Source organism: Schistocerca americana, chromosome 2, assembly GCF_021461395.2.
Source record: "Schistocerca americana isolate TAMUIC-IGC-003095 chromosome 2, iqSchAmer2.1, whole genome shotgun sequence".
NCBI classification, from domain to species: Eukaryota; Metazoa; Arthropoda; class Insecta; order Orthoptera; family Acrididae; genus Schistocerca; species Schistocerca americana.
In genome coordinates this window covers 644,525,847-644,597,935 of record NC_060120.1, presented here as the reverse complement: position 1 = coordinate 644,597,935, position 72,089 = coordinate 644,525,847, and the positions used below count along the sequence as shown (strand labels likewise).

Below are 72,089 nucleotides of genomic sequence, written 5' to 3'. Positions count from 1 at the left end.
ATTGTACCCAGGCGTGCACTACTTCGTCCCACATGGGTAGACATACGGAATGTAATGAGGATGTGTAACGGCTTACCAGCGGAACTTCTGCAACGTCAGCGTAGTCGAAACAGAGGCACGCCAGCTCCGGGAAGACCTTTTTCTTTGACTGCAAGGGACCGCTTCTGATTGACTTTCTGGAACATGTCACCACAATTAACGCGCAGCGATAAGTAGACTCTTTGCAAAAATTGAAGCTTGCCTTGAAGTCCAGACGCCCAGGAATATTGATGGACGGCATGGTTCGGTTGCAGGTAACGCCCGCCCACGTGTTGCCAAGGTTGTATCATCTATGCTGCAGAAGTTTCGCTGGGAATCCCTTGAACATCCTCTGTACAATCCCGATCTCTCCCCATCCGATTTTCATATTTTTGGAGCCCTGAAGACAGACATTCGTGGCCGTCGATTTGCATCGGGAGAATAGGTGCACTCCTGGGTGCAACCATGGTTCCGTAGACAACCGCAAGCATTTTTCCGTGAAGGTTCAAAAATGGTTCAAATGGCTCTGAGCACTATAGGCCTTAACCGCTGAGGTCATCAGTCCCCTAGAACTTAGAACCACTTAAACCTAACTAACCTAAGGACATCACACACATCCATGACCGAGGCAGGATTCGAACCTGCGACCGTAGCAGTCGCGCGGTTCCGGACTGAAGCGCCTAGAACCGCTCGGCCACCGCGGCCGGCTTTTTCCGTGAAGGCATTGACCGTCTTCTCCTGTAGTGGGATAGTTATAACGATTACTTTTGAAAATATAAACACTCTACATACTTTTTCCCGTCTATCTTGTTTTCATTTGACTGCCCTTGTAGCTTGCAGAGTTTAGATGCAGAAACGTGAATCCTTGGAAGAAAGACGTCGTAGTTCTCGCGAAACCCTGTTGAATGGACCCAGAACTCCTGTGTGCGAGAATTTCTGAGCGATTATTCTGCTGACACAGTTTTATGTCTTTCATGTCGGGCCTGGTAGTCTACTGGTAAAGCACGTGCTTGGAAAGCTAAAGGTCGCGGGGTCGAATCTCAGTAGCGCCGCGGAATATTTCTGTATGCCGTTAGCTTAGCCTTCTCCTGTCACTTATGCGAAGATTCTTCAGGAACGACACATGGTTCGGATTCCACCTTAAACTGTAGGTCGCTTTTTCCCAGTGGAATTATTGGTGTAGGTTAGGAACACTCAAGTCGAGGTGCCGTCCAATTGAAAGATTTTCGCCAAATCTTACTGGTAAGTTGTGCCGTCCGCCACGCACTGTACAGTGGCTGGTGAAGCAGTTTTGTAGATTTAGATCAGTGCACGGATCGCCTCCTCGCGTCTCACCCTTTACTCGTGATACCCATCCGCAAACGTTTCTTCAAATGGGGACAGTGGCTAATGACTCGCTAAAAAATGAACACCAGCAAACGCCCTTACTTACTACTTCTAGTTGTAACTGTTCTCATTCAAACCGATCACTAATGAACAACCTCCTAAATCAGTCAGTCGTAGGCCCATCGATTCCCACAGACGTGCAACTTGTAACGAAATCTCTACGCCATCCTTCAGCGACTAAACTGAAGCCTTGATATGTGGTATATACAATCAGTTCAGCACACTCAAAAGCCGCCTTGCTTTATGCATTACGAAACATTCTCAGATTCTTAAATTATTTGCGACGCCGTCAGTTCTTTCCATAGATGCGTAGCTATGTCAGTTAATCGGAATAATAATAAAGTTATAATGACTTATCGGTATAAGAAATCCGAAACCTGGGGAGACTTAAAACTGCTTTGGCGTAGGAGAAAAATGATGATTAATCACCTGGGGTAAGAAAATCGCAAGAAAGTTCTCACATAAAGCAGAAGGTACTGATGTTGCCTGATTTCTGTAATGTAACATCAAATTTCAGACTCAATTAAGTCAAAACAATACTGTAGGCAGAAATTCCTGTATCGTCAGTAGCCAAGCCGTCAAGGGAACTTGCGACAGAATTTAGACGCATATGTGGCTTAAAAGAGGAACGATTACAGCTGGGTCAGAAGCCCTAAAAGTTGCTGTCAAGGCGATAGATTTCGACTTCGTGCTGTACACTTTGAGACCACGGACCACATAATATAAGGCTACGATGTCTTGGCGAAGAATGAAATCCTCAAGGGACTGAATAATCTGTGCCAATATTCATTGGCAAATATGCAGTTCTAGCAGCACCGATTGTGATCCGTGAACAACTGTAAAACGTCAAAATTTATGAACTACAGTTAATTTAACGAAACATCGCATATAAAAAAAACAAGTCCTCAACTTGAGTCCTTAAGATCAAGTGGACACTGTGAGTACCAATCCAACATCAGTTGATCCGAAGAGCAAAGTAAAAGAATAACAAGTTTTACTTCCATGGTAGAAAATGGAGGCACAACTAAAATGTTATTAAAAGACACCACAATGTTCACCAAAATCGATATATGTAGACTCGAAAATTGCCGAAGCACGCGCCTGCTAGTGGTGGCAATGTAGAATACTGTTTACATTTTTTTTTATTTACATACATTTTGAACATCAACAATAATTCCCGTTAACACACCTTATCACTGTATATGTAATATAAAGCATTGAATGTTATGAGTATTGAATGTGTACGACGTGTTTTAGCTTTACCAGATAATAGGTCCAAAACTGTATGGCAATAAACTGAATAGACGTGAAGTGAATATTACCATATCTCTCCAACAAATGCTACAACCACAAATGTAAAGCTGTCACAATGGCTGGACGTAACACTAATGTGTACGATAAACAAATATATACCGACCGAACGGTAGCAGCTAACCAATGTGACATAGTTGTACGGAAGCCAGGTAAAACATCATGCCTCGAAATCATTGTCTCAGTCTCATTTGTTGGAAGAGCATTTGGGAGACATTTCGGTATCAGGCAAAAACTGATGTCGTCCTCGTCGTTGTGGGTGTCCTGTGATCAAAGCCACATAGCTTGAAGAGCGGTCTGTCTGCATGCCCTGAATACAGCAAAGAGAATGAAATTCAACATACAGGGCGTGTGAAAACATGTGTCAGTAACTTGAAGTATGTGTTTTGAATTTTGATGACTACTGGGTCCACAGCCCTCGTGGAATTTTAAATGAAGTCATTCCTCTGTTGGGCTGTTAAAATATTTACTGCGATAAATAATGTTATAACAGCCTGAAGCGGAATGACTTCATTTAAAAAATTATTTTTGAGATCAAAACAAAAAAAATTCATATGAACCCGGGCCCGAAAATCCTTCGTTAGAGAGTTACGAAAGGATTTGCTGTTCAAGACACAAAAATGACGCTGTTACCAAACATCTATAGAAACTGCTCGAAGTTAATACATGTCCTGCTTCAATGCATCCCCTGAGCCCCCATTCCATATTTTAGACGTATATTGCGGAAAACTCCCGATTTGTGAAATCCAGTTTGTACACCCTCCCTCAGAACATCGACAATGCGTACGGGAGTTTATTGAATATACCAAGGATATTAATTGTCCCAAAGGGAAAAAAATCATCGGATTCAAATCGGGCAGTCGGGCAGGTCATGCAGTTGGTTCACTCGACCAATCCACCTTTTCCGGAACTGGTTGCCGACATACTGGCCAACTATCCGCGCAAATGAACACCATCGTGCATAAACCACATTCGTCGGATGACGTCGAAAGGTACATCATCTAGGAAATAAAGCAACTTTCGTCTGAGAAACAGCCGGCCGAAGTGGCCGTGCGGTTAAAGGCGCTGCAGTCTGGAACTGCAAGACCGCTACGGTCGCAGGTTCGAATTCTGCCTCGGGCATGGATGTTTGTGACGTCCTTAGGCTAGTTAGGTTTAACTAGTTCTAAGTTGTAGGGGAATAATGACCTCAGCAGTTGAGTCCCATAGTGCTCAGAGCCATTTGAACAATTTTTGTCTGAGAAACTGTAGATACGTTCGTTCAGTAAGACATTTTAATAGAAATTACTCTAAAGCAGAAAAAAACAAAGAAACGTCATGACCAATTGTAAACAAGAAAGTGAATAAAAACGCAGATTTGAGGTAAATTAGGAGTAGGAACAGAGAATTTCTTTCATAATTAACGAAGGATTTTTGAACTCATGTTCATATGAAGGTTTAGTAATGCTTTGATCTCAAGATTAAACCCCAAAGGTTTCTGACATATATTTTTGTACTGTCTTATTCGTACTCTTCAGAATCGCACGAATCTTGCCTGTAGTATTGTAAAATCGCGTGAGTCACTTGTCGAACTCTTGAATAAGCTCGAATTAACCTGGAGTAGACGTGACTGTCCACCACAGTGAAGTTACACTGTTCAAAGGAAATAGCGGAACGCGTGAATCAACGTTCGGCATGTTAAATCTATTTTGATACAGGCGGTACCTATGGTCTTATTGCATGGCCTGAGATCTTCACTTTCAATTTATGCAACAATTAAAATCTTTCGCCCTCTATTGGCTTTGTTATGCATTACAGTCTCAGGTGACCCCTTAGGAGGAAGTGAGTACCAGTTTCCCAGTGTTCTGTAGTGAGGTACACAGAAGGCAGTTGTCATTTGTGGACGTTGTATTCAACCAAGCACGTGCAATGTGACATCTCAATGCAATGCAGGTTTGATCCAAGGACGATGGACTTTCCGTCCTGTTGCCGCAGATGCCAGTCTCTCTCCAGGTGTCATCCATAGGTTGTAGACATGCTACAGGGAGGCAGCTCTGTATACAAGCGAGCTGGAGGATGTTGCCGACGCATTACAACTCCAGGTGAAGGTCGATACGTGGCCATATCCGCGTTGCAGCGTCGTACAGCTACCGGCAAAGCACTGCAAGACGATCTCAGAAAGACCACTGGAGACGCTGTGTCAGATGAGACTATAAGGAGCAGGTGTCGAGAGAGAACCTGACGACCCAAACGTCGTGTTAGAGTACTCTGCTTGACTCGACATCGTCTCGCAGCTCCCTTCAGTTCTGCCGTTCCCATGCCAGCTGGCAGCTTCGTCGCTGGCGAAACGTTTTATTCACAAACGAGTCCAGATTTCTTCTGACCCAAAGTGGTGGCCTTGTTCGTGCGCGTGGGCGCCGTCGAGAGCGATACCTACCAAATGTTTTCCAGAAAATCGATAAATTCGGTCAAGATTCTGTGTTGGTGCGGGGAGTCATCAGTGTTGACAGCCGTACGTGTCTTGTCGTTGTCCATGGTCGCCTTACCGCTGGGCAGTACATCGAACGGATCCTGTTGGAGTATGTGGTGACAGCTGCGTACGGTGGTGGCCCCTAATTTCTTCTAATGCTAGGGTCCAAGTGGCGGGAGTCACCGAGATGTCTTGTGAAACCAGGACACTGAAGTAATGGAATAGTCAGCTGTGAGTCCCGACCTAAACCGCATCGAGCATGCGTGGGACATGACAGATTCTCCAAGTACTCCCAAGGGCTCTCATTGAAGAATGGGAACGGATATCACAAGGTGACCTCCATAGACTTATATGGAGCATGCAACGCAGGTGCCAATTGGTGATAAACGCTCATAAAGGGCACATTCGTTATTGATGCTCTCAAAAGTCCAATGAAAAGCACCCAGTATACTCGATGAATGATTGTTTTCAATTTGTTTGCGACACCTGTCGGACACTTCAGATCTTGTTATGTAATTGAACGAGGATGTAACGTTGTTTTGTTGTGTACTTACTTTGTAAAAGACAAAAGTATAATTTGGTGACATTCCCAGTCCTCAGATATTGCTCAATGGAGTATGGCGCACGCCCAAAGTCACGTTCCCCTAATTCTTTTGAGCACTATATTTCATAAATGAAATTTTTTGTTGTAGAAAAATAAAGAAAATAACGGCAATAATTTGAAACTAGTATTGCGAAACCAGGATAGGCGTAGCATCTCAGCAACTCTGCAGTCCATGTCGCCAGTTTCCCGCCGTGAAGCGCGAAGCATGTAAATTGCTCGGCAGCCGTCACGTTGCCACTGGGCACAGCTAACTGTACGTCTCGCTTACTGGTCGGCCGCCGCACGCCGCGCAAAAACTGTAAAATCCACTGGACCCTGACGGCGGCAGCCTGTCTTGAAATTTCCCACGTCTTGGTGTGTGAGCGCAGGAAACCGTCAGTGGGTGGCATGTCTACGGCCCGAGCCAAGGGAAACGGAAGAGTCTTTTCTCCAGTTTGCCACAGAACGTTACAATATATCGAAATGGTTGGTGGGGGGGGGGGGGGGGGGAGGGAGGGAGGGAGGGAGGGAGTAACGCTGGAATTCCTTTCCTGTGGGCCTAAGAGCAAGAAAGGAAGATTACTTTTAACGCCCCATCTACGATGATACCATTACAACGGAGCACAAGCTCGGACTGGGGAAGAGGGAAGAACGGATAAGGAAATCGGCCGTATCCATGTCAAGGGAAGTATACCTTCATTTTCCGTAGGCGGTTTAGAGAAGCCGCCCAGAACCTAAATCTGGGTAGCCATATAGTGTCCAAAGTCTTAACTGCTGCGCTATCTCTCACGATATGGGCGAAGCGACTGGTCAGGAGGGTGGGCAAGGGGGAGCGGTAGTGTTGCCAGATTCTTCTTCTAACAGGTAAGTGCTTCTACTATAGCCTTTTGATTTAGTTAACCAAATGCTATCTCCGAGGAAATACAATTTAGATTGCAATGCTTGTTTTCATAAATATTTTTAATGTACAGTTTAATTCTTACAAGAACGCAAAGTAAAACAGCGACCAGTCACTGTTAATAATGCTACTTATTGGAACAAATAACGCCGTTACCGGTTACAAACCGGCAGGTTCATCCTCAGACGGCCGTTCGCTGCCAGTGCTGTGCGTTAGATGTTGGCTGTTTTTCGTTATGATGAAAGTTCCTGCTGGTGCTGATGTCATCAAGAATTCTGTAATACTGTTTACTGCTTTTCGAGAACTTCGTATTACTCGAAATAATATCTAACATTGAACACATTTTTTTTCAGCTTTGAAGATACAAATTCGGAAGATCATTACACACACACACACACACACACACACACACACACAGGCTTTCGGGAAAATATTATCCACACAATCCGAAGACAACAAGGGCAGGTAATCGGGAGAACTATCTTGCAGTCAGCCTAACAGCTCATGGATCCAAGTTGCTGACAAGCGTAACGCACAGAAGACACGAAAAGGAAACTGAGGGTGTGTTAGACGACGACCAATTTGGTTTTAGGAAAAGTAAAGGAACCAGATAGGGTGGTTATGACGTTGCACTCGGTAGTGGAAGCAAGACTTATGCCATATCGAATCACGTTTATAGGAAAGAGGACTCGACAATGTAAAATAGTGCAAGATGTTAAAAATTCTCACGAAAATAAGAGAAAGTGATAGGAAAACAGGGGTAATAATATGTTCAAAAACAAAAAAGAAAAGAAACGGCTGGAATGCTTCGACTACAAAGGGATGTAGTCTTCCGCCTCTACCGTTGACTCTATACATCGAAGAAAGAGTGATGGAAATTAAAAGAAGGGTTCAGCAGTGGGATTAAAATTCAAGGTGAAAGAAAACCGATAAGAAGATTCGCTAATGACATTCCTGTGGTCACTGAAAGTGTGGAAGAATTTCCGGGCATGTTAAATCAATAAAGTCGAAAGAGCGCACGCTATGGATTGAGAGTAATCCGAAGGAAGGAGAAAGTAATGAGAAGTGATTGAATTGGGATTAGCGATAAACTTAATGTCAAAATTAGTGACCACGAAGCAGACGAAATGAAGGAATTCAACTACCTTGGAAGCAAAAAAGAAAAAAAAAAAAACGTGACGGACAAAGCAAGGAAGACATAAAAAGCAGACTAGCCCAAGCGTTGAGGGCATTCCTGTGGTGCTATAGAAGGATACTGCAAATTAGGCGGACTAACAAGATACGAAATGAGGGTGTTTTCCGAAGAATCGGCGAGAGAGGAACATGTGGAACGCATTAACAAGGTGACAGGACGTGTGTCAAGATATCAAATAATAACAATAGATAGTAAGAGCTTAGGGGAAGGCAGAGATTCGAACATTTTCAACGTATACTTAAGAACATTGGGCACAAGTGCTAATATGAGATGAACAGGTTTCCATAGGAGAGGAATTACTGGCGGTCTGCATCGAGCTGTTCAGAGGACATTGAGAGCCATTTTAATTGACGTGTGATGGAGGGGTGGTGGAGGGGGAGGGAGAATTCAGGTGCTGAAACGATTATTTTTGATCCTGGGGAAAGGAAAGTCCGCAATGTCTTGGTTAAAAAATTGGGCCTACCATCACGGCCATGTTTCCGATCGTAAAGCGTTGAATGTAGGATAGTTTGTTTATGAAAAGCAATAAGACAAAGGATTTGCACTCCCTCTGCACACCGAGTTTGACATTCTGTGACATTTTCGTTACATAAAACAGGGCTGCTTTCGGCATATAGAAGAGAGGTAACAATAAACACTGGAGACACTATGCGCCATAACATTTAATGGTTTATTGAAGTGTTTCCGTCAATCTGCGAAACGTTGGACGAATGCGTTTGGTCCTATTGATACTATTTACAAGGTGCAGTTCTGTAAATGATCCCAGAAATACAAACTTTATATTTTGTTACTCCCATTTAATTGAGGTCGCCTCTAGTGTTTGTGCCTACCACATTTCTTCTAGATTTTTTGAACTTTCTGAGCTTTCACATGGAGCTTGCCTCCTGCTGTGAGTGGTCCCTATCTGAATCCACCCCTTGTCATCCAAACACAACCCTCGCGAATGAAGCAACGAATAAGTACAGAACGTTTAGTAAAGTTGATGTTTAATGCTAGATAGCCTCTTGGCACAGCAGGTCTTGTTTTAGTTTAAGAATGTTTGGTCACGTTAATCCTGCATTTTAGATTTTGATCGGTTATGGGTCTCAAGAGTTTTAGAGATTTTGTAGGATACTAATAGGTTAAAGTTATATTTATTTAAGAACTTTATTATTCTTTTTAAAATAAATATATGGTTTTGATGGCTGGAAGTCGCCATGTTAGTGCATAACCAGCAACCCTCATTCCTGATGCTTCAAAGAAAAGTGCTCAAACGTATAAAACAGCTTCAGTCGTCTGATTACTTTACAAATAAATTAAGGTGCTAAATATGTTTAATATTAAGCATTTAAAACCTGTATTGTTGAAAACGGAAAACCCAAATTATGTCGGTTTCATTAGTTTCGGATTATTTAGCCACAGATTAATGAAAAAATAACGTTTTTCGCACATTTCATTATTTATGACGTAATATCTCTTTAACTATATGTCGTACAATGATGTAATTTTGCAGGTACATTAAGTGGTACACGTGGATACTGTCAGCAAAATTTCTTGCGGATGAAGGTAGTAGCGAAAAAATAATAAATTAAAACCTCATGCTTGATACTGAAATTTCACCTCATGAACAGCGAAACTGTAGTAAGCGTCAAACTTCCTTCGTTTCATTATTTCGTTAAGAGGGGGTGTCAGATAGAAAAAAAAATTTGGAAAGGTTTGAAGTTTTGTGGAAAGTTTATTTGAAGCCACGAAGTGTTCTCATTCTCAAACAGTGCATGGATATAATTCGCGTGACGTGAATTATGCTGGATGAAAACATGCTGTAATGTCACCTTATACTCGCGCCCAGGTACATTTTGTAAATTTTTAGAAGTGAAAGTAAGATGCTTACGAAATACGGGCGCATCACATTGAAGGCAGCAAGAGAACAATATAATAATGTGAAATACCGTAGTCTTTTTCAAAGTAATTGTTGGTACTGAACTTCTCCTGTTTCGTCTAATAATCTGCAAATTAAACCTATATTATTATATGCGGCCACCAACAGGCGCAGAAGTCGTGGTTGGCGAGTGGAAAAGCATGGTGAGACAGGACAGTGATAATGTTAAGTTTTAGTGCAACAAATGATTTATATGATAATAACAGCGATAATCAGACTTCGTAAAGAACATTAGATTGCAGGCTCGGCTTTTTAAAATGAAGATGCATAAATGATATCGTTGCGTCACCAAGGCAACCACTTCCAACTTATTTAGCTGGCTGAAACATAGAAACACAATTTAAATATTATTAGTAGAGGTTGATAACCATGTTATTATTAAACGGAAAGATAGTTAAACTTAATTATTTATTATTGAAACCAAATTAAAGATAATAGGACACAGGACCTTGCAGCTTTCGGGTCTGGATACAAAGGTAGCAAGAAGACGAATTACCGTATTTAGTTTTTTACAGAAACATAAGATGAACGAAAATCGAAAAGAGATATTAGTTGATTTTAAACATATAAGTTCTGCTTTAAACGCAATGTTTAGATAGCTGACATTACGAAAGATAGGGATTTGTTACAATACATTAAGCAAGGTGACAATTATTGAACTATAAGGGAAAAAAACGTGTATTAGTAACACACTTTGTTTAACATGTGAACGCCACTACAGATATTCAGATTTATGTTATAACTTGTTCAATATGCCTTCATTGGCGATGATGTGGCGCAGACGAATAGCGAAATTCTGCATAACCACTGAAGTGTCGGAACAATGATGCTGTCGATGACCTCCTGAATGGCTTTTTTCAGCTCAGCGATGGTTTTGGGATTATTGCTATACACCATCTCTTTAATATAGTCCCACAAAAAGGACTCGCGTGGTTTCTGGGATAATGGGGTGGGCAATCAAGGCCTATGCCAGTGGCCCCTGGGTATCCCAGAGCCAGAATGGGGTCCCCCAAGTGCTCCTCCACGACATCAAACACTCTCCTGCTTCGATGGGGTCGATGTACGTCTTGCATGAACCACATCTTGTCGAAATCAGAATCGCTTTCGATAATGTGGATGAAACCATCTTCGAAGACTTCACGTACAGTTCGGTAGTCACCGTGCCATTAGGAAGAATCGCACCGATTATTCCGTTACCGGATATTGCACACCACACAGTCACCCATTTAGGGTGAAGAGAATTCTCGATCGCGAAATGCGGTTTCTCAATCCCAGTGCGCCAATTTTGCTTATTGACGAACCCATCCAAATGAAAGTGGGCTTCGTCATTAAACCAAACCATGCCTGCGAGTGCTAATTACCATGGTGCCCCGTGCCCAACCATGCAGTTTGAACGTCTTAACGCAAACCGTTCAGATGTTATGACGATTTTGCTTCATATAGTTCAATAATTGTCAACGTGGCTTTTGTTAAGAATTTAACGTACACCACTGGGTATTAAAATTGCTACACGCGAAGATGACGTCCTACAGACGCGAAATTTAACCGACAGGAAGACGATGCTGTGATATGCAAATGATTAGCTTTTCAGAGCATTCACACAAGGTTGGCGCCGGTGGCGACACCTACAACATGCTGACATGAGGAAAGTTTCCAACCGATTTCTCGTACACAAACAGGAGTTGACCGGCGTTGCCTGGTGAAACGTTGTTGTGATGCCTCGTGTAAGGAGGAGAAATGCTTACCATCACGTTTCCGACTTTGATAAAGGTCGGATTGTAGCCTATCGCGATTGCGGTTTATCGTATCGCGACATTGCTGCTCGCGTCGGTCGAGATCCAATGACTGTTAGCAGAACATGGAATCGGTGGGTTCAGGAGGGTAATACGGAACGCGGTGCTGGATTCCAACGGCCTCGTATCACTAGCAGTCGAGATGACAGGCATCTTATCCACATGGCTGTAACGGATCATGCAGCCATGTCTCGATCCGTGAGTCAACAGATGGGGACGTTTACAAGACAACAACCATCTGCACGAACAGTTCGACGACATTTGCAGCAGTATGGACTATCAGCTCGGAGCCCATGGCTGCGTTTACCCTTGACGCTGCATCACAGACAGGAGCGCTTGTGATGGTGTACTCAACGACGAACCTGGGTGCACGAATGGCAAAACGTCATTTTTTCGGATAAATCGAGGTTCTGTTTACAGCATCACGATGGTCGCATCCGTGTTTGACAACATCGCGGTGAACGCACATTGGAAGCGTGTATTCGTCATCGCCATACTGTCGTATCACCCGGCGTGATGTTATGGGGTGCCATTGGTTACACGTCTCGATCACCTCTTGTTCGCATTGACGGCACATTGAACAGTGGACGTTACATTTCAGATGTTTTACGACCCGTGGCTCTACCCTTCATTCGATCCCTGCGAAACCCTACATTTTAGCAGGATAATGCACGACTGCATGTTGCAGGTCCTGTACGGGCCTTTCTGGATACAGATGATGTTCGACTGCTGCCCTGGCCAGCACATCCTCCAGATCTCTCACCAACTGAAAACGTGTGGTCAATGGTGGCCGAGCAACTGGCTCGTCACAGTACGCCAGTCACTACTGTTGATGAACTGTGGTATCGTGTTGAAGCTGCATGGGCAGCTGTACCTGTACACGCCATCCAAGCTCTGTTTCACTCAATGCCCAGGCGTATCAAGGCCGTTATTACGGCCAGAGGTGGTTGTTCTGGGAACTGATTTCTCAGAATCTGTGCCCCCAAATAGCGTGAAAATGTAATCACATGTCAGTTCTGGTGTAATATATTTGTCCAATGAATACCCGTTTATCATCTGCATTTCTTCTTGGTGTAGCAATTTTAATGGCCAGTGGTGTAAAATTAAGCATGTACCTCGTAATGAATAGATTATGACAGCACTTTAACCTTTTTAAATTCGGTAAATAATATCGTGAAATACTGAAAATCGAATATTGGTTGCCCCAGGAAGCCGTTCGATAGGCAACCAAGAATGGTTTGACCTTAGCTGGTTAGTTGTATACAAGGTGATTATGTTTTAGTAACTGTTGGCGTGTAATTTCGTATGTACTGATGCCTGTGGCTTCCGCAGGATGAGTAGCAGTGCGGTCGAGTTGAGTGAGAGTGTACGAGTAGTGAGGCGGCTGTGTGTTGTTGCCAGGGTGCGGGCAGCAGGGCGCGTGCCTGTGGTGCGACGCGGACCGCCGCTGCTCGCGCTGCCGCCGCCTCATGGTGGAGTCGACGCGCCGCTGCGTGGACACGTGCTCCTGGGGACAGCGCGAGGTGTGGGCCGCGGGCGCCGCCGTCTGGGGCCGCGTCTGCCGCGGTGAGTGCAGCACGCCCTACTTGCTACTCCGTCCTGCGCAAGCCTCATCATCTCCTAGTGACTGCTGCTACCTACACCCGTTTGAGCCTTCTTACTTTAGGTCTCATTCTAAAATTTCCACCCCTTATGCTTCTATCCATTCCTAAATAGATTCAGTGATGCCTCCGAATGTTTTCCTATCAACATTTCTCCTTTCCCTGGCCTTTATCCCGTTGCTTCAAGGGATCAGCATGTTATTGGTTGGTTGATTCGGGGGAGGGGACCAAACAGTGAGGTCATCGGTCGTATCGGATTAGGGAAGGAAATCGACCGTGCCCTTTCAGAGGAATCATCCCGGCTTTTGCCTGAAGCTATTTAGGGAAGTCACGGAAAACCTAAATCAGGATGGCCGGACGCGGGTTTGAACCGTTGTCCTCCCGAATGCGAGTCCAGTGTGCTAACCACTCGCTCGGTGATCACCATGTTCACGGGGTTAGTGGTACAGGGTGAGGATGCTCTCCTGACGTCACTCCATCCCGCGCATCCACTCTCCCTTCGTTGCGGGACGGAATTCGTATACCACATCTGTGCGTATTCTCTTTATGTATAGACATTACGTACATACCATATACCACTATTCGAATCCATAATATGCTTTGCATCGAGCGCCTGAACACATCGACTGAGGGTTGCAACAAACGAAATCATTGAGAGACATTGGCAAAGAAGTGTGTCGCTCAGGATGTCGGGCACCTTCGACGCAGCATCGTCGGAGGCGCTGTGCGTGGTGTTGGGAGTCTGCCCCATTGATATCACTATCCGTCAAAGAACAACAGCGTACTGGTTGAAGAAATGGTGACGTGGTGAGAAGGTGTTTGAAATTATAGAAGAGAACGCCACAGAAAGGCACCAATTAAACCGCTGGCGAAAAATGCAGCTGGCAAAGACAGTGGGATCCAACAGAAAAGGGGCATCGCAGCCTTTTTCCCAAACATCAAGGAACGAATGATGCTAGAACATATAGATCACACACATGGCATGGTCCATTCCCTCACGGGGCGTGGTCCATATCGTGAAGATCTCCATCGGTTTTGTCTCTTCCAAACACCCACGTGCACTTGCGAAGAACTAGGAACTCCTGAACACGTCACTGTACACTGTGACAGACACACATACAACCCCGAACTCAGTATGACAACAAAGGACAAATTCTACAACAACTGGACATTGGTGCGTACTGAATGATATAACCGATAATGTGTCACATGCCTTACATGAATTATATAAACAAGGACAATCACATATACAAATAAGAGCGCGCGCGCGCGCGCACACACACACACACACACACACACACACACACACAGGAACAAGGTACTTGTAATGACACAACCAGGAGCAAACACAGGAACCGACTCAGATCATGAAACAAACATTGAGATTAATACACAGATAAGACTAAATTAAGGAACACAGAAACGGATCAACTGCCATAAAATATTGTAACATATGTAGAAACATCTTGAGTAATAAGTGTAATTTAAATGACCGAATTGTTTATTATGCTTAGCTAAACTAAAAATATCATGCACTTAACACTTAGAAATAAGGAATTCAAAGATGCACAATGTACCGATTGTACACTGTATAAATCAGATATCACCTGTGACAAATGTAATATAAGACTAATACAAATACACGTGTGTACACACAAATTTATCAAATGATTGTTAAAGATATATTTTATACGCTAATTCGAATGTGACAGGCTGGGCGATTTGCGGAACCCTCACACTCGAAATAGCTAGTTGGTGGGATCTCTAACACAAATCTACGTACTTTATTGCCTTTTAATTCTCCTTCTTAAATCCAAGAATCTTGTTATTTCAGAAAAATTTTTCAGATTTTATAACATGTAATAAACTGATAAATGCCATAACTCTTTTCTGTCTTCCTAAATTCCTGTCTTCTTTTCATAAATCGTTAATTTTAAGATTTCATTTCTTAATTACTTTTGAGTCCACAAGTGGACCTGTCTTAGTAACAAGGCGGCAGGTCATTTGTAAATGGCAGCAAATAAAAAAAAAAGAAAACCACATCTGCACGCGTCTAGTTTTGTTCCACGTGAAAGTTTGCGAATGTTTTGTAAACGTTTGCGAATCATGTAACTGAGGCAAGACGTGAGTACTTGCCCGGTACTCACCTAGTGGGGTGTGGAAAACCTCCTAAAAGGCACGACCAGGCTGTCCGGCGCACCACACCCTGTCATTAATCCGCTGGGCGGATTCGATCGGGGCCGGTGCATCTCTCCAAATTCCGGAAGCGGCGTGCTAACACGCGTGGTTATTCGGGTGGGTTCTTTACTATCCACCGATCCCTTCTTTTAGTCAGTTTGTGCCATAAAATTATTTTTCTCCCATTTCGGTTCAGTACCTCCTTATCAGTTACTCGATCTACCCATCTCATCTTCGTCGTTTTTCTATAAACGCAGCTCGTGGTTTAGTGGCTAGCGTTGCTGCCTCTGGATCACGGGATCGCTGGTTCGATTCCCGACCGGATCCTCATCCATTTCATCATGATGATCACCATTCGTGACAGTGACTGAATTGGACAGTGTAAATATTAGACTGTGAAAAAACTGGGACTTTGTACGGGCGCTGTGACCGCGCAGTTGAGCGCCCCAAAAGCCAAACATCATCGTTTTTCTATGTCACAACATTCTAAAAACTTCTATTCTCCTGTTTCTCAATTGTGTGCCGTCCACGTTACACTACCGCACAACGCTACGCTCCAGACAAATGGTTTCAGAAAACCCTTCCTAAGACACAAATTTATATCAGATGTAAATAAACGCGTCTCCTTCATAAATTCTTTGAATTTTCAGTCTACATTTTACATCCTCTCTGCCTCTGCCATCATAAGCTATTTTACTGAGGAGTAGCAAAATTCACCAACTACTTTTAGTGTCTCGTTTCCTAATCCAATTCCCTCAGGACCGCCAGATTAATTAGCTACGTTCCATTGCCTTTGTTTTGCTTTTCTTTATGTTCGTCTTACATCCTTTCAAGACACTGTCCATTCCGTTGAACATCTCTTCCAGGTCCTTTGCTGTCTCTGGCAGAATTACAATGTCATCGGCAGATTTCAAAATTTTTGTTTCTTGTCAATGAAATTTAATTCCTTTTTCAGATTTCTTCTTCGTATTCTCTACTATTTGGTCCATATACAAATTTAGTAACCTTAGCCTGTAGCCGACAACCTGTCTCACTCCTTTCTCAACCACCACTTGTCTTGCATGCCCTTCCACTCTTATAATTGCGGTCTGCTTTCTGTACAAGTTGTAAATAACTTCTCGTTTCCTGCATGTTATACGTGACACCTTGAGGATTTAGAAGGCTGTATTTGAGTGAACACCGTCAAAACCTTTGTCTGCAGCCCCTATAATTGTAGCTTTGCCTTTCTCCAGTGTATCTGACGTAATGATTTCTAGTTTCTTTGATGACGTACTCTTGAAGAAGCACCAAACAGTCTCATCAGTGACGCACCATGCACTTCATTTGACTCCGTATTGTCCCGCCACAGATCAGTCCGCACATAGTGTCGCAATGACTCATGGTCTTTTTGTTCCCCTCGAAAACTATTTAACTGAATCTTTTCAAATGGAGTCGTCAGAGAGGAGAACAAAATTAATCTCCTATATCGTTGACATCAATCTGTTGTAGAGTTGTAGAATATGTTTTATGTTCTTGGTTAAGATTTTTTTTGGAGAAATGAAAGTCTTGTGTATGGGAATCAACATGGCTTTCATAAAAAGAGATCTCATGAAACTAAACTCATTCTTAGGGTCCAGGTCTAGAGCGTCTTGGACAATTGTCCCCAGGTTGATACTGTGTTTCTTTACTTTCGAAAAGATTTCGACACAAGATATGAGCTTACCGAGATTCTGACCCGATTTGTAACTGGATTCAATACTTCTGCACAGACAGAAATCAGCACGGTGCTCTTGCCGGAATGAAATCGACAGATGTGAAAGTAACGTCAGAAGCAACCCAGAGGAGTGATATAGCTACCGTTATTGGCAACAAATCATTGGAAATACTAAAAAGGTAAAATAACTATTTGTAATCGTCTGAAGCTATCTCAAGTGCAATGAGTATGAAAAATCATCATCATCATTTTCTTTGGGCCTTTGTTGTGCTTCAACGCGGAGTCGGCCTTGTTTCGAGGTGTTAGTTGCAGAGGGTTGCCGGATGCCCTTCCTGTCGCCACCCCATATCCCCCGGGATGGTGTTAGTGTACCCCAGCTGTCTGTGTCTAGTGTAAGCCATGAAATAGTGCGCAAACGTTTTCAAAGGTCAGCGAATCGTGTAACTGAGGCGGAACTTGGGGACCAGCCCGGGATTCACCTAGTAGGATGTGGAAAACCGCGTAAAAACCAAATCCACGCTGGCCGGCACACCGGCCCTCGTCGTTAATCCGCCGGGCGGATTCGATCTGGGGCCGGCGCGCCTACCCGAGTCTAGGAAGCAGCGCATTAGCGCTCTCGGCTACCCTGGCGGGTCAATGAGTATAAAAAACTATTTCTATGTATATGTGATGCTGACTCAGAGTCACAGGCGGAATCCTATTTACACAAAATTCATTCACGAAACAAGTGTCTTCGGTTCTTGAGTATTGAACATCAGTGTAGGACCCTTGTCTGATTGAATTAGCAGAAGAAATGTGAAAGATCGAAAGAGGAGCTGCAGGTGATGGCTCTGCTCTCCCCCTTTCAGCCACCGCTGTAGCCGCCAGCCGTGGCTTAGCTTTTCTGCACCAGCCATTGCGTGGCTCACTGCCGGGCTCTGCCTGTCCTGCCCCAAACCCCTTCCTCTCTCTCTCACCAGGCGTCACTGCTCGAGAACTCGGCAGGATTCCAGGAAAGGTTCCCATGTTCAAATGCTCTTATCCTCAACGAACTGGAACAGCCGACTGCCGCGTAAGTTGAGTAACCACGTGCTTGATACCATCAGTCGTGTATTATGGACGTGGATGCAGTGCGCACGCAAGTAGCCATCAAACAGTCACGTCGTACAACCGTTGAGCATCAGCAGTATCCCCCACTGCCAGTGTTCAAAGTAATCGCTACCGTCGTGGGACTTGGCATTCGCTCTACTTTTAGTGCCGAACCACGCTGCTGACCATAAGTTACACATAACTGGGAAATGATGAAACGTGGAAAACAGTAGTCATTCTAAACGACAGCCAAGACTTCACTGGAAGTCGAAAGGGGTGCTTGAACCAAAGCATTGCTCTGGACCAATAAATTCTCAGTATCAACGTCCGTAGCCGAGCTCGCTAACGGACGTCTGCCGGTGGCGTGCGACTCGGAAACAACAAGAAAGAAATAGGGTTTAACGTCCCGTCGACGATGAGATCATTTAGAAATGGAGCAGTCTCGCATTAGGGAATGATGGGGAATGAAATGGTACCGATTTAAGGAAATCGTGGGAAAACTAAATCTACATGGTCGCACGGGGATTTGAATCGCTTTCCTCCTGAATACGAGTCCAGAGTCTTACAGCTGCCCCAAATCGCTCGGTGCGACTCTGATACAGCCATTTCGAATCCTAACGGGGAAATACACTTTCAAGGCAGTATTTAACCGACGAGGGGAGGAGTGCTGATGGCGTTAAGTTCGTCGTCACCAGATCTTGCGCTAATGTCCTAGAGTAAATCTCGAACTTTACCTCGATTTTTGATGAAGTGATCTGGCACTGTTAAATCTGAATTGTCCAGTCGATGGGAGAGTAAATCCAGGTGGTGCCCATGCTATTGTTCTACACGCTGTGTACCAATACTAGGTACACAGTGTTGGGCTCTTACCCAGTTGAGTAATAGAAGAGATAGAGAAGATCCAACGAAGAGCAGAGTATTTCATCACGTGACCTTTTAGTCGTTTCGAGAGCGTTATAGAGATGTTAAACAGACTCCAGAGGCAGACGCTGCAAGAGAGTCCTTTCGTATACCTGTGAGGACTGCAGTAAACATTCAGAGGGCGCATGTTCAAGAAGAGTCGGGCGGCACGGCTTGTTGCAGCGTTGTGCAGAAAACGAATTACCGTACGAGGCCCTGCTTTATCAGTGTGCTGTCTCATTTTGTAACGGCGTGCTGCGGTGCGGAGATTTCGATGTGAATCTGCACTGCAGAAATGGACATGCAAACAAACGAAAAACTAATTACGTAAGTAGATTTTAATTAAAACCTTACGACTCCTCTCGTAGTAAAACTATGCTTGTAAGTATAGCTGTACTTGCGCCAAGAATGTTTTTGGACACTTAAACTGGCTGTAGAAGAGAGAAACAATGCTTTTCAACTGTAACATTCCGTCTGTATGTAGCACACACGCCCTGTGCCTTCCACGCGGAGTGTCTGTGTTCTCTAGGAATTTTGTTTTGTTGGAGGAACGGACCTTAGTGCACTTTGCCTCGTGAAGCCAGTCTGGCAGCTACATGAAATAGCAGTAGCGGCTCCAGTTTGAGAAAGCCGTTGCTACCACCTGACGTCCAATGATGCATTACTAGAAAATTCTGGAGGCCAGGGTGTCAAATATGCGTCGCGTGCGTCCACTCATACTTAAGCAAGTTTCTGTAGTTTCCCTGAATTATCCCAGATGAATGCTGGGATAGTTTCTTTGACAAGGACATGGCCAATTACTCCCTCATCTTTGTGCAGCCAGTCCTTGTTAGTGCTCCGTCTATAATGAAATCTTGGCTGATGACATACAAAACGCTGTTTTACAGATTTAACTCTCATTTTTAATTACTAATAAACGCCTTACATAAAACTGACGATATTTGCCACGTTGTACATAAACTCTTGATCTTTTCCGCTTTAATTTTTGCAAAACTGTAAAGCCATATTGTACTTGTGAGGCAATTGACAAATGCAGCGGAAGAGAGCATGGTCGCATTCAAAGAGAGCACATGTTGCCATATTGATGTAAGGGCGTCAAGTTGTTAGCACCTGAAAACAGGAATTAACTTCCGAAACAGGTCGTGCTTAGCAGAGTAAGCCTAAATGAAAACGCGACTGGTGGAGATAAACGTTACTTACGGTGAAGGGCGTGTATAATGAAAAAGTGATGTTCTCTCAAACAACGGATAAAAAGAAAATATATTTTATGACGAAAACTTACTGTCAGTGACAAACGTCAATTAATCTCTGTCATGAGGGCCAGTCACTCGTGGGCGACAATTTTTATGTGATGAAAATTATTCTTTTAGCAGATTACAAATGTTCAGTTTACGAACATATCAAATACATTTGATGAACTCTGAACAGTTTTTGTTAACGGCGTCATAAGCGAAGCGGCGTCTTAAAGGTTCGTACCATGGACGGAAAACAAAACGCAGTCGTGCTGTCGAAAATTATTGTGAATTTTCTGCGATGTGGAAGGGGCCATATGTGTGTGTTCGTTTATAGTTTGCACTAGAAATGTACTGAGGAAACGAAGTATTATGCATGAGAATCAGGGCCGTATTTTCGCGCAGGCTATCTAGGAGCCCTTACCACAAAAATTAAAAATGTCTGTTTTTTCATATTGTCGCGTAGGTCCTCATATAATAGTAAAAGTCGTATACCTAATTATTTTGTGTATTTTTCAGTGGAAAACTGATATGAATGAAGTCTCTATTCATCTCTCACAGCCCCTACTACTTTGCACCACATTCCCAGAGGCGCCCTGTCAAATATGTGCCATATTGGTCGGCAAACTCGCAAAGACTTTTGAAATAATTGTTAACGGAATATTAGCTGTTTGATGGGAGAAATGCAGAGGAAATTTATTCCGTACCACTTTTTATGCAAAGTAGAACCTATCAAAGTTTTTACTCCAGATGCCGATTCTTGAATTCTCGAAGCTGGGAAAACCATTTTAAGATGATTTTATTCAATGACGAAATATTGCGAGAAACGCACACGTTATCTTGAGATCCATAGCATCTAACAGATAGCTTAGTGACTCAATGACGTCATAGAAATGTTCACGTCACGAAGGTCACACGACCACCATGATCGTTTTTACGGGAAATTTAAAAGTTTAAACAAATGTTATCTTATAAAAATACGGATAAATTTTTGTAAAAAATATTTTTTGCTCGTAATAATTAGTGTGTTAACAGATTGCTTATTGGTTACAGCATATCATTTTTTTTTAAACTGAAATATTGGTTTTAGCATGGCTATTATTCCAACTAGTTTGTTTCTTTTTTAAAAAAATAGCAGTTCACAGCGATGTTACACAAATGTTAAATACCGTAATGATTTAAATTCCTTTGATTTTTAAGTTTCATGAGTGGATTAAATCATATAATCGTATACAAAAATATTATAGAATATTTAATTTTAAATGTTGCTTAGGATTTTAATTTGAAACTTTACCGAAAATACTTATTTTTAGGTTAGATGCCACAAAATATCCTGGTAGGACCAGAATCACAGTTTAGCGTAGAGGTCTGCACATTCTAAATACGGCCGTGGTGAGAATACTGAATAGACGTCAAATCACACCTGATGCGTGACGGATCGGGCTCTACCTATTTGGTCAAAGCCAATGGACTCTGTGTGGACAGAATAGGAGGGAAAGAAAACTAACTCGGAGTTTCAAATGGTGTATAAAGACTTGAATTTTCCGGCGTCGACACAAAGCGCTAATGCACGACCTGCAATATGCAACAAGAGAGCAGGTCATGTGATTGGAAGTATCAATAAATGTAAAGACGGTCATTTGTATTTATTGAACAAGAGCCGACTACTAATTGCAGATATTATTCCACTTTATTGTAGGGTCTGATAGGAAACACTATTTGTTAAGAAAGTCCTGGAATCTTTTTGTAGAAATAGTATACAGCCAATCAGTTGCAAAATGGAAGGTTTATTGAAAACATTTTACCATAGTTTCAATGTTTATAAAAACGTCATCTTGAGAAGAAAATATTGACAACTGGATTACATGTTTTCGCAGAGATACGTTAAAATATAGCCGAAAGGCCTCAGCCAAATACAAAAATTCACCTCCATAATAAATTAAAACATGCACAACATGGTTGCTGTCATTTGGCATTTCCTCACCGATATACAGCTAGTGCACTAGCGTCGCGTACACTTTCCTTAGCCCAAGCGTTGCGTACGCGTTGCTAGAGCACTAGTCGTACATCGGCGAGGAAATACGAAATCACAACAACCATGTTGTGCATGTTTTAATTTATTATATGTAATCCAGTTGTCAGTATTTTCTTCTGAAGAGGGGGGGTTCTATAAACGTTGAAATCATGCTAAAGGATGTTTAATAAACATGACTGACTAAACTATTTCTACAACAAGATTTCATTCTACGGTTGTTGCTCCAGCTATGTACGAAGTTCTAAAGCCCTGGAAGGTTGTCTCTGAACGTGACATTTCTCGTAAACATTGCCATCCTCGCTCGGCGATGGAGGTAGTGACAACACTAACGCCTTGCTTGCACCGAGACGTCTCGGCGCAGCCTCCTTACAATCCACACCTTTTCTTCGGCGATTATCACCTATTTTGTAACGGCTCCCCCCCCCCCCCCCCCCCCGCCTCCTCGCCCGGCAGTGGAGGAATTAGGAACATATGATGCACTAAATACCATGTCCGCACAGCTTGCGAAAATATTACACGCCTGCCGCAGATCATTTTACAATAATTGTATTAGGTATTCCAGCTTAATGAAACACAATTAAATGTTAACAAACATCGAGACATATACTTCTTGACTTGTTGCCAGTCTATTTAATTGCGATATTGCACAGCTAATACCAGGACATTTCTTCACATCTAATAACGACTCACAACGCACATTGTAGTCACTCTGCGGGGCGCTCGCGCTCTCACACACACACACACACACACACACACTTTTTCGGCTGTCATTAGGGACATGCCAATATCGCTGTCTCATCGTTGTATTCTTTGTGCGCTCCCATTTGTCACTTTAAAAGAAACTGAGTCTGCATTACTCCGTAATGCAGGAGACGTTGAGCTCAGTAACATGTATGGAGATCATTGTCTTCCATAACTGATGTACGACATATAGTTTTCCAGTAAATGCATTGCCGTCCGAAAGAATGTTGTGGACTGACAAAGATGTGTAATGTTTTGTTACCAATCGTATTTTCTTATAAGCTGTCACTTTAAGTTTTACTTAAGTAATGCGAGGTATGCTTCAACTGTCTTTTTAAATATATTGTTTTAGTTAGCTCTTCTGTTTCCTGGAGCAGTTTGTTGTACAGCTTGGTTCCTGGTACAAAATGCTCGTTTGAAATGTTCCAATATTTCTCGGCACGTGTAAGACAAGGATGGCTCTTATTCTGTAATCATGAATACGGCTTTTACGATATTAATTTGTCTTAATTACTAACGTTTTCTTAAGGTGCATAACAGATTGCTAGACATACGCAGATGGTGCAGTTAGAATCCCGATGTCTTAGCAGGTTTTGACTGTGAGACCAATTATTTGCGATATAAATGCAGATAGCTGCCATCAGTGACTTATGTTTCTCTATTTTCATCAACTAGTTCTCCAGCTGATTCCATACATACGACTGCAGATATATTTTGTTCACAAACTCCTGAACGAGGTCTGCCGCCTATGTCTGGATCCGTTGAACCAAGTTCAAGCCGGTTGACTTCGGGCCGCGCGTTTTTGTTCAAAATGTTCAAATGTGTATGAATTCGTAAGTGACCAAACTGTTGAGGTGGTCGGTCCCTAGATTGACACACTACTTAAACTAACTTATGCTAAGAACAACACCCACACCCATGCCCTAGGGAGGACTCGAACCTCTGGCGGGAGGGGCCGCGCAATCCATGACACGGCGCCTCAAACCACGTGGCCACTCCGCGAGGCGCGTTTTCGTGTCCGGCCGCTGGCAACGTTGGTGATCTAACAATACAGTATCGGTATCTTTGTGCACAGTAACTGTACGAAGTGACTTTCGTGCCGTGTCGTGATAAACCACACCACTTATGTGGAAAGCGCAGCTATCTGCCTCCCATCCCCAACCCCCCACCCTCCGCACGGGCCACCCATACCACCACCCTTCCTGCGGCTGTCGAAGTGTTGGGTTTCGGTACGTTGAGTTCGCTTTCTCTGCTCCCCACACAACCTTGTAAACTTGGTCAGAACGTCGTGAACAAACTACAGACATTACTTCACTGCCACGACTTAGGTCAGCAATTGAGAGTCACACGACTACCTGGTATCAGTTCGACGCCATGTACAACTCTCCAAAGAGACGAGCGTGCTCTTTTAAGGGTGTGACTAATACTTTCACTGGTGAGCGTATGATTAGCGTGTATCTATTTGCTATTACACACTGATGACTGATTTGGTTTGTTGAGTGTGCCTCCTTCAACTTCTGTATAACAAACAAGATAATGTACGACTGAAACGATGAGTGTAGCTTGTAAGAGTAAGTGCAGACCCAGGGCTCAGTTCCTGGATGTGGTCACTATTCTCACCGTCATTTCCCCCCTCCTCCCCCCTCACCTTTCCTTTCCTCCAAATATACAGTTCCAACGCGTCCATATTTAGCCTGTCACAGAGGCCTAGGATTGTTATTATTAATAGGAAAATATGTGAAATCGTACAATATAATGGTAATAATTTGTTTACGTGGGTACTGTGCTTTTTTTTTAGACGGGGTGGGGGTGTTGTGAACCGCCTTGAATCCACGCCTGTGTGAAGACTCCTGTAAGCGATCAAACAGTTTGTGGAACATTATTTGTTCTGTCAAGTATTTAACTTTTTTTTTATCAAACATAGACCCTGGTTGAGAGAAATTTTGATTCACGTCAAGTTTGACAAGATGGCGGACATCGTTTGTATTGATGCTCTGTGGCAAATTTTTAACGACAAAGAATTTTCTCATTGCTTCGTGTTTTTCCAAAGTTGTGAAAACTATGATCAAAACATTGTACTGATTAAAGTAAAAGCGTACTGACAATTACCAAAATGGTAAAGATGTTGCATCTTTCCCAACCATATATTACGCAGGAAGACGTAAGAAGATAATTGATATTCTGCGCACAACATACAAGCGGGAGTCCAATGAAATAAAAACAAAAAAAGTTTAAAAATCGAAGTTTTCCGGCTCTGACCCGGATCATGTATTTTTTCATACGGTGTGGTGTTGTAATGAACTTTCATTACATGTTGATACGTACATTTATCTCTCAGTTTCACTCATCCCTGGACTAGCGTCTTGTTTTCTTTTTCTTCTTTATACACAGGGCTAAAGTCAACGCAAAAAATGCTTTGTCTGCAGTGATGGCCATTCCCACTAGTGGTCAGATACTTAGCGACAGCGTTTAGGCTGCTTGAAAGGTGAGGTCACATTTGACAAATTTCGTTGGTATGTCAGCGAGCTTGTTTGACCAGCTCGCAGATAGAGCAAAGCGAATTTGACGAACGAGTTTAATCTTTATCAGAGGCATTAAGAGTTTGGCCGGCCGGGGTGGCGCTACAGTCTGGAAGCGCGCGACCGCTACGGTCGCAGGTTCGAATCCTGCCTCGGGCATGGATGTGTGTGATATCCTTAGGGACTGATGACCTCAGAAGTTAAATCCCATAGTTCTCAGAGCCATTTGAACCATTAAGATACTGTCCGCAGGCGTGCACGATGCGACATTGGTGTTTAAGCAGTGTGTGTTGTGCGTGTGTGACAGACGCTGGCCTGGGCGGGCGGTCTCTGGCCGTGATCGTGGGGTCGTGCGGCGGCGCCGCCGTCTGCGCCGGCATGCTGCTGGCCGGCCTGCTGTACCTGCACTGCCGCCGCCGCAGGCTCGTCAAGAGGCTGGGGGCGGCGGAGGACGCCGCTCGCCGAGCAGGTGGGTGCTGTGCCGGGTGTGTGGCGCACGGAACCTCCTGCCAAACATACCTGTGCCTAGTACACACGGTTAAGACTAGCGTTGCCAGCTAAAATTTTTAAATTGCAGGACAAACCTTTGGAACAGTATTTATCATCATCATCACCACTACGACCACCACCACCACCATCATGATCATGATCATGATCATCATCATCATCATCCTCATCGTCATCTATGGCATTTAGGATTTGTGATTGCACACAGCACTTCCTCACATATAGAACTTAACACGTCGCTATAGCACAACAAAATTGAAAAGTCTAAAGCTAATTTCAGGAATACGATAAGACAGTGTTGTACACTGAAGAGCCAAAGAAACTGGTTCACCTCCCTAATATCGTTTAGGGCCCCCGCGAACAGCAGAAGTGCGGCAACACGACGTGCCATGGACTCGACTGTCTGAAGTAGTGCTGGAGGGAACTGACACCATGAATCCTGCAGGGCTGTCAGCGTATTCGTAAGAGCACTAGGAGATGAATACCTCTTCCGAACAGCACGTTGCAACGCATCCAAGATATGCTCAATAATGTTCACGTTTGGGGGCCAGCGGAAGTGTTTAATCTCAGAAGAGTATTCCTGGAGCCACTCTGTAGCAAATCTGGACGTGGGGGTGTCCGATTGTCCTGTTGGAATTGCCAGAGTCTGTCGGAATGCTCTGTGGACACGAATGGACGCAGGTGATCAGACAGGGTGCTTACGTACGTGTCACCTGTCAGAATCGTATCTAGACGTGTCAGGGGTCCCATATCACTCCAACTGCACACGCCCAACTCCATTACAGAGCCTTCACCAGCTTGAACAGTTCCCTAGCGACATGCAGAGTACATGGATTCATGAGCTTGTCTCCATATCTGTACATATCGATCCGCTCGATAGAACTTGAAACGAGACTCGTCCGATAAGGCAACAAGTTTCCAGTCATCAACAATCCAATGTCGGTGTTGATGGGCCAAGGCGAGTCATGAAGCTTTGTGTTGTGCAGTCATCAAGGGAATACGAGTGGGCCTTCGGCTCCGAAAGCCCATATTGATGATGTTTGTTGAATGGTTCGCACGCTGACACTTGTTGATGGTGCAGCAGTTTGACGAAGGGTTGCACTTCCGTCACGTTGAACCATTCTCTTCAGTCGTCGTTGGTACCGTTCTTGCAGAATCTTTTTCCTGCCTCAACAATGTCGGAGATTTGAGGTTTTTTACAGGGTTCCCGATATTAACGGTATACTCGTGAAATGATCGTACGGGTAAATCCCCACTTCATCACTACTTCGGAGATGCTGTGCCCTATCGCTCGTGCGCCGACTACAACACGACGTTCAAACTCACTTAAATCTTGATAACGTGCCATTGTGGCAGCAGTAATCGATCCAACCACTGCAGCAGACACTTGTCTTATATAGGCGTTGCCGACCGCAGCGTCGCAGTCTGCCTGTTTACATGTCTATGTATTTGGATACACATCCCTATACCAGTTTCTTTGGCGCTTCAGTGTAGAACCGCTACCAGAGGGATTCGAGAAAAATATGGAAACACCGCGAGAAATGCATGCTCGAACATAAGTGTAGATCAAGACACAAAGGAATTACAGAAATTAGCTGCCAGTGGGCGTTGATATACATCAATGGGGAAGTCGAAAATTTGTGCTGGAGCGGGAACCAAAACCAAGTCTCCCGCTTAAGTGGTAGATGTGCTGACCACTACGCCATCCGGACGCAGTGGTCATCACACCTGCACAGACTATCTTGGCATGCCTCCCGTCAGACGCAAATTCTCAACTTGTCCACACACTACTGAAGTAGCACTCCTTGCCCATTATCGTCGTTACTCGCGGTATTTCGCCGATTTCCGTAAGAGTTCCAGCTTGGTGTGCGTCCTAGGGTTCAAATGGCTCTCAGCACTATGGGACTCAACTGCTGAGGTCATTAGTCCCCTAGAACTTAGAACTAGTTAAACCTAACTAACCTAAGGACATCACAAACATCCATGCCCGAGGCAGGATTCGAACCTGCGACCGTAGCGGTCTTGCGGTTCCAGACTGCAGCGCCTTTAACCGCACGGCGCGTCCTAGGGTAGTCCGTACAGTCTGCATGACCACTGTGTCCAGATGGCGTAGTGGTCAGAGCATCTGCGTAGTAAGCAGGAGGCCCAGGTCTGAATCCTGGTCTGGCACAAATTTTCTGCTTTTCCCATCGATTTAAATCAATGCCCACTCGAAAGCAACTGTAATTCCTTTGCATCTTGGTTCAGAGTGGCTTCTGTGTCAAAATGGTTCCTGTTCTTTTGGACATTTCCAAAAGAACACACACACACACACACACACACACACACACACACACACACACACACACACATTATATATATACAAGTAGATGCTAAGGCTGCAGATTCTGCTGTTGTATTTGAGCACAAACGGCATCTGTGCGAGGTCATCAGTGTGTTGCGTCAGTCGTGGTCAGAACACTGTTCTATGTGGCTGTGAGTGCAATATGTCAGAGCCAAGTGTCTCCGAAAGTGAGCAAATTTTTAATGCTGGTGTGCTTCCGTAACCGAGGTGGCCGAACTATTTTGTTAAGTACTAAAATCCAAAGTACTGCTCTAGTAAATGATGTTTGATTGTGATGGATCCATTTCGGCTAGATTGCCGTCTTCAGACCATCTGGGAAAGTTACATAATATTTTCGTTTTATTTTGTTATAGTGTTGGTTATCGTATTTTCATTTTTCAGATGTACAAATTTTGTGCTTACGCCAATGTATCATCAGTGGTCGCTGTTACTCTGTATTACAACGTCGTGTAGATTTGGAACTCTTATTCTGTAAAGTGTTTTTCCTGTTGTTAATCGTCAACTCTCGCAACTTTTCTAATTTGACATTTTATTGACAGTTGTGACAGTTGATCAAAGTTGCTACATAGTTACAATTGCTGTGGCGCGTTGTTATTTTGGGCTGTATGCGACCATATAATATTCTTGGAGAACACGGTCAATCTGACAAACCCGACGATAAAACGTCAAATTATAAAAGTTACGAGAAAAGATGATTAACAGCAGCAAAAACAGCTTAAAGCATGAGTCCTAAACCTACACAGAGCGACAGCGACCATTATGATATATGGACATACGTACAAAATTTGTCTATCTGAAAGTATGATAACCAACCATATAATAATGATAATATGAAATAAAAATATTTTGTAACTTTCGCAGATGGTCTGAAGATGGCAACCTATCCGAAATGGGTCCATCACAACAAAAACACGTAACTACTACAGCGGCAATTTGGATTTTATTACATAATGTGTCTAAGAAATATCTTCAATGCTGCAGTCCGTTGGATCGTAAATGAAGTGTTTGATGTTTCAAAAGACATCATGGCAAAGATTTATTTCGCAACTCAAAAAAAGCCCTTGTGGGTTATCACTTTCTTTAGTTTGCCCCTCCGTTTACAGGTTAATGTTCAAATTTGTTAAGATCCCAGCAGTCAGTGTCACTTCCTGAAAGTTTTCCAGACATCCTTTAAAAGCATGGACAGGACAGTTCTCTACAATATATCCTGTTGCTTGTTTTTCCGCATTGCAGCCTTACATGTCACTTTCACAATAACCCCGCTTCTTCAAGTTGTGGCATATTCTCCCTTGTCCTGTTCAGATGTGGTTGAGTCTCAATCATTCACGATGGGCAAGATCAAACACTGCAGTCTTCTTTGGGGGGTGGTTGTTAGTCCCATTTTATTTCAGGTGACATCAAAAATGACTGTGACCTGAAGGTCAATGCAAGGTCACTTGCCTGACTTTGGGTGTATGTCTGTGGATTCTGAAAATCACTACTTGTAAAAAAGTTCTTACGAGACTCTGTCTTGTTAAGAATATGCACTTTGGCAGAATGCCATTAGAAGACAGTGCCTGACATTTGGCTTTCTTTTTATTTGGAAAAAAAGTTGCCCCACTATGTTACACACCCATTCCGTCCTGGCTTACAGGCAAGACCACCAAAGTTTACATTTGCATTATCTCCATTAACAGCAATACAATTGAAAGTGTGCAGGTGTTTTAAAAGCTCTTGGATTTCCAGCCAGGTAGCAGTGCTGATACACCATGACATTTTGATGAGTGCCTTACTCACCACGGTTTAGTCAAAATGTCATGATATATCAACACTGCCACAGGCTGGAAATGCAAGAGCTTTTCCTTAATAGTGCATGCTGTGAAAGCCCACATTCATGCTGTCATGTGGTTGTCTCTGAAATGTACAATGCAACAGTTTCAGAAGTTTCATTTGAACTAGTCAGCAATTCTAGCACATATACGTGAGTGCCATTTTCCAAATAAACAATATACACAGTTACAGTGGAGAACATTTTAATCATTCCAGCATTGCATACATCATGTCCTAAAATAAAACTTGATATTCTTTGATAAAGAAATGAGGTTTAATTTCTAATGAATGTAAGGAAATAACATTGTTAATAATAGCCTGATTTTTTGATTTGCTGCAGGACAACATTTAAACCTCATCAAATCCTTGAAGTAACATTTTATTCCCATCCATTGTACAGTTCATCGACTGGTATTAGTGATGATGGATGACCGTAAGAAATGCTAATGTAGCTTGAACCTTCTTATCGTAAACTGAGGATGTTGTTGTGAGAAAAGGTGGAATATCTTACAGCCTACACTTTTACAATTTTTAATACCTCATATATCTTTTTAAATTATTCACACCTTTGTACAGTAACGTAAATATCACAAAATCATGCATTTTGGTTCTCTTTGGTGCTGTGTATTTTATTGTAAGTTATCAGAAAATTTACAATGCATTTTTCCTTTCTCACTACTTTTCATCAAAAGAATGTACATTTACTTGGCTGTCAACTAATTAATAATTAAATTAAAGAAACTAGATGTTTATGTCACTGCATACATAAATTTAGGTGCTTCCATGTTTAATTAAAACCATTCAAGCAGAGGCCCGGCCTGTTGTGAAACCATGACATCACTAACAATTCTTGATTATCAACAAAAGCTACTGCTTTGATGAAGATAATAATAATTACTATTAATTGTCTTTTCTGTGGGCAGAAGAGTATTAGTTCAGTTTCCATGATTTAACAGGGGACACTTACATCATCTGCATGACAGTTATTTATATTTATGTATGTTATCTCCAAATGAAAAAAAGAATTTCCTGGCTAATGTATATCCTCTGGCTCAAATACAATCATCACTTTTCCCTGTAAAAGAGTCACACTGTCTAATTTTTTCCCTTGCTCCTTAATTTACACCCTATTGCCTGAAGATTTTTAGCAATACATAACAATCGCTTCAGCAATGAGCCGTGAAGATCTGAGTATAAAATCACATTTTTTCAAAGCATATTTTTCATAGATTATTCTCAAAATAGTGACAGTGAAGAAATGCCTGACATGTTTTCAAAAATAAAAATGCTTGCTGTACACAAAGAGATATTTTGAAAAGCCATATACTTCATCACTTTCTCAGTTTGCATGACCTTTGGTATATTGCATCACAGATCAAGTACATACTAACTCATCATAATTGTAGCACGAGGTCTCACTAATCTAGTAATTTAGGTGTATCGATTCGTAGAAGAAAAATATCCACCAACACTTTCTCAATTGCTGCTGTTCACTTCTGGAACAAGCCACTTGCAGTCTGTGCACAGTTCAATACTCTGTTTCATTTAAAGAGAAGACAAACCATTTCCTTTGTCATCATCACAATTCTTGGCTCAAAAATTAACATGCATGACTTGAAACAGTGGGGCAAAGGCTCACATCTTCATTCTATTTTCACTTTTCAGTCACTCACACAATATTATTTATTTCATCTCCCTTTATTATTTGTGTTCTACCACAGTCTAAGTCTACCTATCTGTAACTTCTGTCTCTGGGGTAAGCAAGACTACACTGCTCACTGCTCAAGTTAACAATGCCCTGTGACACAAGTGGGTACTCACAGGCGCTAGCACTTCATATTTTCATCTTGTCCCAGAAATAAAGTAAATATAGCTCCAATTCCCTGGTTCTGAGCAAGATTTACTTAAAATTCCCCCTGTTTGTAAGTACAATGGGAATTGCCCCTCTTCACTTGGAATAATTTTTGATATTGAAGTATAAACATCACACCATATATTAGGCTGAGAAAATAATGAAACATATTATTCCTTTTTTATGGGCTGCCTTTTTCCTAAATCATCATGTAATACACTGACATAATTGAACTAAAATGATGTTCACCATACAAGCACAAACCTTTAGTATTCATCGTCCAAGTCCTCAAGAATTAGTTGATACTGATTAGCAGTGTCACAAGGGTGGTTTTTTTTTAAAAGAAAAGGGAGAGAACACAGTATGGGATTAAACAAGGCAAAAATGTTAGTGCCATTACTTTTAGGAATAAATTGTTCTGCGCTGCTACTAGTCATATTATTTGTTAATGTAATTTAATACATTACTTTTAATCAGGCATTCTTTAATGCATGCATATGAAAATAAGATCCTGAATTAAACTTCACTGCCTGACAAAAAAAGTGAAACACTCTGCATGGGAAGAGAAAACGAAATGAAACTTCAAGTGTTGAGAGGGTCTAGGATATTATTTTGCTGATTACAAAATCAAATTTACAAAGAACTTAGCAGTATGAGCCCCCCTACGAGTATGACACTGCACCCCTTCCAACGTGCATGCATGCTCTAATTTGGTTGCTAAGGGTGTTCTAAAGCTGTTGTGTCCTCTCATGAGGCAAGCTGGCCCACATCTGTTATAACTGGCCCTTGATAACATGGGTACTGGCACTGGTATGAAGTGAATGTCCAACGTAGTCCTACACATATTCCATTGGGAAGGTCTCTGTGGATCGTGCTGGCCACAGCAGTAACTCAACATCACCCAGACATTTCATAGAAACACTTGCCATGTGTGCATGATCATTGTTCTGGGAACATGAAACTGTGGCATGAGAGGTAGCAGATGAGGATCAGGATGTCTATGATGTACTGTTGTGCCCTCAAGAATTCCCTCAATCGCTAATAACAGTGACCTGATGTGATAGCCAATGGCTCCCCACACCATAACACCGGGAGTAACACCACTGTGCCTCTGCAAAACGTTGGAAGACTGGGACCTCTGCCCGGATCACTCCATACTCACCAGGCATGGATATCTGGGGTAGAGGAGAACCCATCTCATTGCTGACTGCAGTGTGAGGCCATTCATCAGCAATCCATACTTCTAGGTCATGGCACCATTTGAAATGCAGCTGTTAGTGTTGTTCTGTTACCAGCACCCTACACGTGAAATGGTAATTCTGTAATTTGGCTGCTGGTAGTCTCCGACCAATAGTGCAGAATAATGCAGAATGTTCCAGGGAATCCATTACTTGTTCTCAGATGGCTGACACATATGTGAATGGGTTATGATGGGCTTGTTTCACAGTATGGCAATCCTCCTTTGTGGTGGGCAGATGTGGTTGACCAGAACCTTGATGACGATTATGCTTGCCCTCACTTCCTTATAGAGTCAAATACCGGCCCACAGTCACATCTGAATGCCCTACAAATCTGGATATTGCGCAGTTCACATAGCTGACCAAATGGGAACCATAATAAACCTGTTTCTAACTCTGAAAGGTGCTGATAATGCTGCCTCATATCAGTATGCATTGTCTCTGTGTCCTTCAGAGTGAACACTCAACATGTGATGCTGTTCAAACCCCTATATATCCTATGAGGTGTAGTAACAACACTAAACATGAACAGTACCGGTGCACTCTGGTGGCTGTTCTGCCAGTCATAGAAAATTGGAACTGTAACCATTTATAGACCCACCAACAAGGTGTGCTAGTATGAAGTTACATAGACATCCAACCTCGTCTTCTGAGTGCTTTACTTTTTTTGTCAAGCAGTGTAAAATTAACTATTTGATTATGTAAAAACTATGTCTAATGTGATATTGATGCAGCAGCCTCTTTGGAGATAATGGGAGGGTAGGGTGTGAGGAAATGACATCCACTGTTGTCATCCTTGTTGTTGGACTGCAATCTATTGACTGTGGAGTTGCCTTTGTTGGATGCATGACTATATTTTGCCATCAGTTAAATGATTAACATACTCTCTGCATGTCAGATGTTTTACTTAAGATTTCTGCATTCCAAGTTTCAGTTTTCATGTATTTCCTGATGAAACTATTATGTGTCATTGCAGGACAGCATCACAACATTACAAGTACTCAGCACTAAGGCAGGAACTCGATTTGAAACTGCCCGTAAACTTTCACAATATTATTCCTATATGACAGATATCTAGTTTGCATCTGATACAGGCAATTCCACAGTCAACAACATACAGCACAACATCATAGTAAAGCAACAGTGGAAATCACTTTTTTGGACATGTATGCAACAAAAAACAGCTGGTGACGAGCAACACATGGCCAAAATGTGTTCTGGTAACAATTAAAAACAAATTGTCTACTCATGATTACTGTTGTTGTTGTTGTTGTCTTCTTTCCTGAGACTGGTTTGATGCAGCTCTCCATGCTACTCTATCCTGTGCAAGCTTCTTCATCTCCCAGCACCTACTGCAACCTACATCCTTCTGAATCTGCTTAGTGTATTCATCTCTTGGTCTCCTTCTACGATTTTTACCCTCCATGCTGCCCTCCAATGCTAATTTTGTGATCCCTTGATGCCTCAGAACATGTCCCACCAACCGGTCCCTTCTTCTTGTCAAGCCGTGCCACAAACTCCTCCTCTCCCCAATTCTATTCAATACCTCCTCATTAGTTATGTGATCTACCCATCTAATCTTCAGCATTCTTCTGTAATACCACATTTCAAAAGCTTCTATTCTCTTCTTGTCCAAACTATTTATTGTCCATGTTTCACTTTCATACATGGCTACACTTCATACAAATACTTCCAGAAACAACTTCCTGACACTTAAATCTATACTCGATGTTAACAAATTTCTCTTCTTCAGAAACGTTTTCCTTGCCATTGCCAGCCTACATTTTATATCCTCTCTACTTCGACCATCATCAGTTATTTTGCTCCCCAAATAGCAAAACTCCTTTACTACTTTAAGTGTCTCATTCCCTAATCTAATTCCCTCAGCATCACCCGACTTAATTTGACTACATTCCATTATCCTTGTTTTGCTTTTGTTGATGTTCATCTTATATCCTCCTTTCAAGACACTGTCCATTCCATTCAACTGCTCTTCCAAGTCCTTTGCTGTCTCTGACAGAATTACAATGTCATCGGCGAACCTCAAAGTTTTTATTTCTTCTCCATGGACTTTAATACCTACTCCGAATTTTTCTTTTGTTTCCTTTACTGCTTGCTCAATATACAGATTGAATAACATCGGGGACAGGCTACAACCCTGTCTCACTCCCTTCCCAACCACTGCTTCCCTCTCATGCCCCTCGACTCTTATAACAGCCATCTGGTTTCTGTACAAATTCCCTGTATTTTACCCCTGCCACCTTTAGAATTTGAAAGAGAGTATTCCAGTTAACATTGTCAAAAGCTTTCTCTAAGTCTACAAATGCTAGAAATGTAGGCTGCCTTTCCTTAATCTATTTTCTTACGTAAGGCGCAGGGTCAGTATTGCCTCATGTGTTCCAACATTTCTGTGGAATCCAAATTGATTATCCCCGAGGTCGTCCTCTACCAGTTTCTCCATTCATCTACAAAGAATTCGTGTTAGTATTTTGCAGCTGTGACTTATTATACTGATAGTTCTGTAATTTTCACATCTGTCAACACCTGCTTTCTTTGGGATTGGAATTATTATATTCTTCTTGAAGTCTGAGGGTATTTCGCCTGTGTCATACATCTTGCTCACAAGATGGAAGAGTTTTGTCAGGGTTGGGTCTCCAAAGGCTATCAGTAGTTCTAATGGAATGTTCTCTACTCCCGTGGCCTTGTTTCGACTGAGGTCTTTTAGTGCTCTGTCAAACTCTTCACGCAGTATCATATCTCCCATTTCATCTTCATCCTCTTCCATTTCCATAATATTGCCCTCAAGTACATCGCTCTTGTATAGATCCCCTACATACATCTTGCACCTTTCGGCTTTCCCTTCTTTGCTTAGAACTGGGTTTCCACCTGAGCTCTTGATATTCATACAGGTGGTTTTCTTTTCTGCAAAGGTCTCTTTAATTTTCCTGTAGGTAGTATCTATCTTACCCCCACTGATATATGTTTCTACGTCCTTACATTTGTCATCTAGCCATCCCTGCTTGGTCATTTTGCACTTCCTGTCGATCTCATTTTTGAGACGTTTGTATTCCCTTTTGCCTGCTTCATTTACTGTGTTTTTATATTTTCTCCTTTCATCAATTAAATACAATATTTCTTCTGTTACCCAAGGATTTCTACTAGCCCTCATCTTTTTACCTACTTGATCCTCTGCTGCCTTCACTACTTCATTCCTCAAAGCTACCCATTCTTCTTCTACTGTTTATCTTTCCCCCCATTCCTGTCAATTGTTCCCTTATGCTCTTCCTGAAACTCTGTACAACCTCTGGTTTAGTCAGTTTATCCAGGTCCCATCTCAATAAATTCCCACCTTTTTGCAGTTTCTTCAGTTTTAATCTACAGTTCATAACCAATAGATTGTGGTCAGAGTCCACATCTGATTACCAACACATTAAAAGATATCATTTGGGAATAAGAGTGGTACACAATCAACCTACCAATGTTTGTGGGGTATGATCAGTTACGTCAGAGTTCTTGTCTTTGTAAATTCTTTTTCATGTTCAACAATTTTTGTTTCATCTCTTCTGCATTTTTGTCCTGACAAAACTCTACCATCTGGTGAGCAAGATGTATGAGACAGGTGAAATACCCTCAGACTTCAAGAAGAATATAATAATTCCAATCCCAAAGAAAGCAGGTGTTGACAGATGTGAAAATTATCGAACTATCAGTTTAATAAGTCACAGCTGCAAAATACTAATGCGAATTCTTTACAGACGAATGGAAAAACTGGTAGAAGCGGTCCTCGGGGAAGATCAGTTTGGATTCCGTAGAAATGTTGGAACACGTGAGGCAATACTAACCTTACGACTTATCTTAGAAGAAAGATTAAGAAAAGGCAAACCTACGTTTCTAGCATTTGTAGACTTGGAGAAAGCTTTTGACAATGTTGACTGGAATACTCTCTTTCACATTCTAAAGGTGACAGGGGTAAAATACAGGGAGCGAAAGGCTATTTACAATTTGTACAAAAACCAGATGGCAGTTATAAGAGTCGAGGGGCATGAAAGGGAAGCAGTGGTTGGGAAAGGAGTGAGACAGGGTTGTAGCCTCTCCCCGATGTTATTCAATCTGTATATTGAGCAACCAGTAAAGGAAACAAAAGAAAAATTCGGAGTAGGTATTAAAATTCATGGAGAAGAAGTAAAAACTTTGAGGTTCGCCGATGACATTGTAATTCTGTCAGAGACAGCAAAGGACTTGGAAGAGCAGTTGAACGGAATGGACAGTGTCTTGAAAGGAGGATATAAGGTGAACATCAACAAAAGCAAAACGAGGATAATGGAATGTAGTCAAATTAAATCGGATGATGCTGAGGGAATTAGATTAGGAAATGAGACACTTAAAGTAGTAAAGGAGTTTTGCTATTTAGGGAGTAAAATAACTGATGATGGTCGAAGTAGAGAGGATATAAAGTGTAGACTGGCAATGGCAAGGAAATCGTTTCTGAAGAAGAGAAATTTGTTAACATCGAGTATAGATTTAAGTGTCAGGAAGTCGTTTCTGAAAGTATTTGTATGGAGTGTAGCCATGTATGGAAGTGAAACATGGAAGATAACTAGTATGGACAAGAAGAGAATAGAAGCTTTCGAAATGTGCTACAGAAGAATGCTGAAGATAAGGTGGGTAGATCACATAACTAATGAGGAGGTATTGAATAGGATTGGGGAGAAGAGAAGTTTGTGGCACAACTTGACTAGAAGAAGGGATCGGTTAGTAGGACATGTTTTGAGGCATCAAGGGATCACAAATTTAGCATTGGAGGGCAGCGTGGAGGGTAAAAATCATAGAGGGAGACCAAGAGATGGATACACTAAGCAGATTCAGAAGGATGTAGGTTGCAGTAGGTACTGGGAGATGAAGAAGCTTGCACAGGATAGAGTAGCATGGAGAGCTGCATCAAACCAGTCTCAGGACTGAAGACCACAACAAAAACAACAACAACTCTTCTGCGTTCTGGAATACTTCCATTTTAGCTCTTGTTTCATTCTAGGAAATTTAAAAAAGTCACAGGAGGTGAGACTGAGTGAGCAGGGCCGATGCAAAACTGTTGTCATTTTCGTTTTTATGCAGTATACAAGACAAACATCTATTTATGTTTTTGTCTCAGTTGAAGATTTCTTATCATATTTTCAGTATGTTTCGAACATCCTGTGTCACCCAGAGCTCTTCATTCACTTCATCTGTTGGATCATGGGCTCAAATCAGTGTCATATTGAAGAATTCCATTTTTATTTTCAGTGTGTATATCCTACTGTTCATGGCTTCAAAATTTGATAACGCTAAATTGTATTCCCTATATACTAAGAAACCAGTTCCAAGATTGGCTGTACCACTGCTACTGCAAAATATTGTGTATTCACCAGAATCCAAAAAGTGTAGGTTTCTTTCCACCTAATCCTCTTCAGTATTGCTGTTCATATCTGGTACTTTCTCAGTCAGTATTTCACATTTCTGAGTACTCCAGAATCATTAAGACTCTGTACATGTGGAAGATGTAGGGACGTTCCAGGGGGTTTCTGATTTTTGCGAGGATGGTCATACTATTTCCAAGTATTACACTCGGAAGAGGTCCCTAACTGGATGAGAAAAAAGGAAAAAAGCAAAGATCATGTCACAGGATCAAGCACACGTTGAGGGAGGAGGTTCACCATAAGTCATAATGCCTCCCACCCACCCCTTCCTGAAAAATAAAACTTTGCTGTAAATGCATTTATATGTTTACACATATCAATTTCCAAATTTATCAGCTAACTGCCAAGTACTAAAAGCATGAAAACTGAATGTCTCAAAGATTGCAAGGAACTCCAGAAATTTCAAGCTGTGTTTAACACAGGATAGTTCTCAGGTGCACATCTCAGGATCTGCCCATGTGAATGAACTTGCACCCTGGCTGACTGGAAACAACACTCCCGCCAGGAAAGGGCATACAAGCCCTACTTGCTGTCAACAAGAAATCAGACATGGATTGTAGATAAAAAAACGGAGTAGGTTGAGTAAGGTGAGACAGAAAGGGAAGTACCCTCCACTGAAAAAAAAAACAAAAAAACTAACAGAAACACTGACTTCTCTGATTTTGGCAGAATTGACTGAAAGAAACAGTATTCCACCTCATATACACACGTGTGGCTATAGTCTCCAGACCTGTATAGTGCTAAGTGAAATACTGAGAATAATCAATGCACACACAAATTTTATATTATGTAATTTTTGTTGTTGCCAAAGTTGTGAGAGGTTTGTTGTTTTTATAGTTCTTACAGTGCGCTTTTATTGTTCTTAAATTGCGTATCACATGGTCTTCTCAAATTTCTGGGCGAATGCTTTTCAAAGGCTGAATTTCCCTGAAAGGTGATTACTTGGAAGTTATAATATGTGCAACGTACTGATGTAAACAAATTATTATTATTTTTATCATTATCATGATGATTATTATTATTATTATCATTATTATTATTATTATTATTATATTACATTTTTAAATGAATTTTGTTATAAATCTTAGATATCTGATTTACATTAAAGGTAGAGGGGAGGGGGGGGGGTAATGTGTGGAAAGTTACATTTCAGACATTTCAGAGAGGGTAACAAACTGGCATTCAATGCTGAATTCGCATGTGGTCAGGACGTATCACTTTGCTGAAACTTTCCTGATGCTAGTTTTACTTTTGGTGATGTGTACCCCTAAAACTGATGTAGTGTTTGCATGTAGTCTTCATACGTGGTCAAATAATTGGACTAATTTGACAGTACTTATTTTATTCAATAAGTGCCATAGAAGGGGTGCTTTTGAGGCTTTCCAGAAATCAAGGAATATGACACATATCAAGTCAGCACCTTCGTCAGCCTCTCGGATTTTGTGAAACAAAAGAGCAAAAGAGTTTCACACCAGCAGTTACTGCAAACATGTTCATTCTTGAAGAGCAATTGTTTAATCTCTGAAAATGTAATATGCAATCACAGCAGCACAGTCACCTACAGTTTCCCATCCGACATTGTTTAGGGCAAATACCATGACAGTTCCTTCGAAATGGCCTCAGCAAATTTCCTTCACCATCCTTGTACCAATATTTTAATCTTTCTCTCATTCATCATCTATGGGACGTAAACTCCAATCTTCCCTCCATCAAGATTAGGTGTTGATTTTATATTTGAAGTAACTTTGTGTGTGCTGTGTAAATAACGGAATACAAATGAGAAAGAAGAAAATTAATCATAATAAGTAAAATTTAGTCTGTGATAAATATGTGTGAAAGCTGATTGAGATTGCAACATTGATGTGCTAGCTGTAATTAAATGACTTAAAGCTAAATAAGTAAATAAGTGAAAAAATGATCCATACTGACATTCTCTACCAGCTTTCCCTCCTGCAGCTCCAAGTGTACTGTGTGTAAAGGGCATTTCACAATAGTAATTTAGTCCATTGGCGAATCGTTTAGTAACTAAATATGTCCAGACAAAATTATTTAACTGAGTGGTGGGTAAATTGATTTAGTAAATACGATCACATTAAGTGGTCAGTAGATGGTCTAGTAGCTTTTCCCACACTGGAATGAGATTTTCACTCTGCAGTGGAGTGTGCGCTGATATGAAAATTCCTGGCAGATTAAAACTGTGTGCCGGACCGAGGCTTGAACTCGGGACCTTTGTCTTTCGCGAGCAAGTGCTCTACCAACTGAGCTACCCAAGCATGACTCACGCCCCGTCCCCACAGCTTTACTTCTGCCAGTACCTCATCTCGTACCTTCCAAACTTTACAGAAGCTCTCCTGCGAACCTTGCAGAACTAGCACTCTTGGAAACATCCACCAGGCTGTGGCTAAGCCATGTCTCCGCAATATCCTTTCTTTCAGGAGTGCTAGTTCTGTAAGGTTAGCAGGAGAGCTTCTGTAAAGTTTGGAAGGTAGGAGATGAGGTACTGGCAGAAGTAAAGCTGTGGGGACGGGGCGTGGGTAGTGCTTGGGTAGCTCAGTTGGTAGAGCACTTGCCCGCGAAAGGCAAAGGTCCCGAGTTCGAGTCTCGGTCCGGCACACAGTTTTAATCTGCCAGGAAGTTTCATATCAGCACACACTCCGCTGCAGAGTGAAAATCTCATTCTGGAAACATCCCCCAGGCTGTGGCTAAGTCATGTCACCGCAGTATCCTTTCTTTCAGGAGTGCTAGTTCTGCAAGGTTAGCAGGAGAGCTTCTGTAAAGTTTGGAAGGTAGGAGATGAGGTACTGGCATAAGTAAAGCTGTGGGGATGGGTCGTGAGTCGTGCTTGGGTAGCTCAGTTGGTAGAGCACTTGAACTTGCTCGCGAAAGGCAAAGGTCCCCAGTTTGAGTCTCGGTCCGGCACACAGTTTTAATCTGCCAGGAAGTTTCTTTACCCACACTGTCTCACCAGTAGAGAACCATTGGACGTATCTGAATGCCATTAGTTTAGTAGAGCTCATTAGAAAAGTATTTTAATTCTACTCTCTCTTATCAGTGCTCTCTTTTGGTTGTGGGTCAACAAATTCAGATAAGACATATGTATTACTGTTTAAGTTCATCTGGAATGAAAAATGTCTCCAGAACAGTTGGCTTCCATAGTCATTATAGAGAATCATGGTAAAATATTGTGTGCAGTAGCAAAGAGGTACAACATTCCCTTAAATTTATTTAGTTATTTTGCAGACACAACTTCATTTGGATGAGTGTGAGTACACTGGATTAAAGTTCATACTTTTTCTAATAGAAGTAAGTAAAAGTATTATTTTATTTCTTCAACCGCAAGTTCTTTCAGAACTCGAGGCAAATCAACTTTGGCTTATACCTTTTCATACCATTGTTCTCTTCTTTTCATTTTAATTTCTCCTGAAAGATTTGCATTGCTTCAACATTTATTACTTCATTCCGTCCCTCTGAGAGAATCATCATGCAGTGCAAACTCCACAGAAGTCTGCATTTGACTAACAACTAATCAATGTCAGAATACACGCTTGCCATTTATCATTTCAAGGAGGCACTGAACCACTTAACACTGGGCTAAGTTACTGGCTTGGTATGAAACAGACACAAATGGACTGTATGGTGTGTGTCATTTTGCAGCGGAGGGTCCAGAACGTGCGGCACTGCTGCGACAGCTATCTTCGCTGCGGGTTGATGCACCGGTCTTCCTGGCCATGCTGAACGACACACGTCGCCAGGTGCGCCTGCTGCAAGGTTCTACCACCGAGTCCGTCCTTCAGGCATACAGGTGCTTACAGCTGAATGTCCCATCCCACCATGTGCTCACTGCCGGTGCAGGCTAGAGGGCATTCATTCATTCATTCATTTCATACATACATACATACAAACATACTTACATAGAGTTCTGTAAATCCCATCATGAAGGGCAGTCTTCAGGAATGTGGAATGAGTCAAATTATACACTAACAGGAAGGTGTAACCACTGCCGGCTACTTCTGTAAAGTATACTAACAACAAATTATTACTAGTATTACTCAAACTTCTAACTATGGTCATGACTTGCAGATTACTTTATGTATGTATGTACATGAGGAGAAAAAGGGAAATTAAAAATAAAAAGCACAACAAAAATGCTTCCTCTTTCTCAGCTGCTGGTATTATGTAACATCAAACAAAGACAATACTCTACTGTTAAAGGGATAGATTCAACAATGCAAAATCCAAGATGGAATATAACAATATTATGAAAAGGATAGTTGCGACTCACCAAATAACAAAGATGCTGAATCGGAGGGTTATGGGAAATATTGCAGGGAGAGTTCCCAGCTGCACAATTCAGAAAATCTGGTGTTGGTGGGAAGGATCCAGGTGGCATAGTCCATGAAGCAATCATTGAAATGAAGAACACTGTGTCGGTCAGCCTGCTCAGCAATGGGTTGGTCCAGCTGTTTCTTGGCCACAATTTGTCAGTGGCCATTTATGTGAATAGACAGCTTGCTAGTTGCCATGCCCACATAGAATGATGCACAGTTGTTGCAGCTTAGCTTGTAGATAACATGACTGGTTTCACAGGTAGTCCTGCCTTCGATGGTGTAGATGATGCTTGTGACCAGACCGGAGTAGGTGGTGGTGAGAGGATACAGGACAGGTCTTGTATCTAGGTCTGTTACAGGGATATGAGCCATTAGCTAAGACATTGGGAGCAGGAGTTGTGTAGGGATGGATGAGGATATTGTGTAGGTTTGGTGGGTTGCAGAATACCTCTGTGGGAGTTGTGGGAAGGATAGTGAGTAGGACATTCCTCATTTAAGGGCACAATGAGAGGTAGTCAAAACGCTGGCAGAGAATGTGATTTAGTTTGCTGCAATCATGGGTGGTTCTGAGTCATGAGGAGAATGCTCCTCTGTGGCCAGACAGCGGGACTTTGGGAGGTGGTGTGTGACTGGAGAGGTAGGGCAAGGATCTGTTTTTGTACAAGGTCAGGAGGGTAATTGCAGTCTATCAAGGCCTCAGTGAGACCATTGGTTTATTATGAGAGGAACTACAGACGTGACAGCCATGGGTTGCTAGGCTGTATGGAAGGGACTTCATGTGTGGAATGAATGGGAGCTGTCAAAGTGGAGGTATTTCTTGTGTTTGTTAGGTTTGATATGGTTGGAAGTAGTGGCATAACCATCTTTGAGGTGGAGGTCAACATCAAGGAAGGTGGCTTGTTGTGTTGAGTAGGACCAATCATGCAGATGTCATCAGTGAATCTGAACCAGGCGAGGGGTTTGGGATTCTGGGTGTTTAGGAAGGATTCCTCTAGATCGCCCATGAATAGGTTGGCATAGGATGATGCCATGCAAGTGCCCATAGCTGTACCCTGGATTTGTTTATAGGTAATGCATCCAAAGGAGAAGTAATTGTGGGTAAGGATATAGTTGGCCATGGCAATTGGAAAGGAGGTTGTAGATCTGGAATCTGTCGGGCACTGGCAATGGTAGTATTAAATAGTGGTGTCACTGTGGCAGGGTATGTAGGTGAATGACTCTTTGACTTTGTTTTTAAATATTTGGGGATGCTCAATTTCATCTGATACCCACTGTAAACCTATTAAAGACTTTTGCAGCAGTATATAAAACTCTAGAGAGGGATGTATGTTTTATGTGCAAATTATTTCTAGTTCTAATATTGTGGTTACAAACTGCTTAGTTCATCTTCAGTTCACTCATCTCCTTTACCAAAAATAGCATTAGGGAGTATATGTATTGGCAAGTAAGTGTAGGAATCCCTAAGGTACCTCAGAGGTCTTCTGCAAGATGATTAGTTATCAATAGAATAAATATTTCTCCCATAATAGCTGAAATTCTCCAGAAAATCCTCAAGCTGATCCCATCTCCATTTTATTATCTGTCTAGACATCAAGAAACTTCACACATTGAACATCATGCATTGTATGCCCATTGATATTTATTTCTGTGATGTGTAATGGAAAATCCAGAATGTAATGACAGTATTATGAAAAGGAAAGATTGCTTCTCACTGTATAGAGGAGATGTTGAGCCACAGACAGACACAATAAAAAGATGGGCATACATTGTGAGATTTTGGTCAAAAGGCTTGTTTCTAAAGTAGACTCTCTCACACACATTACCACTGTCTGTGGCCAGAGACAGTGGTGGCGTGTGTGTGTGGCAGTCTTTTTGTTGCGTCTGTCTGCAACTCAACATCTCCTCTATATGGTGAGTAGCAATCTTTATTTTTCATAACATTGTCTGTTATCTGCAAATCACTTTTATTTATGTGGAATTGCATAATACACACATTAGTTCTGTGAACACACATGACTGGTCACACATTGTTGTTTGCTCTAAAGATGTAAGTCATGTAACAAGCAGTATGTAGAATCTTCTTTGTCTACAGTTACAGCATTCTGATCTTCATGGGAGGCTGTACAATAGGTTTTCATATATTGCAGGAAGAATTTGTTTTCAGTCTAAGTGAAGAATGATTAATAGTTACTGTAATAAAAATATAAGTAAAAAATAAAAAGTAAAAATGGGAATCAGGTTCATTAGAAAGATTTTTTAACAGCACCATGTCAGCACATTTACAAGTCAGTCATGCACATCAAAAATAGTTTTGATAATTACTGCACAAACACCTCTCACCCCAACTATGAAATAATGTGTAGATTGAACTAACATTTGCCAAGAAAGAATAAACACAAAACTCAAAACAGTATTTTCCACCAAAGAATAAAACTGTACAGTAAATTAAAGATAATACTAAAAATAAACTTATTTTAGAAGTCTGATAGAAGTATGTGTTGAACAATATATAGTGTTGAGCAATATGTAGGGTGGCACGTGGGATAGTGTACATTTTCATTTGGCCACCATGCTAAGATGTAGATGTGCTTGTGCCATCTACCACATCTAATCAGTCTTACAGAGTATGTCATTCAGTACAGTATGGAAGACTGGGCGGTGCTGGTGCATATTGAGACAGTGGAGTAGTTCTGTCATGTGCAGAGCTTTGCAGCTATCCAACATGCAGTGGGCCATGGAAGAGACTGCTGTTTCCATGTTCCAGACAGCACAATATTCAGGTGGATAAAACAGTGGCATGAGACAAATTCTGTAACCAATGTGAAGCTTAAAGGACCTAAAATGTCAGTTAGAAAGACCCTAATAAGTTCAAGCAGCTCTGCAACAAAGCTCACGGTGATCTATCCATCACCATTCCAAAAGATTACCAGTTACTTGCATTTCTTTGGAGAGGGTTGTGAAATAGGCTTTAAAGTTTCATCATTATAAGCTGGAAGTGACTAGGCAGCTAAAGCCAGGAGATAAAATGAGTAAATGCAGTTTCTGCTCAACATTACTGGACAGAATCAACCAGGATGATACATTTTGTATACATTTTGTATCATGTGACGTCTAGTTGACAATAAACAAAACTTCCAACATGACTTGGACACAACTCTGCACAGTTTGTGCATGAAAAGGTCTAGAGTACCCTAAAGGTGTACTACTCGAAAGTCCATTGGAATCATTAGGCCATATTTTTGTGAAGACAACAACAGCCAGCCAGTTTTTGTCAATTTCGAGTGATATGCAACCATGATTAACAATTTCTTTATTGCACAGCTACAATGACAATGTCATCCAAATGGATATGATTTCAACAAGAAGGGACTACACCCCATAGGGTCAGTAATTTAATGCCTACACTGAGGCACAACTTTCCGCACAGATTACTCTCCCATGGCTGATGAGATAATCTTAACTTTCAGCCCCTGCATCATTTCAATGGGGACATTTTGAAGACAAAATTTTTCACAATGACTCCTGAATACTGATGAACAGAGAGCTGCTATCCGGGAAGAGATACAGACCATTCCTCAATAAATGATCGAGAATGTAATGAGGAGCTTCCACGAATATCTTTAGCAATGCATCGTCAATCGTGAAAGCTATTTACAGTATGTTATGTACTTTTTAAGAAAAAATTTGTTAGGCTTTTTAGTAAAGGCAAAGTGTGTAGAACAGTTATCTATAAGATATGTTGGTATAAATATATGCTAAAGCTCACAATAACCAATTGAAAATGTTCTCCTTTTTGTGGACCACCCTCTATTTCATACAACACACTTTTACATTATAAATAACTAAGGGGTAAAGGTAACAACTCACCAAATCGTAGATCAGTGTAGATGTTTCATGTCATCGACAGGCAAGTGAACAAGACACAAAGACAAATGAACAGCTACATTGTTCCAGTTGAATGCATACTATCATGACTGCAGTTCTGCAGATGGACATGTTTGTGTTATTGATGGTGATGGTGACAGAAGAGATAGTGTCAAATCTTGTACTGGCACTTAGCTTAATCCTCTCCAATAGCACCAAAAGGGATCCCAAGTTTAAAATGTGGCAGATATGTCACTAGAGTAGTACAAGCACTTAGTTTCTGAGAGACTATTGTGATGTGCAGAATTTACCCCATGTATCACATGATGAGAAATTTTTCGCCACCATCTGTCCATCCATTTCCAGCCATGTGCAGCTGGTGAAAGCTTCTTTAACTACCAATGTTTGAATGGACTACTTCAAGTCCAGAGCCATTGCATAAACATATGTCAGCAGCCTTGACAATGAGGCATGTGTTTTGTGATTACTGGTTTCTGGGCAACAATGCCCCTACTGTTTGATGGTTGACATCTAATGTTTCACCAAGTTACCTTGCAATAAGAGCACAGACTTAAGTCAAAGAATTACATCTTCTTATGGGTTGGAATAGTTCAGGTATTGTGCCATAAGTTTGTGGTCGTTATAGTGGTGTCCTGACAATGGCATCACTTCTAAATCAACAGAATTTCAACTAATTTGTCCAAAGGATGTCTCTTTTTTATGCTAGATAATATTTTAAATTCACAGAATCTCTGTATTAGGAGTTTTGGCGATGAATTTTACAATGTTTCATGAATGTGTACATTTGATGAAATATTGTGTTATAGAATCAAAAACAGTTCTTTAACAATATGTCACAAATACATTTTGGTAAGTGAGTAGTCTGTGTCCACACAACTTGTGCCATGTCAGAGTGATAAAGCGGTGTTAATTTTTTGTGGTCAGAGTGAATGAAACTGTCTGAAATGTACAGCAGAACTTAGGTTCTGCATGGAGATAATTGTTTAAGTAAAGAGACAGTTTATGAAATCAGACATTGACCATAGTCATAGTAAAGCTTCTTAAACAACATACATTTGGTTTTCATTAGTTTTGCAGTTGCTGTAAATGATTAAAATGAGTTTACTTAATTGGTTCTTGAAGTTTTCAATATAATGAAAATTATGCTTGTTACATATTTATTCACTAACTACCAACCATGGGCATTAAAAGTGCATAATATCATTATTAATATAAGCTTATGCTTAACATAAAAATTCATTGAGCAGATACTGTATACTTAACATTTAGACCAATAAGAGTATATTTTCCATACCCCTTAAGCATATTCATTCATCTTGTGTCACTGGCCTGTCGTTTTAATAATATGAGAATGACAAAATATTCTGCTTTATGAAACCATAAGGAATTTTGTGATGTCTGTGAAAAATATAATGTTTGTATTAGTAACATGTGAGAAACATGTAATCTCTCATCACTTAATGTTTGCTCTTTTGTTTAATTTTGATTTTTCCCCCTCCAGGCCAGTGCTGAGGGACTTGGCACGCATTTTAATACTTCTGAATCGCCAAGAGAGTCAGATCCGGTACCCACCCAAAGACTGGGAGACACTGCTGTCATGGGGGGAGAGAGTTCTGCGGAGATACAAGAAACAAAACCCTCACCAGGTAACAGAATTTTTGTTGTAGTTGGAATTCTATGTGAAAGGCGTAAACAAAGTACTCTCATTGTGTCCCTGTTTTGTAATTATCATTAGTTATTAATGATGGTCAACTTATATGTTTAATAATGAAAATTATGTATAATATACATGATGTAGTTAAGAAACATTTCAATTAGGGGGAAGGTCATTTCTTTGATGGAAGAAATGCTCTTATTCCAGGTAAATGATTTGCCAGGCTTTGTAAACCAATAATTAAGTAAAACAAAATTCAGAATGAGTGTGAACTAAGTCATTACCAGTTAGGTCCATAATTTCATTACTTAATCTTTATACAAGATGAAGCGTCAGCAGTAGACATTTCTTGTCAGCGTGTGGATTAACTCTCATTATTCAGGATGTTGTTTGGATCATTGTGGCTCTCCTGAATGATCACCTGATCTGACACAGTGCATATCCTTTCACAGAGAGGTTGTCAAAAGAGGTGGCATGTCCACCATACCAAAAACTGTTAATGAAATGGAAGGGCAGACTCTACCTCTGCATACATATTCTGCGAGCCACTGTATGGTACTTGGTAAAGGGTATGTCACACCTCTACTAGTCATTTCCTTTCGAGTTCCACTCACAAATAGTGATGGGAAAACGATTGTCTACAAGCTTCTGAACAAGCCCTAATTCCCTTTGTGGTCCTTATGCAAAATATACATTGACAGCAGAACAACAATCTACAATCAGTTTCAAATGCCGATTCTCTAAATTTTCTCAATAGTGTTCCTCAGAAAGAAACTCTTCTTCCCTTCAAGGATTCTCATTTGAGTTCCCAAAGCATCTCCATAATCCTTTCTTATTGATCAGACCTACTGGTAGCAAATCTAGCAGACTGCCTCTGAATTGCTTTGATGTCTTTCTTGAATATGACCTGGTGGGTATCCCAGACACTCGAGTAATACTCCAGAAGGGGTTGTACTAGCGCTCTATACATGGTCTCCTTTTCATGTTGTTGTTATTGTGGTCTTCAGTCCTGAGACTGGTTTGATGCAGCTCTCCATGCTAATTTATCCTGTGCAAGCTTCTTCATCTCCCAGTACCTACTGCAACCTACATCCTTCTGAATCTTCTTAGTGTATTCATCTCTTGGTCTCCCTCTACGATTTTTACCCTCCACACTGCCCTCCAATGCTAAATTTGTGATCCCTTGATGCCTCAGGTCGTGTCTTACCAACCGATCCCTTCTTCTAGTCAAGTTGTGCCACAAACTTCTCTTCTCCCCAATCCTATTCAATACCTCCTCATTAGTTATGTGATCTACCCACCTTATCTTCAGCATTCTTCTGTAGCACATTTCGAAAGCTTCTATTCTCTTCTTGTCCATACTAGTTATCTTCCATGTTTCACTTCCATACATGGCTACACTCCATACAAATACTTTCAGAAACGACTTCCTGACACTTAAATCTATACTCGATGTTAACAAATTTCTCTTCTTCAGAAACGCTTTCCTTGCCATTGCCAGTCTACATTTTATATCCTCTCTACTTTGACCATCATCAGTTATTTTGCTCCCCAAATAGCAAAACTCCTTTACTACTTTAAGTGCCTCATTTCCTAATCTAATTCCCTCAGCATCACCCGACTTAGTTCGACTACATTCCATTATCCTCGTTTTGCTTTTGTTGATGTTCATCTTATATCCTCTTTTCAAGACACTGTCCATTCCATTCAACTGCTCTTCCAAGTCCTTTGCTGTCTCTGACAGAATTACAATGTCATCGGCGAACCTCAAAGTTTTTATTTCTTCTCCTTGAATTTTAATACTTACTCCTCCACATCCTTACATTTGTCCTCTAGCCATGCCTGCTTAGCCATTTTGGACTTCTTGTCGATCTCATTTTTGAGACGTTTGTATTCCTTTTTGCCTGCTTCATTTACTGCATTTTTATATTTTCTCCTTTCATCAATTAAATTCAATATTTCTTCTGTTACCCAAGGATTTCTACTAGCCCTCGTCTTTTTACCTACTTGATCCTCTGCTGCCTTCACTACTTCATCCCTCAGAGCTACCCATTCGTCTTGTACTATATTTCTTTCCCCCATTCCTGTCAATTGTTCCCTTATGCTCTCCCTGAAACTCTGTATAACCTCTGGTTCCTTTTCATAAGAACAACATTTTTGTAAAATACTCGCAATAAAGCAAAGTTGATCATTCACTTTCACAACTACAATCCTTACATGCTCATTCCATTGCATATTGCTCTGCAGTGTTGCGCCAAGATATTTAAGCAATGAGACTCTGTTAAGCAGCACATTACTAGTGCTGTATTTGAAAATATGGGATAGTTTGTCACAGTCATTTACATTATTTTACATCATTTACTTTTACAGCTAGCTGCCATTCATCACACCAACTAGAAATTCTAAGTCATATTGTATCCTTGTACAGTCAGTCAACAATGATACCCTTTTGTACACCAAAGCATCAACAGCAAGCTTCCGTAGATTGTTGCTCACTGTGTCCATCAGAGCATTTATGTATTTAGAGAATAACAGCTGTCCTATCACTCTCTGCCAGAGCACTCCTGATGATACCCTTGTCCCTAATGAACACTCACCATCAAGGACAATGTACAGATTCATCAAGTCTTTGCAAATTCACAATCGGAGCACTTGCTGAGCTCCATAATAAACGTCCCCAAGCACTTAGAAAATACTGATGAATTTAACATTGCATACACTTACTATTACTATGAAAAATACAATGCCTTCTGCTTTTTAAAAAGTTATTAGAATTAAGAGTTTTGCAAAGTTTCGTTATGGAATTATGTCTCTTTTGCTATGTAGTTACGTATATTCTATAAGAATGGGAGCTTCCAAAGTACATCATATCTTAGGGTACCACAGACGGTTATAATTTGTAGTTTAAGAATCCAGATAAATTACTGAATTATGCATGTAATGAGATGACCCATTGACATTTATGATATTGTTACATTTGTTCTCTGCAGCATTCATTAGGAGAGCATTTACAGTGACTGTGAATAAACATACACTGGAGCAGAGCAATGTTCACAGGAATGGGAATTTATGAATGAAGGCACTAAGATTTTGCTCCAGTGTAGATGTTGTAACATTGTCTAGAAGAGATGAATAATTGCACTGAGTCTACTCTTTCAGTTGTGTAGTATGAGGATACATACATCTGTTTTTTTTTAACTTCTAATATTTCTAATTGAATGAGCTTTGCATCTTTCCCTCTAAGTGTAGGGCTTCTACATTTATTATGTATTTGTGGTTATTGTTTAAGCAATGATCAAGAAGGAAGAAGCTGGCTTCTTTAATCTCCAGCTTCTACGGTGTTCTCTGAGCCTAGTAGTGATTGAACACTCAGTCTGCCCAATATGGCAGGCCTGAGACTTTTTGGTAGATTATATTATGAACCCCACTTTTCATGATGGCCTTTTGTTATTTTTTGAATTGAAGAAACATATACCTAATATCTGCAGGACACAGAAAAACTCAGGGAAACCCTGTGCCATTAAAATGTTGTTTCACCATATTAGAAATTTTACATATAAAAGGTTAGCTACACCAATTTGTTTTTGGTCTATCTACATTGTTAGCTGGATACAGTAATACCCAGTCTCTTCTTCAGATTTTTAATGAGAATTTTATGAATAATGTTGGATACTAATTCATTATTTGTAGCTATTGTATTAAGTTCCTTGTCATGCTCTTTTTGGGACGTGGAAACAGAAATGAGATGGTGGCTCATGTGGTGGAATGCTAAATGTTTATTGGATGTTAAATTTTGTGAGGAAGCTGGGATAAATGTGACAGTAAAAGAGACTTTCTGGTAAATTTTAAATTTTTGGTTGCTATTTTTTTGTCTGTTTTGCCGGTGGTTCACTTCTCAGAAAATTAATCTTCCACTTGTCCATGAAGATTTTTTGCCAGACAGGGTGATGAAACAGAAGCAATTTTGATTTAAACACCATTCAGCTTTACTAACTATGCTCAGCTGTTCTTTTGGATTAATGTTGTGTAAATACAATGATTGTAACACAATATATTTACAATATTTCATAGAACAAGAGGTGTACATCAAAAGAGACTAATTTTGCATTTGTTGGAATCTTAACATCTGTTAACTTGTTCACCAATTTACCGGATAGACTCCTTTACTGTCACATTCATCCCGGCATCCTCTAAACATCCGGCAGCCTACAAACATGGAGCATGCCACCACATGATCCACTCTCCCCCTTCTATCCCCATTTCTCAAGAAGATAGAAAGTTAATACAATAAAAACAATAGTTATAATTAAATTAATTTGCATCTAACATTATTGATAAAATTCTCAATAAAAAAACTGAAGCAGTAACGTCTGCTCTGTACCCAGTGAACAATGCAGACAGACTGAAACAGAATTGGTATAGTTTAATCTTTTATAGGTAAAATTTTAAAAGCAAAGAGTTTCTCTGTGTTTTTTCCATGTTACATAGATATTACACAGATGATTGTTTTATTCAAAAGATAAACAACTGGTCATCATGAAAAGTTGCTTCACAAGATTATCTGCCAAGAGTGGCATGCCTGTCATTCTGGACAGACCGGGAGGTCAATCTGTATTAGGTGCAGAGAATACCATAGAAGCTGCAGATTAAATAAGCCAGATTCATCCTTTGTCACACATTGCTTGGACCAAAACCACAAATACACAATAAATGTAGAAGTCCTACACATAGAGGGAAAGAGTGCAAAGATAACTCTTAGGAATATTAGAAATTAGAAAACAGATGTATGTTTTCCCACATACACTACTGAATGAGCAACTAAGTAAACTCTATCTGAACACAGAGACCTTGGAAGACCTAATGGTACTGACCAACCACCATGTCATCCTCAGCTGGATGCAGATATGCAGGTATGGAAGGGTTCATGGGATATGGAGGGGTATGTGGTCTGCACACTGCTCTCTTGAGGTTGTCAGTTTTCATGACCAGAGCTGCTACTTCCCATTCAAGTCTCAGTCAGCCTCACAAGGACTAAGTGCATCCCACTTGCCAACAGCACTTGGCAGACTTGGATGCTCACCCATCCAAGAGCTAGCCAAGCCCGACAGTGCTCGACTTTGGTGATCTGACAGAAACCGGTGTTACCACTGTGACAAGGCTGTTGACATTGAATGAGCAAACTCACTTACATTATTCACCCCTCTAGACAAAGTTGCAACATATATGCTGGGGAAGAACCTTGGTGCCTTCATTCATAAATAGATAATGACACACATTCTCACTCCTGTGCACATTGCTCTATTCCAGTGTATGTTTATTCATAGTTGTTGTAAATGCTGCCCTAATGAATGCTGCAGAATACAAATGTAACTGTGTCAAAATTGTCGACTGAGATAAATTTCATACTTAAAGTCAAGAATCAATACAATAAGAAATAGTAGCAGAAGTAGAAATAGAAGTAGTTTTATTCATATGTAGATCTCTTTTACAAGGATATTGGATATGCCTAGGTATTACAACTTAAGAAATAAAAGAAGAAAGTAATTCTCATATTCAGACATTAACATACTTACAGGTCTAGTATGACAACGATGAGACAGTGACCTTACAGTAGGAAACGTCCCAGCATTGGCCTGAAGTAATTTAGGGAAACCACAAAAAACAGGAATCAGGATGGCTGGATGAAGGTTTGAGCTTCCACTCTGCCAAATCTGAGCCCAATCTGTTTTAAACAATGCTGCCTCACTTTGTTCTTCCCTAATGTACAAGCTGTTTTGAAATAAGTTATTTAACAATGTAAAAGGCTAATGCTACACTGTTCATTCATTTGTCACCCTGTCATGCACGTACTACACAAACTACAGACACATTGTTTTTTTAACAATACACACACTATCAACTGACATCAAAACAATTTTTTTGTACTGTAGCTTCCTCTTTTGCTTGACTTAAAAACTGAGTCAGCATCCATCTATAACTGGTGAGATGTTAAATTCAGAAAGGAGATAATGTTAGTATTATATGTTGCATAGCTTTGGGAGTAATTCTACTAGAAAAAGGAGAAAGGAGGAAAAATGCTGTGAAAGTGTTATGTGGAATGGTGGATGTTTTATTATCATTATTATTATTTATTTGTGCTACATTTAATGGGTACTTATTTACTGCCTTTTAAAAAAAGTTTGTGTTAACAATTTCTTTAATCTCCTTTGGCAGTTTATTGTACAGTCTTGGTAGAAAATGCTGGGTGTTGTGCACAAAAGACAGGACTCTAAGGGCATAAAATGCTACATTCTGTTTGCAAGTATGAGACAGGATCAGAAAGTAACACTCAGTATTTTTTTTCTCCCACGGGATTGCAGATGGACTGCTGAAATTTCTCAACAATATTGTTTGACGGGTTTTGCACTACAGAGAGTATTTTGTTTTCATGTGCAGCACTAGCGAGAGAAGCTTGAAGTACAAAACAAGAATGGCATGCATGTTACTGTCATCGACTTGTGAAGATCAGCGAGGTGTATTTACATATTTGTGGGTCAAAGTGCATAAACTGAGTGAAATTCACCTTAACATGTGTGACATGTTTGGGGATGATTGTAGGGACCATAGCAATGTCTCCAGGTGGTGTTCATTTTTCCAGGAGGAGAGTGAGAACCTTAGTGATTTGTAATGCTCTGGGTGGCCAGTAACAGCTGCAACCCTGCAGAATGTTGGAGCCATTAAAGCAGCAATTTTGAATCACTGGCATGTGCAGCTGCAAACCTTATCGCAGCAGTTCAACATTTCCTGTGGTGCGGTGTACAATATTATTCATGACATGTTGAAATTTCATAACTTTGTGCTCGCAGGGTGCCTAACAACCTGACAGACAACCACCAGAGCCAGCAAATGACGACAAACTTGGATCATGTTACGCATTACACTGCAGAAGGGCATGTATTTCTGAAAGGAATCATCATTAGTGATGGGCCGCTGCATACCACTACATGCCCAAAACCAAGTAGGCCTCTGTGGAGTGGAAACATGTTGGTTCCCCAGTACAAAAAGAATTCAAAGTGACTCAAAGTGCTTGTGACAGTGTTCTGAGATATGCATGGTGTATGTTATTGGTGGACTTTGTTGAATACAGGGCCATTGCAAACACTGCAGCCTATATGCAAACTTTGGTTAAGTTGTGTCATGCCCTTCATGACAAATGTCACAGTGCTCACCCCCATGTTGCTGCTCCTGTTAATAAGAAATTGCCAAATTTGTGAGGGAGGTGCCTGACTTTCATCTATTTGGCTCCATGAAGAAATTGGCCAACGTTTGGCAACAGATGCGGAAGTAAAGTCAACAGTCTGCTAATGGCTATACTCCAACCAAAAGGGCATATTGAAACTGGTACCACAATCAGAGAAATGTGTTGAGAATGTCAGTCACTATGTAGAAAAGTGGGTAAAAGATGTAAGCTCATTTGTGATTTTTTTTACTGTGCATTACATTCTGATCTTTGTATGTTCAGGCCACTTCAACTGAATATCAGTATTCATTTCTAGAAATTTGACATTTGTCACACTGTCTGTTGAGGTATTGTCTACATTTAATTTGTGTCATTTCCTCTCATCAAACTGAAATTCATGACAATAGTTTTCTTCACATTCGCTGCCACTTTATTGCTTGTTGACCTATTGTAAACATCTTTGAGTGCTGTATTTGCTTTTTCTGCAAGAGGTTCTCATGTTTTCTCAGTGATTATAATGTTGCTGTTGTCAGAAAAGAGAATTTTTTTCCCCATGATTAACTCTACTGGGAAAATCATTTATGTACAGGAATGGTATTGGTCCTAATGCAGTTCCCTGAGGAACTCCTTTATTGATGTATTTTGGTTCTGATAAATTTTATTCTAAAAGTTTGGTCTTATTTGAGGTACAAGATGGAACCCAAAAAAGTAATTATTTTTTAAAAGCTATGTATTTTCAAATTGTTTATAAAAGAACTTTTTCCCCTTCAAAATACTCTCCATTGAAACTAATATATTTGTTTGTCCCTCCTGTACTTCCACTGTTTGAAACATTTTTTTGTAGTCATCTTTAGAAATGGCTGACAGCTCCTTTCTCATTTTTTTCTGGATTTCTTCAATGTTGTCAAATCGGTGTCCTTTCATTCCCCTTTTCATGTGTGTGTGTGTGGGGGGGGAGGGGGGGGAGGCATGGAACCAGGTCAGGACAGTAAGATGCATGAAGCAGCGGAACCCTGGCATTTTTAACCAAAAACTGTCTAATAGAGAGAGCTGTGTGTGCAGGTGCATTGTCCAGTTTCATGTCTGCCACAAATTGGGTCGTTTTTGATGAGCATTGTTGCACAATCTTAAAACTTCCAAATAAAAGGTTTGATTGATTGACTGATCTGGGGAAAATACTCTGAATGAACTACATTCGTGGCATCAAAAAAGCAAATCAGCATTGTTTTGATGTTTGATTTGACTTCACAACATTTTTTGGATGGGTTGTTGTTGATGTCTTCTATTGGCTTTACCATTGCTTTGTTTCTAAGTCATAACCATAGCACCATAACTCATCACCAGTAATGAGCTTTGATAGTAAATCTGGATTAGTTTCAAGCTGTTGTTTCAAACCACAATGTGTTTCAACTCAATTTTAGAAAATATGGATTAGTTTCAAGCTGTTGTTTCAAACCACAATGTGTTTCAACTCAGTGTTCCTTTTGATTGTCAGCCAGATCCTGAGGAACAAACTTTCATTCCCAAAACGTCAGTTAAAATTCACTGAACCGAGCTCCAAGATAACACACTAACTTCTGGCAGTTGATCAATTGTCTGTCCATGGTCTGTGAGCACAAGCTCTCAAATTTTTTCAATATTTTCATCGATTCGGGCAGTTGATGGACACCCAGAATGAGGTTTGTCATCAATTGACATGATGCCATTTTTAAATTGAGCAAACAATTCGTACACTTGAGTTTTTCCCATAGTGTCATCTTGGTAATCTGTTTTTAACATTGAAACAGTTTCAGCAGCATTTTCACCAAGTAGAAAACAAAATTTCACAGCTGCACATTGTTCACTTAAACTTGCCATCATAAAAACGAAGCGAGAACAAAGCAACATAATCACTGTGATGAACAGAACAAGTCAGGCTGACAACACAGGGGGCACTGAACTGGTAATGAGTTGTGCTGTACACATCTATTGGCAGAAATGTGTGCTACACAAGCTTCATCCTTGGCAATGTTATTAGGGTTTTTTTGGGTACCCCTTTGTATATGTTATCTTTGATCTTTGTGCCCTATCTGGTAGGTATGATCAGGACCAGTCATTAGCTTCCCCTCCTGTTCATAATGCTTCTAACTTTTGCAGTAGAACATTATGGTCAGCAGTATCAAAAGCTGTAGAAAGATTAAAAATATGTCTGTGACACACTTGTCTTTGTCAAGAGCATCAAGTACCACTTGTGTGAATTCTACTGTGGCTGACTCCATACTTCTCATACTTTGGAAACCAAACTTGATTCGCTTAAAAGGTGGTATTATTCAAGTAATTCATTCACGCAACTTTCATAATTGATTCCATCATTTTTGAGAATAATTACAGCAGGGAAGTGGGTGGCAATTTTGTTGGTCTCCTGCTTTACCTTTCTTTAGTAGAGGTACAACTCTTGCCTATTTTAAATACACTGAAAACTTCATTGATGCAAAGAATTCATTTATTGTGTTTGAAAGGGAACTTATATGTTCTTTAAGCATTATTTCGGTGTACACATTGGTACTTCATCAAAGCCCACAGACATTTTGTTTTGTTGCTTATGTACAGTTTCACTGTCTTCATTCTCTGTGGTTTGAAGTAACATCATAATGCAAATGCGCAATTATTTATAGGTGTTGTATTTGTTTTTGGGAATTTTTGTTGAAAATTCTCTGCAATACTTCAGAAACAGGCATCACATAGTATGGTAGGTGGTGTGGATAATTTATTACTTTATCTCCCACCATTATCAGTATATTATTATGCCTCTCCCTGTTTTCTCTTTTATAACATCCCACTGTGCTTTGCTTTTAATGTCTGAATTGTATAACGATATGTGTGTTTAAATTAATGATATGAATATAATAGAAGAAAACATTCCATGTGGGAAAAAATATATCTAAAAACAAAGATGATGTGACTTACCAAACGAAAGCGCTGGCACGTCGATAGACACACAAACAAACACAAACATACACACAAAATTCTAGCTTTCACAACCAACGGTTGCCTCATCAGGAAAGAGGGAAGGAGAGGGAAAGACGAAAGGATTTGGGTTTTAAGGGAGAGGGTAAGGAGTCATTCCAATCCTGGGAGCGGAAAGACTTACCTTAGGGGAAAAAAGGACGGGTATACACTCGCACACACTCACATATCCATCCACACATATACAGACACAAGCAGACATGGTACATGTCTGCTTGTGTCTGTATATGTGTGGATGGATATGTGTGTGTGTGTGTGTGCGTGTGTGTGTGTGTGTGTGTGTGTGTGCGAGTGTATACCCGTCCTTTTTCCCCCTAAGGTAAGTCTTTCCGCTCCCGGGATTGGAATGACTCCTTACCCTCTCCCTTAAAACCCAAATCCTTTCGTCTTTCCCTCTCCTTCCCTCTTTCCTGACGAGGCAACCGTTGGTTGCGAAAGCTAGAATTTTGTGTGTATGTTTGTGTTTGTTTGTGTGTCTATCGACGTGCCAGCGCTTTTGTGTGGTAAGTCACATCATCTTTGTTTTTAGATATATGTGTTTATATATTAATTTATGTTGTCTAGAACTTCCATTAACTCATGGAGAAAATTTCCACAGTACCGCTGGGAGATACACGCACAAAATGATTGATTTCTTGGTGACATCAAGCCCTGTTAATTCAGTAGCTGATATTTCAAAGTGTTTGTCTTCACTTACTTCACTAAGATCTTCACTTACTTTACTAAGGCCATGTCCTGATTTGAACTGTTTTCCTTTTCTGATAGACACTAATCAACCAGAACATTATGACCACTGACGTACTATCAATATAAACCCATTCCAGGCAATAGCAGTATCATCCAGCAAGGAATGACTGCTAGTCAGACAAATGCACAGTGCATGTAGTATCAGTGAGCTTGCCGTCCATGTGTAGAATGGGAAAGGTGCGTGATCTATCTGATTTAGACAAAGGGCAGATTCTGATGGCCTGGAGGCTCAGCATGAGCATTTAGAAAAATGCACAACTTATTGTGTGTTCCAAACACCCAGTGCACCAAACATTCCTAATGTGGATGTTGGCACCGTGCATGGTCTGATGAATGCCGATACTTCTTTATCATGCTGATGAGAGGGTGCAAACCTGTCGTCTTCCAGGGGAACAGCTGCTTGACATCTGTACTGCGGAACATAGACAAGCTAGTGGCGGCTCCATTATGCTCTGGGGAACACTCATATGGCCATTTGTGGGTCCAGCAGAGCTCATACAAGGCACCAGTATGGCCAGGAAATATCATACACTGGTTGCAGGCCGTGTACACCCCTTCATGACAATCATTTGTCCTGACAACAGTGTCATTTTTCAACATGATAATGCACCATATCACAAGGCCAAGAGTGTGATGGAGTGATTTGAGGAACATAGTGGCAAGTTCCAATGGATGTAATGCGCCCCCACTCCCGCCCCCCAATCTCCCAGGTTGCCAGATCTGAATCCAATCGAACACATCTGGTATGTGACTGAATGTGGTGTCACAGCTCATTGCCCTCCCCCCCCCCCCCCCCCCCCTCTCCCCGGAATTTACTGTAATTAGGTGACTTGTACGTGCAGATGTCATGCCAGCTCCCTCCAGTGACCCACCAAGGCTTCATTGCTTCCATGCCATGATGCATCGCTGCTGTTATCTGTGTGAAAGGTGGACATACTGGCTATTAGGAGGTCATAATGTCGTGGCTGATCAGTGTAATCCTTTGAAGTAGTCCTACAGTGTGAGTCTGTCCTTTCATACAATGATAATTTCAGAATTTTCTGAACTGCCTTAGATACTCTTTAGGCAGGAGAACCTATTGTCTGGATTGAATCCTAAAAAAAGCCTTCTTCTCCATCCATGACCCATTACAACAGGTATTTCACCGTGTGTGGCATGAGATCCACCCCCCCTCCCCTCTGTACCAACCTTCCCTTCCCAGTCCTGTTTGAGTGTAGGCTATGCCTAGTGAAACTCATTCCATTGATAATCCCAACAGGTGCCAGAACAACATCTGCAAAGTCAGCTGCCATCAGTACAATCTCTAATCCCACATTAATCTGCCTTTGATTGTTTGCTAGCTTTGGAAACAGTTGTGTGCTATAAAATGGGCTTACAACCTGAGACCTAAGCCATACAATAATAATAAAGTTTCGGAAACAAGGCACAAAAGTATTTTATTGAGATTCCATACTACAGTGCTTTTATCTTCTGCTTGATTTTCTGGGGATTTACAGTTCCCGTTGGCTGTCCCTGTAGCGCAGTCACACTTTAAAAGTAAATCAGTTGGCATTTTCTGTGATTTCAACTGTATAGAGTATAAAATTTTGCTGAGGAAATAACAAAACAGAACACTCCAGTTATATGGGTGTATTCATATTAATGCTGTTGCATAAATTTGATAATAGAAATAAGACATCTTCAGGGAGCATGCAGCTGTTACACTCAAATGACTGTGTGTTCACTTTTAATAGCATTTGTGGGTGATAATAAAAATGACTTTCAACTGGACTTTGGTGGGTACATAAGAGTCAAAAGAGGTTGAACAAAGTTCTGTGTATAGTTGACACAGAATTCAAAGGAGTGAAAATCTCAGTCATTTGCTAATCTGCATGTTTCTAAATTGATATCAAAACAGTAGATTTCAGTCCTATAAGAAGAACACCTTCCTTCAGTGGCTGACTGTAAAAATAATCTTGGAGCAGTTGTGCAAAGTTTGCATCAGATATCGATCCTATGCTAGCTGTACCATACAACTCTAATAATTTGTGACTATCGTAATATACTTAACCTGTTGCGACACTGAAGCTGTTGCTCCTTGGTGCTGCTTGGTACTAGGCTAAGTAACAATGAAAAATATGCAGAATTTTATGGTTTCTGTTATGAATTCAAGATGTTGGGGGACAGGGAGGAGGAGGAGGAGGAGGAGGAGGAGGAGGAGGGGAATACATGATAGTGTTACATATGTCTCCTATTTTATCATCCATCTTGTTTAGGAGTTACACGGAAAAATTTTGTCCACCTTATGCATGAAATCTGTTTCTATATTCAGTTTGCATTTTGTGTTTCTATATTCAGTTTGTGTTTTGTGCAAAACAAGAAATTTTTAAGAGAAAAGACAATTTTTTAAAAGTCCTTGTAGATGTATTCACTAGTCCTGGTGTAATTAAAGGTAATATTTATATAAAACTACCAAACATGCATAAAATATGGTTTAAACAAAAATGCCACCTAGCACATATGTCAATGCTATGAAATTGCTAACTGTTCACATAAACAAGGAGGAATCATCAAATTTAAGAATCTGTGATCAGAAAAATACAGACTTTATGTTTATAGAAGCAGTTCTTATTAACTTCGTCCATTAATTCCTCTCGCGTTTTTGAGTTCTGAATCCTTAGTGAAGAACTCAGTCATTCAATTATTTGTATCGTAAAGATAAACTGATTAAAAAACATAAAATAACTTCATGTGTTCTTTGAAAGTCAAAGCAGGTTATCTACTCATTTGTGAGTGTCTTTGCTGACTTTCCATGCCAACCCCTGTATCAGTCACATGTGGCCCATACTATATGACAATGTGTTTGAAACACAATATCTCTAATGCTGTTCATTTATACCCTTGCCTCCTCCACCCCTTATGCAAATTTCTTGCTTCAAAACAACTGCTCCTCTTAAGTACATAATACAGTGGTTGAAACACTCTTTGTCCCTAATACTGAGCAGTTTTACCATTACACAAAGATACAGTTAGTAATATACTTGCTTCTTTCTCCTGACAAGATTATGGCTATCGGACCCTCTCTTTCTTGTTGCAAGACATTCTGCATATTTTACATTACATTACGACACAAAGATTATGACAAGTCTTGTGCATAATATGTAACCCAGCAAGCAGAAATAATTATAACAGAAGTAGTGGAGGCAATAGTGGTTACAGCAGGAATGAAACACATTTGATATTCAATTATACAAGTGGAGCTTCAAAGACAAATTATTGGCAGATTGATTTACACTATGGATAGTGGCAGCAATGAACATAAGAGAATGGTTGGGCATTCCCAAAAGGCATGCAGGAGAACGTCTGTGAAGTTTGGAAGGTGGGAGATGATGGACTGGTGGAAGTGAAACTGTGAGATGGGTCATGAGCCATGCCTGGATAGCTCAGTTGGTAGATCCATTGCCCATGGAAGGCAAAAGTGCCGAGTTCAAGTCTTGGTTCAGTACACAATTTTACTCTACCAGGAAGTTTCAAATACATTGATTTATGTTTGTTTGTTGATAATGAAATATGCATTATTTATTTTATAGAGTAATTTTACATAGAAACAATATTTGAATTATGTTTTACCCTCTTTGTGATTGTCAACAGGTTGCCCAGGCACAGCTTGTAAGCTTCCTGCAGGTGCCAATACAGACGCATGCTGTATCGCCGCCACCTCCTATAGTACCTCCTTCGGCTGACGACAGCTTGAGGAGACCCCTCACCACATTCCAGCCCCTGAGGAAAGTCAGCTCCAGCAGCAGCCGCAGCCCAGTAGAAAGCTCTGTGGATGTGCGACACAGCTTTGGGAATGGCCATTGCTGGGATGAGGATGAGGGTTGGGACTGGGAGGGCGAGGAGGGAGCGGGTCCTCCCAGCTACACTGCTCTCACTGACTGGTCTGCTAGTCATGATTATCTAGTAGATGACAGCTTCCTTACATTTGGCTTTCGGCCACAGGATGAAATTACCACTGAGCTGTGATTATCTACCAAAGTGGTGATATGTGACATGAACCTTCTTTTCCATTGAATAACACCAGTCATGGTGTACAGATACATGTAGATTGTGTGCTGATTGCAGATCTATGTGTGTAGCTGAAACCTACACACTGCAGAATTTGGCAGCTGTATCAGGCTCACTATATTATTATCAATTTTCCATTTCCTTATAATCTTAGCTTAAATGTGTTGTTAAATGTCTTGTGTGTCCATTGAAGTAACACTTCAAAAGAGTGGTCAATGCAGTTCACATGACAGTGGGACAGTAAGCAGAAGACCAAGGCTTCCAAGTAACCTTCGGAAAGTCTCCAATGCATTAGACTGTTGCAGATATTCAGGAACCGGCATTGAAATGATTACCACGATTTTCATCTCCATCTCAGGAAAGCATTTTACACTTGAACTGATGTTCTTGAGAAGTAATTGTTAATGTATGGTACAGAGATATTAGGGAAACCTGGAAGTAACTTGTCTCTTTAGCATAATTTTATATGGCAGAAAGCCGATTGCTTAAGATCATTTGCTTATATGTTCTTTGTTGTTGTAAAAATTTTGCTTTTTCTTTTCTAAACTATCAGCAGTAAGCAAAATTGTTTATCAAGGGTCATCATTCATTGCGCCATGCTTTACTGTTATATGATGTTCGTCAGCCTTTAGTATTTGCTAATATCTTCAGTGAAACTCCACATAAAGAGTCTAATATGTTGCACTGTGTCCATTGCAGCAATGTGCTTGAAGTTTACCGCTGTATGCTTTTGTTATTATCAACATGAAAAAATCCCTTAAAAAAGCAGGCCATGTAGGATTTATTGTATTGTGTGTAACATGGTACTCATAAATCTTAAATTTAATTGAAACCTCCATACTAGAGTAGTTCTGAAGAGCACAAATATTTACAACTTTCATTAAAATATTATGCAAAATATCTTTCATCTACAAAACTTTATTTCCTTTAGAAGCAGTATTATACTGGAAAATGTTGCTAACTTAGATAGATTGGAACATCCAAGTTAAAATTACATTCTCACTTCTTTAGAAATGTGTGAAATTGACTCATCACACTGGCTTGGAAAACATGGAACACAAGTATGTGTGATGGTAGGTATGGCAGATATTTTCTGGTAAAAGGTGACTAGTTGTAACTGGAAGTAGTGTAATTTGAATTTATTTTGTGGCATATTTTTGACATCTTTAGAATTATTGTGTTGTAGTAAAGTAGAAGTCTCTGTATGAAATCATATGAGCACTGTGAACCAAAAGTTGCGCCAAGTTCAGTTTATATGAATACAAGGTACTGATCATTTTTTCCATATTGTGAGTAAATGCTGTTTTAGTAAATACTCTTTGCTGTTTGTTCCACAGTGATGCAAGAGATATTGATTTGGCTTTATGACGAACACTGAATTATGTATATCAATTATGATTTACTTATCACAAATCTTTTTGCTGTGTGTTATGACTACATCTTCATTCACTCTGCTGCCATTTCCTATCAGTTCCTTTTATTACTTCCATCTCACTGATACTGAATGTATGAAGTTCACATTACTAGTATTATTTTTAAAAATTTGTACTCTGAAAACATCACAATAGCAGTTGCTGTGAGAAACATCTTAAGACATCATGTGTGAGAGACAAATAAATGCACAGAGCATATAGAACAAATAATGAAAAAAGTGACAAAGAATTTTATAGCTGTTTTCTTGTGTTGTTCAGAACTCTCCTTAATGAGGCCACTCAGGTAATGGACTTGTACATAAAAATAATATAGATGTTGTTTAACTTACAGATTTACATTCTTCTTCAGAGTTGACAGGAACAGCCGCACATTTGCAAGACTGATATGATATTGCTTTAAATGCTAATGTAGGCTGGAAAGAATATTTTCTTGAGAATAGGAGTAGGGAGAAACAGAAGGCATTTGTGTGAAATGAGAAGATGTTTAGGCAAGGGGAGAGGAGGATTGAAGTTTTAAAAAGGAGCGAAGATGAGCTAGAGACAACTTTACTCACAGGGAGAGAAGAGCAGGAAGTAAGTAATGATCATTAAATAAATAAGAACAAAACAAAAATTAAGGGGGAGGAAGAAACCTAGAGCAAAGAAGAACAAAACCAAATAATATTAAAGCAATGAGAAGGGAGACAAGAAGAAATGAATAAATATATAAAAAATCAAGGAATGGGATAGTAACAAATGAAGGATTTAGAAGGAAGAAAAAGAGAAAGGGAATAGATGTGTGAAAGTGGAAAGATTGCAGGGGCAGGCAAGGACCTAAGTTGAGAGCATAGGGTATTCTGGGTGACCTAGTTGTTCTTACCAAATACAGACAATAGAGAATAGAGTCCAGATGGCATAGGTTGTAAAGTAATTGATAAGGTCTCCTGATCTGGGCAGAAACAGTAGCACATTTTTAATCTTATGGTTGTACACAGCTTGTGGCTTCTGATATGAAATGGACAGCTGGTTGGTAGTCATCCCCTCAGAGAATATTGTTGATTGTAACTATCAACCTGTAACATGGTTGGTTTCATATTAGTGTTTATTCAGACACTCTTACTAATGAGATGTTTGTAAGATGTCCATGACAGGCCTGAAGAGGAGCTGATGGATGTGTGTATGGGAATAGTATTACATCTCATTTGCTCACAAGTCTGTTACTGCATGGGGAATGAAGTTGATAATATGAGCGGTATGTGAATGAATCAGAATATTAAGGTGTTTTGTTGACCGCTGCATGTTACTTTGTGGGATGTAAAACGATTTTGGAAATGATTTTAATAGGACATGATGAGATGTAACCAAAATATTGAGTGAAAGATGTAAGTATCTTCTAAACCAGGTTACACTAGGTGATACGGTGATTGTGTCTGTGGCTGTGGAATGGGAGTGCTGGAGGTGTTTGGAGAGTGAAAAAATATTAAATGGATGAGTTGGCATTATCATTTAAAGTTCCAAACTCTTGTTTGTCAGAATTGTAATATATATGACTACTATTGAAACTATTTGCATAAATTTCAATAAAAATCCAATAAAAATGAAGAAGTAATCAGTGGACATACAGACAAAACAATTGTTGTTTAAAAGCCTTCACCAGAGGCTTATTTTGAGTGATTGTTTTCTTAAAATCAGTACAGTGTCTTATTCAGCTTGGGTCAGTGGAACAGATGACAGTTGACAAAACCAAATTGACAGAGACATGTTTATATGTGCCACAAATAAAGGCCTGGAAGAACTTGGTCACATTACTGGTAAACTACAGAATTATCACAGGTTTAGTTCCAGAAACTGAAAAATAAACTTTGTAAAATTCTAACTGCCACATGATGCTCGAGTAACTCATTGGTAATGCCAATAAAAGAAACTGAAAATAGTCACTGTGTTCTATTTGAGTCATGTACCATTGTATCATTGTTTCATGCAGTACGGTACTCCTTATCGTAACTGAAGAAAAAGTAAAGAATTAGAAATGTGTTTTGTGTGTGTGTGTGTGTGTGTGTGTGTGTGTGTGTGTGTGTGTGTGTGTGTGTGTGCGTGTGCGTGTGCGTGCGTGTGCTTGTGAAACAACCGTAAAGTATTTTGTCAGATATTTTATAGATAATTATAGGCTTGTGAGAGCCTCAACTTGTGAGCATGTACAACATAATCTTGCTCAACTTGTAAAGTTACCTCTTTGATCACTCTCATGAACAAGTTGCATACATTGTGACAAGGAATTTTAACAGTGTGTACAACCTTCAACACTGTGAAACTTTGCAGATTGAAATGCTGGACTCACATGATTTTTCAAAATGGTTTTGAGAAGTAATGTTGGTATGTTAAAGTACCATTGCAGAGATTATGTGACACATGTATTTAGTGATCATTGTAATAATCATGCTTATTGATATTACATATAAAATGTGTATTTTTCTAAGTGACAATTACTGTGTGATACAAATTAGTATAAAACAATGTTAAGTTATTTATCTCTCGTTATTAAATGTGAGAATTTTATTTTGTAAATGTAACAAAAAAATACAAAATGGAGATTATTATAAGCCTTTTTATGTCCTTTGTCCAGTTGTGGCTAGTTTATCCCTCTCTCTTTCGCATTTTCACCTTACATTTTTGACTAGGCACCAAATATTTGTTATTCATATTTGCATCTGTGAAAGATTTCTTCATTGATATTTCTAGGAGATGAATATTTTACTGCACTGGTAATAGTTCTTTGAGAAATAGGTGTGGATCTCATCACAATTTTCTTTCTTCTTTAACTGGTATGGTATGGATAAGAATCTTGTGTGTGTAACAAACTTTTGTGCCTTGAATGTGGGCTGTGTGTTCTCCTTTCTTGATACATATTTTTGGTATATACGCGTGTGTGTGTGTGTGTGTGTGTGTGTGTGTGTGTGTGTGTGTGTGTGTGTGTTTAAAATTCTTGAGATAATGAACTACCAAAGAAAAATGAGGATTTTGTTTAGAGAAGTAGGATGTTGTTATATGAGTAGTAACTTATTCCTTTACTCACTTATTTCAGGGAATAAAATTGCCATGTTCCTGGCTGGTTATCCAAAAATGTTATTTGTTGATGAATGTTGCTTAAAGACCAGCAAGTAATAAGCAATACTGTATATTATTGATATCTCAATAAAACATCCTACCTGATCACTGTACAAAATAATGTGTCTGCATTCATTATTTAGCAATTACACAATCACTGGTCAGTTAGCAAATAACTTGTAACTGATCTTTTTTATTTCCAGAACACCTTTTATTATTATTGTTGTTGTTGTTGTTTCTCATGGATACAACACAGTATTGTATTACTGTACAGAGACACTGCAAAGAATAAGTGTTATGCCTTATTTCTGTTTGATATATGAACATACAACAACTTTAGAAGAAAAATACACAAGAATATTGCAAGTTTGAATCATCCAAAATGCCTTAAAAAGTAACAGACAGTAATTTGCATTTTATATAGTACAGCCTGCTGGATATAAATTGAAGTAATAATTTGTGTAGAAGAAGTAACATGTTTCATGATCCTGCTTCACACAGAATATCCATCATTTCTTGTGCCTGATAACTGTCTAATAGTAGAAAGTAAGTAACAGATCCCAAATGTTTTCATAATCCTTCCCCACAGAAGGTCCTCTACTGGCAAAATCTTTAATTAATACCAGACAAAACAGTTTCAGTTAACTTAGGTTCCACTCATTGCCTTGGGCAACATAAATTTTGTCCTGTCTTTTATAACTTTTAGTGTAATACTTATTATGTCATAGATACCACAGTATTGTCAGTTTCACCAAAACAGTGATGAAGAGTATCACACATCAGTACCATAGACAGGCCATTCTCCACTGCCAATGTTGTTTTTATTGCTGAATTTCATTTGAACAGTGATTTACATAACCACAATTGGAGACAAAATAATTTACAATTAAACTTTGTTCACTCCCTGTCAAAGGTCAGAGTACTGTTTTGTACTATAGTGCTGAGGTCTTTCCCAGTCTACTTCCAGACAAAAACTTACAATTTGAGAAGCTCTTTAGGAAACTGTTTAAAAAACTTTGTAAACATTTTGTAATTTAAACCCTATTTTATTAGTTACTTAATAGACAAATTCAGCATGGAGGTATTGATTATTTCTTGAGTATTATCACAGCAGTCATGTAAATATTGAGAAATTGGTGCTAGATAAAGAGCATCTGTTTAGTACAATCAAGCAATAGATAAGTTTAAGCAGAAACAGGAATACAGCAGTTTAATGGTAGCTAATCATTTCCACATAATTATTTTTTACCAATAACATTTCTGTGGTAGTGTAGCCATGGTGGGCTCCATTTCCCCAGAATTTCGCATCTACAGAACACAGTGTATGAATCAGTAAATCAAACAGAGAGATGTTCATATACTTAAGAACAGAAAACCACTTAGGATTGTGTAACTGTCTGTAGAGTTGATAGAAGAATAAGATAAGGAGTGAAAGATGTGTTGTATAAAGTGGTTTTGAAGTAATTAATTTTTTGGGTTATTCCACTTAGTACTAGCTAAGGTAAGAAGTATGTCACATATTAAGAATCCAGTTGAGGAGTGTTGGAACAGGTGACACCTCTTAGCAAAATTTTATACCATAATTTCTAAAACAATCTACCTTTAATGACATGTATAAAACATAGCTATTTTAATATATGAAGCTGAGGATTACACTTGTCTGTACAACAATATTTTTCCACCGTATTAAGTTAAAAACAGGCATGGAACAACTGTTGTGATTTCATTAAAGGTAGACTGTTCTAAAAATTACATAATTTTTCAGTACAGTGCAATATATACATTTATATAAATATAAGTATATGGCAGAGGGAATTTGGGATTGTGCCACAAATTAGGATTTCTTCCTGTTCCAGTTGTATAGGGAGCATGGGAAGAATGACTGCTTAAATACTTCTATGCATGCTATAATTAGTCTAATCTTGTCTTCATAGTCCCTCCAAGAGTGATTCATAGGAGGATGAAAAATATCTTTAGATTCTTCATTCAAAACTGGTTCTTGAAACTTGGTAAGTAAACCTTCTTAGGAAAACTGAGTTTAGCTTCAAGTATGCCAATTTGGATTTATCAACATTTTCTAACACTCTCTCAATAAGCCAAACAAACCTGTGGCCATTCTCACTACCCCCCCCCCCCCCCTTTTGTATCGATCACTATGCCCTATTAGTCCTATGTCATATGGGTTCTATACATTTGAGGAGTATTCTAAAGGCTAGGGTGATTTGTAAGCAGTCTCCTTTGTACAATGACTGCATTTTCCAGCCTTCTACAAATGAACAGAAGTCTGACACCTGTCTTTCCTATGAGTGAACTTATATATATCATTGTACTTCATAGCTGTACGAATTGTTGCATCCAGGTGCTTGAACAAGTTAATAGATTCCAGAGTGACTTATTGATGATGTAGTCACAGGGTACTAGTTTTCTACATTTTTGAACATTCAAAACAACAAGCTAGTATTTGCACTATTTTGAAATCTTGTCAAAACCCTGAGTACATTTGTGCAGTTTTGTCCAGATAAATATGAGAAAGGATCCCAACACACTTCCCTGGGTGTGACTTCTTTATCTTATTCAATGTTATCTTGAATGACTGTTGCACAGACTGGTGTAATTTTCACAGTTTTGTATTATGTCAACAAAATACTGAAGCTTGTATTCGGATTCCGTAAAATTTAGATTGTTTTTGGGCAGCACATATTATGAAGTGGTTTCATTGTACCAAAGCATATAGCAGATTAGGCTCTGATGGGTTATTTTATGCTACAGGATTCCACATGTTGAGTCTACACTTTACCACGTACATTTTACCATTTGTTAGTTGACTGACTTTTTATTGGTACAGTTTTACCATACAACACAAATTGTACAAATGATGTTGGACAAGTCAAATTAGCATATTTAGCATCAGCAAAAAAGAAGTGGAAATTAAGAGGGTTCATACTCCTTTTAACTAAGTTTATCAGTAATTGTTTAAGTAATATTTATTTTTACATTTACAGAAATTCATTTACAGAACAGAAACATTGCTTTATTAGAAATGCCTTAGTTTCATTTTAAACATTGGATATGTTTACATTCTTTGGTATAGCATTGTGTAGTATGACACCAATGATGTTAATTGCATTCCACTGACAAGGTGTTGTTCTGAAATATATTTGGTATGTATACTGATTGCTCTCTGGTGCAGTAGTTGCATGAATAGAGCAAAGAATGAAGAAGAAATGAGAAAAGTGGGAGAGCAAAGACAATTACTGGATTTAATAAAAAGAAGAAAGCAAAACTGAATTGGACATACCGAATCTTATGGGCCATAACACACACTTTTTCCTCTGAAAAAATTACCTCCAAAATTTAGGTGTATCTTATATTCAAAATTAATATGAAAATATCCAGTGTTTGAATTAAAATTCTCACCAGTCTTAAAAATGGCTACATATTTGATGCCACAGGAAACCTGTCTCTGTCTGGCAACAATGGATCCAACTGGCAGTAGCAGTGCATTGATGCAATGGACATGAGTTGTGGGGATTCAAGAGCTTGCTAACACTATCCCACTCCCACTTCATCACAAACCCAGAACACTGTCTAGCCTTAGCACACTGGACTCGCATTCGGGAGGACGACGGTTCAATCCCACGTCCGGGCATCCTGATTTAGGTTTTCCGTGATTTCCCTAAATCACTCCAGGCAAATGCCGGGATGGTTCCTTTGAAAGGGCACGGCCGACTTCCTTCCCCGTCCTTCTCTAATCTGATGAGACCGATGACCTCGCTGTTTGGTCTCTTCCCCCAAACAATCCAATCCAATGTCTAGCCTATAATGCATCGCTGCAGTCTATAGTGCCAGTGAACTTGAAAGTGATTTGTGTTATCAGTAACAGCACAATTTTTTGTAAGCAGCTAATTTTGTAATGGAAAAAAAGGGTATTCATAAGATATGGGCTATAAATTGAAAATAATAGC

General features: G+C 40.3%; 1 protein-coding gene across 1 annotated transcript; it reads left to right on the top strand.

Annotated features, from left to right (window-relative positions):
• The first annotated feature begins 24,551 nt into the window (after positions 1–24,551).
• Positions 24,552–66,774, top strand: LOC124594267. Its single transcript, XM_047132631.1, has 5 exons — positions 24,552–24,570; positions 25,826–25,987; positions 42,376–42,523; positions 48,436–48,580; positions 63,191–66,774. The coding sequence occupies exons 1-5, from the start codon at positions 24,552–24,554 to the stop codon at positions 63,563–63,565; spliced, it is 849 nt and encodes a 282-aa protein (XP_046988587.1). The 3' UTR covers positions 63,566–66,774.
• Positions 66,775–72,089: the final 5,315 nt, after the last annotated feature.

Coding starts and splice junctions, on each gene's coding strand:
- LOC124594267 (XM_047132631.1), top strand. Junction 25,988..42,375: donor GGACGCCGCTCGCCGAGCAG/GTGGGTGCTGTG, acceptor GTCATTTTGCAG/CGGAGGGTCCAGAACGTGCG. Junction 48,581..63,190: donor AGAAACAAAACCCTCACCAG/GTAACAGAATTT, acceptor GATTGTCAACAG/GTTGCCCAGGCACAGCTTGT.